At 38.4% G+C, this 50878-nt stretch overlaps 1 protein-coding gene across 5 annotated transcripts; it reads left to right on the top strand.

Moving 5' to 3' along the window:
• Window positions 1-25023: 25023 nt before the first annotated feature.
• Window positions 25024-35195, top strand: LOC104218681 (protein GET1-like). 5 transcript variants are annotated; one of them, XR_011405525.1, is made up of 7 exons: window positions 25024-25307; window positions 25978-26057; window positions 27055-27125; window positions 27616-27686; window positions 27842-27955; window positions 28045-28094; window positions 34818-34873. XR_011405525.1 is itself a non-coding variant. In XM_009769224.2 (7 exons), exons 1-7 carry the CDS (start codon window positions 25200-25202, stop codon window positions 34887-34889), a joined length of 468 nt encoding a protein of 155 aa, XP_009767526.1. In that variant the 5' UTR covers window positions 25031-25199; the 3' UTR covers window positions 34890-35195. The 5 variants fall into 5 exon arrangements, 4 of the variants coding, with proteins under 4 accessions (XP_009767526.1, XP_009767524.1, XP_009767523.1 ...); XM_009769224.2 differs by having other exon boundaries at window positions 25031-25307; window positions 27842-27857; window positions 34818-35195; XM_009769222.2 differs by having other exon boundaries at window positions 25031-25307; window positions 27776-27857; window positions 34818-35195.
• The last annotated feature ends 15683 nt before the right edge of the window (window positions 35196-50878 follow it).

Raw genomic sequence — 50878 nt, 5'->3', positions numbered from 1 at the left:
GCCTAATTTTCGGACCGAGCCCATAATAAACCGTGCCCATGACACGTGGGGAACCCCACCACGCGTGGGGACATATGCCTCGAACCCCACCACGCGTGAGGCTCATTTTCATGGGCAAAGCATTACAAAACGGGGACCAACGAAAAAGGGACTGGAAAAAATTTTAAAAAGAAGGGAAAAGCCAACAAAACGGACAGGACTTTTGGGGGGATTTTTTTGGAATTTTGGAGGGGAACACTGTTCACGCTCCTTCTTCTTTAGAAGAAGAAACAGAAAGCCCTACCCAAAAGAGACTCCATTTCCGGACTTCCCCCAGCACCAAAACGCCCACCTCCATTAACGCCACCGGCCTCACGTCCAAAACCATCAACAAACCACCATTGTTGTCCACCCCGGCTCCTCCTAACCCCGTCGACCACCCCGTCACCTACCGTAAAACCACCACCAAAACCAACGAAAACCCTAGCAAACAGGAAACCCACCATCGTTCCACCTTCAACCCGCCCCGGACTGCTCCCTCTCCGTCTCACCATTACCAAACGACCCCTCCATAGACACCTCCATCAACGAAACCAAAAGACCAGCTTCCCAGCTCCCCTACCCATGACCAACCTGAGCCACTGCCTAAACAGCTCGTCACAGCCCCCCACAGCTGCTTCCCCGTCGCGAAACCACCAACAAATAGCCCTCGACCACTGGCACAACAAGCCCGTCAGCAGCCTCCTTGCGTCGACCTTACTACTGTCGACATTGTTCATCTTATCGTGAGCAGCCGTTGGTGGCTGCAATTCGGCCTTGGCCGAGTTTTCTGTTTTTCCGTCGAGGTCGACTTTGGTTCGTCGAGGTCCGGTACGTCGAGTTGCTGTCCGAGGTTCCATCGTTGTTCTTCGTTCAGAGAGGTCCGGCTTGAGCTCCGTCGGAATCGTGTTTGTCGTCCTGAGTTTGCCGAGGTTCAAAGGTTAGTAAACCTCAAGTTAGATAAGGAAATGCTACGTTAAATATTCGAAGATGCAATATAAAAAAAATTCGCATAATAATTCTCTGCCCATATTTCACTGTATGTGTTTTGCTTCATTTTTATGTTATGTTATCCTTGTTTATTTGATGTCATTTAATTAAGTTGGATTAGTTGTTCTATGACACAAGTTTGATGTTAATCGGTTCGCCCTTCCTTTTGCTTGGGTCCTTCGGACAAAAATTAGTATTAGTACATGCTGTTACTACTCCCGAAACCTTCATTCGCTAAACTCTTTTTATTAAACTTCTAGCAAGTCATGGGATTTTAGTTGTAAAGAGGCCGTAAGTTTTAGTATTGTTAAAGACATAAAAATGGCATCCTTTAAAAATAAATAAATAATTACAAAAAAAATGAATAAAAAATAATAATAAAAATAAATAAAATGAGACGAGCCTCGTCGGAAAAAATGTACAGATTGCGGGGCCCTCACAAAATATATGTATTAAATACTTAGATTCCGGGACGGGCCGTTTTAGCAAATTTCACGGCCCTACCAAAAAATAATAATGCGTTAGTTGCTTTAGGCGCGCCTTTAATAATGTTAACTCCCTAAACTCGGGTGCACATTTATGTGACCCAAATCCAAATCTCAACGAAATCGAAATGTGTCTTTAATCACGGGTACATTGACTGTGACGCGGTATGAGATGCATTTCCATGACGTTGCAAATTCCTTTTAAAAAATAAGAATGAGATGAGCCTCGCCGAATAAAAAATACAAATTGCGGGGCCCTCAGCAAATACTTGTTTAAAATTACTTAGAATTCAGGAGGGTCGATTAGCGAATTTCACGGCCTCCGCAAAATAATAACGCGATAGTCTCTTTAGGCGCGTGTTTAATAATTTACTTTCTTAAGCTCGGGTGTGCATTTCATGCGACCCAAATCCAAATCTCAAAACATCAAATAAAATGCGTTCCGGATTGTGGGTGCATTTCATGTGACGCAGTCCAAAGACGTGTTTTAAGCGATGTTCACATTCTTGTAAATACAATAATAATAAAGCGGTTAAAAGTTAAAATTGGCACATTGGTTCATAATTGTATTTTAAAATCAGATAAATAAGCCGAATATAACAGTTGAGCGACCGTGCTAGAACCACGGAACTCGGGAATGCCTAACACCTTCTCCCGGGTTAACAGAATTCCTTATCTAGATTTCTGGTACGCAGACTGTAATATAGAGTCATTATTTTCCTCGATTCGGGATTAAAATTGGTGACTTGGGACACCCTAAATCTCCCAAGTGGCGACTCTGAAATAAACAAATAAATCCCGTTTCGATTGTCCTTTAATTGGAAAAAACTCCCCTGCGCCCCCTCGGGTGCGGAAAAAGGAGGTGTGACAGCTCTGGCGACTCTGCTGGGGAGGAGACCCAGAACCACTGGTTCAGGGTTAAGAATTCGAGCTTAAAATAATTGTTATTATTTGGCTTTATTTATTATCTGATTTTTACATGTTTGAGCCTAATGTGCTAAATGCTGCTTTTACCGCTTTGATATTATTTGGACTGTATATAAACTGTGCCGAAACCCTTCTCTTCTTACCTCCGGGGAGAAGCTCGCTGGTCGAGACTCCCTATTCTGTTAGTGTCAATACCCGAAATAAGAAAGAGGACGGATAAGTTACGAAGCCGGACGGCCTTTTGGTTCCCGGTAAGTTGCCCCCTCCTCGACTCGAGTTGTCCGCTCGGGTACACTGTCTAGAACACTGACCCAGGTTTTTGAACATAGAATAACGTGCCACATGCCGGATCCCTAGTAGGAACGTTTATTTGCATCATGTGCATTTGACTTAGGGGACTCAACATAGGGGTTGGGTCCGTCTAGGACAAGCAACCTGAAAATAATAGACAATCTTTCGGCATCCTATGTGCTACATGTTGTATTTAGTCAAGGGCGTATGGGTCATTTGGTCATTTCCAGCATGATGTTATTTTAATCAAAGCATGGGGAACATTTGTGGAATCCAAGAAGCCTTGGAATTCCCTATGTCCCCCACGCTTGCTTTTTGGGAAAACACATGGGGAACATTTGTGGAATCCAAGAAGTCTTGGAATTCCCATATGTCCCCCACGCTTCATATGTTGGAAAAAGCGCATGGGGAACATTTGCGAAATCCAAGATGTCTTGGAAATCCTTATGTTTCCCATGCCACATTTTGAAAATAACAATAAATATAAAAAAATAAAAATACATATAAAAACAAGGCATGAAAATTCAAAAGATTTTGTATGTTGTCATCATTTTCCACAAATTAGAAAATCGTGAAAAGATGAGGAAATGGCAGTGTAGAGATATAACTACTTATTTTTAGAAAGAAAAAAAAACAAATGTCCAAGTAGTGTCGAAACTCTGCCGAAATTTTGAGAATATAAAATAAAAAATATATGTCTTATTAGTTTGTTTTATTAAAAAAAAAGCATTAATAGAAAAGAAAATTGTTTGTCTTGCCATAAAAATGAAAAAAAAGTCTTGTTTTTAAAATATGTGTTATTTATTTGTTTATGAAAATGACAAAATTAAAATAATCCAAAAATATTTTCTCCATTATTGGCTTCTCTAGGAAGTCTTTCTAATTGTTTTCAAAAAATAATATAATATAAAATAAATAAATAAAAAAAACAAATCCGAAAATATTTTGTGTCCTTTTCAAAATTGAAAAAAAAATTCAGAATCCAAAAAAAAAAACATTTTGAGAAGCATTTCTTTTATTGAAAGCAAAATTCCGAAAAAATATTTTCTTCTTCTTCTTTAGAATAAAGAAAAAAAGAGCAAATGAAAATTCAAAATATATCTTAGAAGTGTTTCTTGTAAAAAGAAAATCAATCAAAAAATGCTTCCTTTCTTCTTTTAAAGTAGTTCTTTTGCCCGAACTACGCGGGTTTGATTCTCACCGGATGTGAGATACGTAGGCAACCCTCATCGGGTCCAACCCCACCTTCTCAAAAAGAAGGAATGTTTTATGTTTTTCGTTAATTCGTTTGTTTGTTATAAATGAAAAAATAATAGAATAATAGTCTATTTGTTTGTTGTGAAAATAATAATAATAAAAAAAATATAAAAAATATAGAAAATGGAAAAGGGTCCTCTCAAAAACAGTTTATTTGCCCGAACTACGCGGGTTTGATTCTCACCGGATGTGAGATACGTAGGCAACCCTCATCGGGTCCAACCCCACCTTTTGCTAAAATAGCCAAAAATCAAGAATTTTAATCTTGTCATAATTGAGTCGGGTGATGTCCAACCCACCTTTTGCTAAAATAGCCAAAAAACAAATAAATAAAAAATATATGTCAAATTTTAATTTTGTCATAAAGAAAGTCAGGTGACGCTGTTTTATCAAGACATAGCCGAATGTTCCCGAAAGGGACGCCGGAAGGCTGACTTTGCATAAACAGCCACTTTTGGGTCATTTTTAAGACTTGGTCCAGTTGACCCCCACAGCCTAAAAATCTTCGTCCCCGAGACGTTGAAAGGCCGTGTTTGCAATATTGACTTTTCTAATTTGAAAAACAATGAAAAAAGAGTTATAAATAAGTCAGGTGATGCTGTTTTGTCATAAAAAGGGCCGAATGTTCCCGAAAGGGACGCCGGAAGGCTGACTTGGCATAAACAGCCACCTTTGGGTCATTTTGAGATATGGACCCACACAGCCTTATAAATCTTCGTCCCCGAGGCGCTGAAGGGCCGTGTTTACAACGCCAAGTCTTTTATTGTAATTTTTAAAAGAAAAAAAAATCAAAGAGTCAGCGGTCATGTGAATACCGTCTTTTGTCATAATAAGCCGAGCCAGCTTCGGCCGCGTCTTAAACCGTTCTTGCCGAAATAGCCTTAGAGTATCTTTCAGTTGTCGAAAGGTTATTTTCGTAAAAGAATGGACAAGTTTTAAAGTGTCAAAATAATCCTCCCCGGCCTCAAAATTCATGTGAAAATTGGAAGGGGCCACATTTGCAAAAAATAACCATTTGGTTGCATTTGTCGAACAGAGAAAGGGAGCTGGAATTTTGTTTTAAGTCTACCAATCTTTTGATTAGAACATGCGGGTTGTTTAATTTTCAAGCTGGGGGGTAATCTTTAAATCCTTGAAACCCATTTTGTTTTAAATTTTTTTTTAAAAAAAATGTGTGTTTAGTATTGTTTATCTTTTATGGCCCGAACTACGCAAGGTCTGATTCATGCGGGGTCATGATACGTAGGCAATCTCCATAAGATTCGACCACCACTAAAATAAAAAATAAAAAAAAAATATAATAATAAATAAATAAAAGAGAGTGTGGAAGATTTTCCGGGGGCACAATTGCCTAGCTGCTTGGGTACATTATTGATATATGATTGTATGTCCAATGCCCTAACACTAACGTGATGACTTCCCTTTGATGTGTCCATATATAGAGAGTGGTTGGTTGTGGTAACTCCGCCCTGCAAAGCAAAGTCAAAAGACAATGGATCAGAACCGCAGAACCGAGTGGGTCGGTACTGATGACCGACAACAATTGGTCAAACGGAACAACGGGTTGGCGGAAGAAGTAAAAATGCTGAGACAACATGTGGCAGACATGTATCAGGCGTGGATAACTGGAAAAGCACCGCCCCCTCCCCCGCCAAGCTTTTTGAACTCTGTCGCTTCCCAAGCACCCAACACCATAGCGGAAGATCCCCCATACTCACCATCCCGACCCGCTTATGACAGTTTTCCCAGCTACCCGAGTAGCTCCATCCACTCCTCAATGCTTCTCCGCTCCCCAACACCACTTCTTTCCCCGCCATACTTCACTTTCCAGGCACCCGGCTCCACAAAATGCCTACCCACCTACACAAGCCTACCAAAAGCCACCTGGATCAGGTTTCCGGCCCTGTCAACATGCAAGAATGAAGAGGTTGCTGAAACGAGGAAATGCTCTCGCCCCCATCGGGGTATCTTATGCCAGTCTGTTTGAAAGGCTAAGGCATGCTGGTTCGATTGAGCCACTCCCCGCATGTACTATAAATCCGCTTGCAAGGAGCTTTGATCCGGCAGCACGATGCGCCTACCACTCCAATGTCATAGGGCACAACATTGAGAGCTGTCATAGCTGGAGAAAGGAAGTAGAGAAAATGATCCGAGAAGGGCGGGTTGCAATTAATAACAATGACATGGGGCATTCGAACCTCCTCGAGAATTTGCCGACGGAGGTTGATGAGGTTGAAGCTGGTAATGGTCTCGGCAGTATTGATGCAAAGCTCAGTGGCTAAAATGCCAATTCTGATAAAGTGGGAGGACGTTTTTGTTCCTGGGTCAGCAAGAGGGAAGCTTGTGGTGGCTCATTTTGTCGTCATTTCTGTTGTTCGGATTATTAGGGTGATGAGTCGGATGTTGTCTTGTCCAGTTTGTTTTTAGGATTTTGTTCTGGTTTGCTTTGCTTGTTTTGTTATTTAAACCATTTCACCAGTAGTCTAATACAAAGTCCGGTCTTTCATTGTTTCCTGTCATTCTTTTGTCCTTTTACCATTTTCTGTTCAATGCCGATTCTAGGGACATGACATACGCACACACTTTGGGCCTAATTTTAAAGTTAATCATAAAACCCTGGAAAGGCGATCAGACCATTTAAAGAAAATAAGGACGGTTTGAGATTATTCAGAGCCCGAGTCATGTGGAATTGGGGCAAGTTAAACACAAAGAAAATCGTTAAAGAAAGATTCGCCTAAATTGGCATGAGGGTCGTTCATAATAATGAGAATGAGAGTGTCGCCCAATGGTGCTTTAGAAGTGACAAATGAACAAACAGACGTTTAACATAATTGTCAAGTCCAGCACCATCAGAAGGGACTACAAGTTTAAATTGTGTTGTTTGCACTTGGCATGTTTTGAAGACTGGAATGACGAAGGCATTTTGTTCTGCTACCCAAACACTTTATCCTTCGTTACCCCTTTGGAGCCTTATTTATTTTTCTTTCATACCCCTCGTTCGGAATCAGTAACAACGAAAAAAAAGAGAAAGAAAGAAAACAACAAAACGAAAAAAGAGAAAAAAAAAAGAGAAAAAGAAAAGAAAAGAAAAGAAATTGATAACAAAGAAGAAAAAAAGAAAATCAAATGAAAAGAGGAATTGGGAACTACGTTTGACCTGATTCCTCAAAGAGGATACGTAGGCGCTTCACGGCTCGGTCATAGTTTTGAAAAATGAAAAAATCAAAAAATATCCCCAAGCAAGAAAACTGGGGCAGAGGTTGCGTTCGTTGTAAATAAATCTGGTTCCGAAAGTTGTAATTAATAACCCAGAATCGATGCACTTTTGAGCCTTTAATACCCTTTCTTTCTAGCCCTATCCAAAACCCACATTACGGTCCAAAGAAAGACCTTCCGATCAGTCTTCAAAAGATGTCAAGTCAGACTAATGAAGAGTCTTGCCGGCGAGCATAACATTCTGTTCCACAGCAAAAGGGACTCTAATCTCCAGCAGAAAGAGTCATACCGGCGACACTCCAAATCCCCAGCTGGAAAGTGATACAAATGAGAGAGTCTTATCAGTGAAAACCTTCACAGGCACCATAAGGCGATGAAAGCTGAGAGAAGAACCCAAAAATGAGAGAGACTTGATAGTGAAAACCCTTCGGGCACTACAAGTCGAATAAGATTGAGAGTCAGAGGGGGAATCGCCAATTGAAGATCTTAAAAGATGATTGACGGTAGAGGATAGGCCACATACGCATGTCATGGCCATTAGAGTCGGTGTCTGCATTTGATAGGGTTTTTATTTATAGTTTCTTTTGTTAAAAAGTCATGTGTTATCTTTCTCCTTTCATAAAAAAAATTTTCCCCAATAGAGTCTGTCCGGTCAGAACAAGTATGAAATGACTTCAAATAGGCCATCAGCTTTCCAAAATGAGATCTGACTAGTACATCCAAGTGGTATAGTCAGCGAGGAACAAGCGCGAGGCCAGTGTCAAAATATATATCCCCAGCAAAAGGCCCATGAACAAAGCAAGGAGAGCAGTGAGCATGATTTGACGAAATCAATGCTAGACTAAAAGGTCGGGGAAATGCCAGTTTCCAAGCTGTGCCACAAAAGAAGAGGGATATCCCCCAGCAGGAAGGGATTATCCCCAGCACATAATATCATCCCCAACAAGTTGTGGAACACAAAGCAAGGAGGGAGAGAGGGAAAACCAACCACCATGTTTTAAACTAACAATTTTTGTTTGATTTGAAACAGGTAAAGGAAATGACATTGATGCAGAAACGCATGCCACAAGGGATATTATCAAACTGGGGCAGAAAATTTTCCTTCCATTTAGAAAATTTTCTGGAAGTCAGTTACCCCCAGCTGATAACATTTTACCCCCCAACAGGTAAGTAAATCAAGGGAGGTATTCTTTGAAGGGAGAAGCTATGCAAAAACAAAACAAAAATAAAAAAAAAGGAATAAAAAAAAAAGAAAAAAGAAAAAAGAATAATAATAAAAAGTGGGGAAGGTAGAAAAGGAAAGTTCATCCCAATCCCCAGCAAGTATTCGAGGTAAGACATTTTCAAGTCTTAAGGATATTTTGGGTTCATCCGCCCTCAAATAGGATATGTTGGGTTAATCCGCCCTCAAATAGGATCTGTTGGGTTAATCCGCCCTCAAATAGGATCTGTTGGGTTAATCCGCCCTCAAATAGGTTCTGTCGGGTTCATCTGCCCTCAAATAGGATCTGTCGGGTTCATCCGCCCTCAAATAGGATCTGTCGGGTTCATCCGCCCTCAAATAGGATATGTTGGGTTCATCCGCCCTCAAATAGGATATGTTGGGTTCATCCGCCCTCAAATAGGATATGTCGGGTTCATCCGCCCTCAAATAGGATCTTATTTTCAAAGTTATTGTTGAAACCAGGCGCCCACCTGAATAACGAGAGGAATACTTTTATGTTCTAGTTTGACAGGCGCCCACCTGAATAACGAGAGGAATACATTTCTGTCTTTTCATTTCTGTTCTAGGTCACCCACCAGTATAATGCGGGAATACATTTTTGTCTTTTCATTTCTGTTCTAGGTCACCCACCAGTATAATGCGGGAATACATTTCTGTCTCTTCATTTCTGTCCTAGGTCACCCACCAGTATAATGCGGGCATATCATTTTTCATATCTTTACCACCAGGCGCCCACCTGAATAACGAGAGGAATACATTTCAGTACTTGCATTTCATGTAACCAGGCGCCCACCTGTATAACGAGAGGAATACATTTCAGTCTTTTTATTTCAAGTGTTGAAATTGGGAGCCCGCCCAGATAATAGAGGCATACATTCAGTCTTTTTATTTCAAGTGTTGAATTTGGGAGCCCGCCCAGATAATAGAGGCATACATTCAGTCTTTTTTACTTTTAAGTGTTGAAGTTGGGAGCCCGCCCATAATAACAGAGGAATACATTCAGTCTTTACTTTTAAGTGTTGAAATTGGGAGCCCGCCCAGATAACAGAGGCATACATTCCACGTCTTTACCCATAGGAGATGCATTTCCTCCTAAGTTTTAGTTTTACCCATAGGAGATGCATTTCCTCCTAAGTTCAGTTTTACCATAGGAGACGCACTTCCTAAATTCAGTTCTACCAATAGGAGACGCACTTCCTAAATCCATTCACCAGTAGGAGACGCACTTCCTAAGTTCAGTTTTACCAATAGGAGACGCACTTCCTAAGTCCATTGTACCATAGGAGTCGCACTTCCTAAGTTCAGTTTATCATAGGAGACGCACTTCCTAAGTTCAGTTTTACCATAGGAGACGCACTTCCTAAGTTCAGTTCTACCAATAGGAGACGCACTTCCTAAGACATGTTTCACCATAGGAGACGCACTTCCTAAGATATGTTTCACCATAGGAGACGCACTTCCTAAAGTTCATTTCACCCATAGGAGACGCACTTCCTAAAGTTCAGTTTCACCATAGGAGACGCACTTCCTAAAGCAAGTTTCACCAATAGGAGACGCACTTCCTAAGCAAGTTTTATCAGTAGGAGACGCACTTCCTAAGTCAGTTTCACCATAGGAGACGCACTTCCTAAGTTCAGTTTCACCAATAGGAGACGCACTTCCTAAAAATATTTCACCAGTAGGAGACGCACTTCCTAAGTTCAGTTTCACCATAGGAGACGCACTTCCTAAAGCAAGTTTCACCAGTAGGAGACGCACTTCCTAAACAAGTTTCACCAGTAGGAGACGCACTTCCTAAGCAAGTTTCACCAGTAGGAGACGCACTTCCTAAATCCATTGTACCAGTAGGAGACGCACTTCCTAAAAAGTTTCACCAGTAGGAGACGCACTTCCTAAGTTTATTGCACCCAATAGGAGACACACTTCCTAGGCAAGTTTTACCAGTAGGAGACGCCCTTCCTAAGAATAGTTCACCAGTAGGAGACGCACTTCCTAAGACAAGTTTCACCAGTAGGAGACGCACTTCCTAAAAAGTTTCACCAGTAGGAGACGCACTTCCTAAAAAGTTTCACCAGTAGGAGACGCACTTCCTAAGCAAGTTTTACCAGTAGGAGACACACTTCCTAAGATAAGTTTCACCAGTAGGAGACGCACTTCCTAAATTCAGTTTCACCAATAGGAGACGCACTTCCTAAAAAGATTTCACCCTTAGGAGATGCACTTCCTAGTTTGATTCATTTTAAGTTCGACCATAGGGGACACAATTCCTAGTCCAGTTTTTGAAGTTTACCCGTAGGAGACGCACTTCCTAATCGAGATTTTATTCATAGGAGACACACTTCCTAGTTCTAGTCACTGAAGTTTTCACCCTTAGGAGACGCACTTCCTAGTTTAGCTCATTCCGATTCAACCATAGAAGACACACTTTCTAGTTTGAGTCATTGAGGTTTTTATTTTAGCAGACACATTTGCTAGCAAGAGTTTTGGTTTTACTCATAGGAGATGCACATCCTAGCCTAGTCTTTAGTTTACTCTCATCATTGCATCAGTAGTGTAAGTGAGTTACGATTTTGCTAAACGACTCACAAATCTTCCCAGTACAAACTGGGTTAGGAAATTTTGTTTGTTTTGTTTGTTTTGATTGTCAGGGACCCGCCTGTAGAACGGAGGTTGTTGCGTGTCGAAGATAGAAGAAGTTAGGAGTCCGCCTGTAGAACGGAGAAACATGTTTCAAGATCAAGCAGTGGCCCACCGGAAAGCAGAAGGTTACAACAAAAATCCCCAGCACTCAATCCAAGATAGAAGCAACAAGAAGCTCGCCCCAAGAATGCAAGTCATCAGTCTGGGATGATCAACAGAAGCTGGTCACCAAAAAAAAAAAACAAGAAGAAAAAAAGAAAAAAAAAAGAAAAAGAAAAAAACCCAGATTACGGAAGTGGAGAGCGAATGTGGTCTGCTCAAGAACTAGCACCTACAACAAGCAAGTATCAAGGTTCAGATCCAAAGTCTGTATGAAGCACCATTCAAGACTCAAGACCAAGTTTCAGAAGACTTAAGAGATAGGAATCCTTGTAACTAGTAGCTGATAGGCTTAGTTAGTCTTTTTCAGTTTTCATTTTTGTTGTAATGACAGGACCGCGGACCGGAACCTCAACGGAACGGCACCTCGATCGGCTCTTCACCTCGGTACACTTCACTATCTCTCTCATCCCGAACTACACGTGGCCTGATTCCTGTATAACCAAGGATATGTAGGCAGCTCAGATACCAGGGCTCGGTCACATTCCCTCCCTTTCCTTAAGTGTAGTCCGTCCAAGTAATGGTCGGGTCAAAAACACGTCTAGTCGTTCTTTGTCGGAAAACTCTTCGTGTTTCCAGTCAAAGAGGGGCAGCTGTAAGCACGTGATTTTTGACCCTCCCCGGGAATTTTTACGTTCTTAAGCTTAAATATCTAATTTAGGACTAGTATAGCCATTTTAACTATTTTTACTTTATTTCGTTGCAAAAAGAAAAATTTCAAAAAATATATATATAAATTTTAGTTTATGTATCTCTCATAAATTTGAAAAATACAAAAATTGCGCTTTATTTTTGTACTTTATATAATTTTGAAAATTACAAAAAATAAATAAAATATAGTTCTATTAAGGTTTTATAGTCATTTTAACTTTGAAAAATACAAAAATATTACCTCATATTTTATCTTAATATTTAAAACGAAAATTACAAAAAAAATAGTTTCATTAATATTTTGTAGCTATTTTAAATCTTGAAAAAATATTCAAAAAGATATAGTTTTGTTTAAATACTAGTCTTATTTTTGGTAGTTATTTTGCTTACATAGGACTAGTTAAGCAACGTGTTCCTATTTCTCGGGTCCTGGCAAAAGAATAATATTCGGGTTTAAACTACCCGGTTTTAGGCCTAATTTTCAGACCGAGCCCATAATAAACCGTGTCCAGGACACGTGGGGAACCCCACCACGCGTGGGGGACATATGCCTCGAACCCCACCACGCGTGAGGCTCATTTTCATGGGCAAAGCATTACAAAACGGGGACCAACGAAAAAGGGACTGGAAAAAATTTTAAAAAGAAGGGAAAAGCCAACAAAACGGACAGGACTTTTGGGGGGATTTTTTTGGAATTTTGGAGGGGAACACTGTTCACGCTCCTTCTTCTTTAGAAGAAGAAGCAGAAAGCCCTACCCAAAAGAGACTCCATTTCCGGACTTCCCCCAGCACCAAAACGCCCACCTCCATTAACGCCACCGGCCTCACGTCCAAAACCATCAACAAACCACCATTGTTGTCCACCCCGGCTCCTCCTAACCCCGTCGACCACCCCGTCACCTACCGTAAAACCACCACCAAAACCAACGAAAACCCTAGCAAACAGGAAACCCACCATCGTTCCACCTTCAACCCGCCCCGGACTGCTCCCTCTCCGTCTCACCATTACCAAACGACCCCTCCATAGACACCTCCATCAACGAAACCAAAAGACCAGCTTCCCAGCTCCCCTACCCATGACCAACCTGAGCCACTGCCTAAACAGCTCGTCACAGCCCCCCACAGCTGCTCCCCCGTCGCGAAACCACCAACAAACAGCCCTCGACCACTGGCACAACAAGCCCGTCAGCAGCCTCCTTGCATCGACCTTACTACTATCGACATTGTTCATCTTATCGTGAGCAGCCGTTGGTGGCTGCAATTCGGCCTTGGCCGAGTTTTCTGTTTTTCCGTCGAGGTCGACTTTGGTTCGTCGAGGTCCGGTACGTCGAGTTGCTGTCCGAGGTTCCATCGTTGTTCTTCGTTCAGAGAGGTCCGGCTTGAGCTCCGTCGGAATCGTGTTTGTCGTCCTGAGTTTGCCGAGGTTCAAAGGTTAGTAAACCTCAAGTTAGATAAGGAAATGCTACGTTAAATATTCGAAGATGCAATATAAAAAAAATTCGCATAATAATTCTCTGCCCATATTTCACTGTATGTGTTTTGCTTCATTTTTATGTTATGTTATCCTTGTTTATTTGATGTCATTTAATTAAGTTGGATTAGTTGTTCTATGACACAAGTTTGATGTTAATCGGTTCGCCCTTCCTTTTGCTTGGGTCCTTCGGACAAAAATTAGTATTAGTACATGCTGTTACTACTCCCGAAACCTTCATTCGCTAAACTCTTTTTATTAAACTTCTAACAAGTCATGGGATTTTAGTTGTAAAGAGGCCGTAAGTTTTAGTATTGTTAAAGACATAAAAATGGCATCCTTTAAAAATAAATAAATAATTACAAAAAAAATGAATAAAAAATAATAATAAAAATAAATAAAATGAGACGAGCCTCGTCGGAAAAAATGTACAGATTGCGGGGCCCTCACAAAATATATGTATTAAATACTTAGATTCCGGGACGGGCCGTTTTAGCAAATTTCACGGCCCTACCAAAAAATAATAATGCGTTAGTTGCTTTAGGCGCGCCTTTAATAATGTTAACTCCCTAAACTCGGGTGCACATTTATGTGACCCAAATCCAAATCTCAACGAAATCGAAATGTGTCTTTAATCACGGGTACATTGACTGTGACGCGGTATGAGATGCATTTCTATGACGTTGCAAATTCCTTTTAAAAAATAAGAATGAGATGAGCCTCGCCGAATAAAAAATACAAATTGCGGGGCCCTCAGCAAATACTTGTTTAAAATTACTTAGAATTCAGGAGGGTCGATTAGCGAATTTCACGGCCTCCGCAAAATAATAACGCGATAGTCTCTTTAGGCGCGTGTTTAATAATTTACTTTCTTAAGCTCGGGGGTGCATTTCATGCGACCCAAATCCAAATCTCAAAACATCAAACAAAATGCGTTCCGGATTTTGGGTGCATTTCATGTGACGCAGTCCAAAGACGTGTTTTAAGCGATGTTCACATTCTTGTAAATACAATAATAATAAAGCGGTTAAAAGTTAAAATTGGCACATTGGTTCATAATTGTATTTTAAAATCAGATAAATAAGCCGAATATAACAGTTGAGCGACCGTGCTAGAACCACGGAACTCGGGAATGCCTAACACCTTCTCCCGGGTTAACAGAATTCCTTATCTAGATTTCTGGTACGCAGACTGTAATATAGAGTCATTATTTTCCTCGATTCGGGATTAAAATTGGTGACTTGGGACACCCTAAATCTCCCAAGTGGCGACTCTGAAATAAACAAATAAATCCCGTTTCGATTGTCCTTTAATTGGAAATAACTCCCCTGCGCCCCCTCGGGTGCGGAAAAAGGAGGTGTGACAATGATGACTAAAGAAAAATAATGTATTTTTCATGAAAAAGCACGAAGCTTGTCCCACTTGATTTGTTCCATTCTAGAAGTGAATGTGATAGAGGTGCATAATAAGTCTAAATGAAGACAAGTGATTGACCAATGAACGGGGGCATGCCAAAGATCAAAATAATAATAGTCATCATTATGATATTTGTAAAAAGAAGAACAATAAGGGTTCTCAAAATAATCCTTCAAAGGTGAAGGAAATTTGTATCAATGTGATATGTCAATACGAGACAAGCTCACATGATTATAGTCCATTCCTTGAAAATGTGACTTGTGATGAGCATTGTAAATGCAGACTCATTCTTGAAAGCGAATGTGAAAATATATATGTTATAAACATTATGCATAATAATGTGCTTATGTATGGTTGGCTAAATACCACAACTCACATCTAAGGTAGGTTTGAGAGAAATAAAGATATGTATATTGCAATGTTGTTACATGAATATGCCAATGGTCGCGTACATATGGTACGCTAAAAAATATTTTGCCATGCCTTCCAAAAAGTTATTAAAGGCAAAACTAAAGTAAGAAATGATTTTGTTTATGATGTTTTTAACCATAACAATTATATGATATGATTTACTTTGTGAATGAGAAATTCACCATATGGATGGTGTGATAAAACATCATGTAGTACAAAAGCAGTTAAGAGCTCCGAAAGAACTAATTTGTTACTACCCAGATGAATGAAATTGTTCATGATATTGATATTATAGTAAGTCTCGAAAGAAACTTTTTGAGTTTCAAATGTATTAGCCAAAGTTGTTGGCATACCGCATATTGAAACTATAAATAAAAGGAAGATTGAATATCTTCATATTACTATAATCATACCTAGTAAATATGAAAGATTACCTGATTTTTCTTCTATTTGTACTATACAAATATAAGCATTATGCTGGAATCACATGCCACAAGTAAACTAGAGGTTTATTTAAACAAATATCAATTGGCATGACTGATTGGCCATCCCGGTTCAATTAGAATGCGACAAATTAATTGAGAGTTCACATTGGCATATATTGAAGAAATAGAAAATTCTTCAAGAATTCTCTTGTGTTGCTTATTCTTATGATATACCAATTAAGGTTGGGATTGAATCCCTTGATTTCTAGTACAAATAAAAGGTGATAAATATAAGGGTCCAGTCACCTGCCATGTGGATCGTTTACTATTATATGATTTTGATAGATGCATCTATTGTATGGTCACATTTGCATCTGTTATCAACTTGCAGTTTGGCTTTTGCAGCGTTGCTTGCTCAAATTATTAGAGCACAGTTCCAGAATGTAATTTATGATGTATCTTGATAATGATGGTTTAAATCCAAGTTGATTTAGCAGAAATTATATGCCTCGATTTATAGTTAAACCATTGGTTATGAGAACAAAACTCCCAAAATGAAATTTGGTATGAGACGCACTCCCTCCGTTCCAGTTTATGTGAACCTATTTCCTTTTTGGTCCGTTAAAAAAAGAATGACCCTTTTCTAAATTTGGAAATAATTTAGCTTAAACTTACAATTCTACCCTTAATGAGAAGCTTTATAACCACACAAATACTCTGGGCCCCTTTTTAACTTGTTTAGGACCATAAATTCCAAAAGTCTTTATTTTTTCTTAAACTCCGTGCCTAGTCAAACATGTTCGCATAAATTGGAACAGAGGGAGTATTATTTAATATACATCAGCACTTGTATGCATCTAGCCAAGTTATGATACATTCTCTCTATCATAATTGGTTCAGGGTCAGGAACCAAATAATTTTTATCTAGAAATATGGATGTGCTATATGATTTAATTATTTCCACCACAATGCAAAGATATGGATTCTCAAAGAAGATTGGGATATGTGTTGGTGATCCCAACATTAGAGGGAGAAAATGGGCAGCTGAAAAAGTGATACGTGGAATGAATTATTATGAGTGCAAGCAAATGTGAACTTGAAGTCCAAGTGGTAATTCACTTGCAAAATATTGCGGGGGCATTTGCTGACCCAAAGCTAAATGTTATATTTCAGTGGCTAATGCTCAAAATAGTATAAAGTTCATGATGTACAGGATCTATGGCACGCATGAAGCGCAATAGACTAATCGATTCCAAAGATAAAATTCCTTGAAAAAGGAGAGGAGAAAATATTTAATATGGTCATAATAAGGAGGCAAGTGTTATAGAATAGAACCACGACATAACACTTCATAAGACCTCATAGGAGAGGCTCAGGTACCTAAAAATAATGAGATAAAAAGATCTCAATAAGTTATGTCTTTATTGAGTAACGATAGAACTGATATAAAATGATCATCAATGATATTGTTGATATAATGCAGCGCTCAATTTTATTAATATTGATGAGGATCTTGAGCTCAAATCTGTCATAAAACATGGACAAATAAATGATTGGTCAATGAAAAATACGCAATCAAGATTGACTTTTTGTAAATGTGAAGTTTTGGATTGATAGTTCTAACATCTGAAAGTATAAAGCCAGTGGAATGATACAAGATTTTTCGTAAATATCCTGGCATTGATTATATGGAAACATGTTCTCTTGTGGTGGATGCAGTTGATAAGTAGAGATTTTGACCACTTATTTGCTTTCTTTTACTTGCGTTTTAGCTCAAACATGCTTAAAGGTATTCCCGGAAGCTAACGAAATGTGCTTACCTAAAGGAATATTGGGAAACGAGCCAAAGAAGTCAAAATCAACTCATAAAGGAGTCAAAACTGAACAAGAACCAAAATAGGGCAAAAAGGCCAGTAGTGCGGACCACACAATTCTAGTGCGACCGCAGAGAAGAGATTCAGAGAGTAGTCTCTGGGCCAGCCGAAAGCATGCGGACCGCACCAAAATTGTGCGGCCTCACTCACTATTATGCGGTCCATAGGAGTGAAGAATCAGAGAGCTTGGTTCAAGTCCAAAGTCAAGGAGTGCAAACCGCATCATTTTTGTTCGACCGCACAATCAGAAGCGCGACCACACTCATTTTTATGTGGACCACAGAAGCCCCGAAGTTCCAAGCCCAGTGGACCGCTTGATAATTGTGCGGCCCCAGAAGCTCATTGTGCGGACCGCACCAGAATTATGCGACCGCACAACCTTCGCAGGGGCATTTTTATCAGATATTTTCATCTTAGTATAAATAGAACTTTTTGTTATTTTTAGGTTAATTTTTGTATTGGGAGAGCACCTGAGACGTTTTCTTTATTGTTTGAGTAATTTTGTACTATATTAACTTCTAAACATTAGATTTTCTTTCTCTAATAAATTATTATGCATTCTCTCTTAAATTCTTATTATATTTCTTCAATTTTCATGAGTAGATAAATTTTTAGCTAGGGTTGTGGCCTAACCCTAGTGTGGGTATTTAATGGATATTTGATTTAGGGCTTGTTTGTGATTAGGTTAGTGATATTTAGCCTTATTCATGCTTGAATTCTAGAATCAATGGTTGCAATTATTGGTTCATGCCTATTTGACTTAGTCTCTACTTGAGAAAGAGAGACTAAGTCTAGGAAAACTTGGCTAACAAGAAATTGGGGTGAACTCAAGAAATTGATAGTCCCAATTAAATGTTCAAATCTAGAGATAGTAAGATTCGACTTGAGCATATATCACTTGTTTTGTGCAATACCTATTTGTACTTGAGAAAGCCAAATTGGGAAAAATCACTCAAACTACCGAGAGGTATAAAGTGGGTAATTGCGTGTGATTGTTATATTACAACCCCGACTAATCAAACTTACCCTAGAGTTTACAACCCGTTAGGTAACCACCTAGGTGGAAGTCATGACCCTAGATCTTTTACCATTTGAAAAACAACCAAAACCAAAAATATTGTCTCCTAGTTTCATATTTGCAATCATTAGCTTGGAGTAGAAGTAAAAACAACAACAAACAAGAATGTGGAAGAGTAATTTGAGGCACATCACACAATTGCACTAAATGTATACCTAATCCCAATTTGGGTACGAGAAGAGGTAGAGGGAGACCTAAGAAGTATTGGGGAGAGGTGATTAGGCAGGACATGGTACGATTGCAGATTTCCGAGGACATGGCCCTTGATAGGAAGGCCTGGAGGTCAAGCATTAGGGTTGTAGGATAGGGGCAATAAAGCTTTCTTTATTTCATACCGGGGGTGAGGCGGGGTTGGATTAGGGTTGATCTTAGATGGCTTGTAGTTTATGTTGAACTCACACTATTCTTATTGTTTATTTTAGCCCCGGGCCTTAGAGTCTGGTTACTTTTATTGCATGTCATTCATCTTTTGGTTTTTATGCTTCTATTACTATTACGGTTTCTACTGGAGTTACTAATGAATTCTCTTTTCTTGTTTTTTTTTATTTCCGTCTTTCTGAGCCAAGGGTCTATCGGAAACAGCCTCCCTGCCCTATCGAGGTAGGGGTAAGGTCTGCGTACACATTACCCTCCCTAGACCCCAGTATGTGGGATTTTATTGGGTAGTTGTTGTTGTTGTTATATACCTAATCCCAATTCTAACTCTCTGAGGATTCGACCCCGACTCCCAATCCAGTGATGTTGTAGCACCGTCCTCCGCCCCAGTAGTCCCAACAGAGCCATAGGTACCTCCATCAGTGGAGGAAACATTAAAGAAGATTCTAGACAACCAAAAGACCATCTTGGATACTCTAGAGATGCATGGTAAGTTCATTAAGGATTTAGGCAAACAGGCCAAGAAGATGCAGAGGTCTCAGGCATCAAAGAAGTCGGTAGAGAAGCTGAGCAAAGAGATTGAGAAGATTGCATCTGCTGGAGATCTACCATTGGATTTACTCATGGAGGGTGACCCAGCAGCACAAACAATACCAGCATCAGTACCCGAGGCACCAGAGGCAGCAACCGGCCAGTCTGAAGAGCCGATTGTGACTACCCACATTGCTGAAGAGATGATCTAGATGCTCAGCAACCCAGTTGTCCCTCAGCTAGGAGATGATGAGATTCAGCTAGAGGAGCCTGATGGTGCAATGGATTCCATGGATACCGAGACCACATATAGTGTTTTCTTCACTCTCTACCTTTCCTTGTTCTTATTTTTATTAAGCATTGGGACAATGCTTATTTTCATTTGGGGGGGGGGTGCTATTTTGATTGACTTACATTGAAATTTGGCATGTAATAACTATTACACTATTTTTCTTTTATCTTTATTTTTCCTTTGGTATGTATATATTCGTCCCTTTAGAATTGATGTATATATTCATTCCCTCATTTCCTTTTGGTTTGTATATTAATTTTTTCTTACTTTTCGTAGTTTATTTTGTAGCTTCTTTACTTTGTCCTTCTTAGTAGTATAACTTCTTATCTACTTTAGTAGCTTCTTTTTGATTTGTTACGTTCTCTGTCGTTTTGTGTGAACAATAAGCCTTCGGTTTTCTTTCCAAATATAGATTTTGTGTGAACCGGGTGGCTCTTCCCAACGATGGATGGCATGACAACCTTCTTAAGGGATTGAGCTCGTTTTCTTTTATGTTTAGGCAAATATAGTAGTAATGAATAAAAGGGTTTCAAGCATGCTTCAGTTGGTATCAACACATTTACCTATGATTGTATGGTTAAAAACAAGATGTTGGTAGAAAATAGTTCTAGTTGTGACCTTTTGACTCTTGTGTTTATTTAAACAGTCATCGAATGGTTCAGTCGAGCCATTTGTGATTCTCAATCTTAGCTAGGGTTGTTGTGAGCCCTCGACTCCATTCTCCTTAGCGATCCAGAAGCGTGAGAGGTGAGATGTTTAGTTGCAAGTCCAAGTACCCGTGCTAAAGGTCTAGAACTTGCCCCAAATATTTTTCTAGGCAAAATTCTAAGTGTAGCTTGGCTTGACAAATGATTGTAGGCTCTCCTTGATCCAATTTGAAATTTTCCATAGCCTAACAATGTGATATCCCTAGTTAACCCCTTCAAGCCTAAGCCCTTTTTCTTTTAATAACCACGTTACAAGCCTTTATCCGTTTTGTAATAACCCTCTTTTGGAACCTAATCTTTCCTTAGCATTCGTGAGAATACAATTGGCAAAAACATAAGTTTGGAAGAGAGACGAGGAGTTTGAAGTGATAAAAGGTACAAAGAAGAGAAAGAAATGAAGAAAAGGGAAGGCAAAGAAAAGAAAGAAAGAATAAAAAGAAAAATACCAAAAGAAAGTGAATAAAGTGAAAAGTTGAAGGGAATTCAAAAGAAAATAAGGATGAAAGGCTGAAGTAAATAGAAAAGGAGAAAAATGAATGTCATGATCAAGAAAGAGTGACATTACGTCTCTCTAGTTCCCCCGAGGAGGAAGAAAATGACTCAAAGAGTCGAGAAAGTATGAGCCAAAAAGAGAATATGGAGTGCTTAAGGAAATATGAAACCATTATATTTTCAACAAGTCCTACCTTGGTCCAAAAGTCTTCATTATATCCCGCAAAAGCCCTACATAATTTCAAGTTGAGTGAGCTTACATTAGTGGTGATTTACATAAGGGGTAATCTTATGGTACTTAAAGCCGGACTTGTGACGTTCTTTTGAGAGAGATGAGCGAACTTTTCACAATCTTTGCTTCAAGTGTTGCAGTCTAAAGTGAGATTTGCTAATGGAGAGTAGAGGAGGAGGAGCTTGGGATCCGCAATGACCTACGTGAAAGAGCGAGCTTCCTTGATGAATAGAGTCAACTCTTGATGCTCTAGTGTCATACTGGAACTATTGTACTCAAAAAGTCAAATCATTGTGTTGTTGATAATTCATATGTGTTGTGGGTAATTGTTGGTCCCAATTGATGTGTAATTGATTCACCTTAGGCTAGTTGAAATATCTCTTTTTCTAGTGGAGGTGGGAATTGCCTATTTGCTTGCGGACAAGCAAAAGCTTATGTTTGAGGGAATTGATAAGTAGGGATTTTGACCTCTTATTTGCTCTATTTTACTTGCGTTTTAGCTCAAACATGCTTAAAGGTATTCCCAAAAACTAACGAAATGTGCTTACTTGCAGGAATATTGGGGAAAAAGACAATGAAGTCAAAATAAACTCATAAAGGAGTCAAAAGTGAACACGAATCAAAATAGGGCAAAAAGGCCAGCAGTGCAGCCGTAGAGAGGAGATTCAGAGAGTACTCTTTGGGCCAGCTGAAGGCATGCGGACCGCATCATTTTTGTGCGACTGCATAATCAGAAGCGCATCTGCACTCATTTTTATGCAGACCACAGAAGCCCCAAAGTTCCAAGCCCAAGTTCCAAAGAATGCGGACCGCACGATAATTGTGCGGCCGCAGAAGCTCATTGTGCAGATCGCACTAGAATTATGCGGCCGCACAACCTTTGTAGGGGCATTTTTGTCAGATATTTTCAGCTTAGTATAAATAGAACTTTTTGTTATTTTTAGGTTAAGTTTTGTATTGGGAGAGCGCCTGAGCTGTTTTCTTTACTGTTTTGAGTAATTTTGTACTAGATTAGCGTCTAAACATTAGATTTTCTTTCTCTAATCAATTATTATGCATTCTATCTTAAATTCTTATTGTATTTCTTCAATTTTCATGAGTAGCTAAATTTCTAGCTAGGGTTGTGGCCCAACCCTAGTGTGGGTACCTAAAGGGTATTTGATTTAGGGCTTTTTTGTGATTGGGTTAGTGATATTTAGCCTTGCTCATGCTTGAATTCTAGAATCAATGGTTGCAAATATTGATTCACGCCTATTTGACTTAGTCTCTACTTGAGAAAAAGAGACTAAGTCTAGGAAAACTTGACTAACAAGAAATTGGGGTGAACTCGAGAAATTGATAGACCCAATTAAAGGTTCAAACCTAGAGATAGTATGACCCAACTTGAGCATATATCACTTATTTTGTGCAATACCCATTTGGACTTGAGAAGGCCAAATTGGGCAAAATCACTCAAACTACCGAGAGGTATAGAGTGGGTAATTACGTGTGATTGCTGTATTACAACCTCGACTAATCAAAATTGCCCTAGAATTTACAACCCATTAGGTAACCACCTGGGTGGAAGTTATGACCCTACATATTTTACCATTTGAAAAACAACCAAAATAAAAAAATATTGTCTCCTAGTTTCATATTTTCAATCAATAGTAGAATTAAAAACAACAACAAATAAGAATGTGGAAGAGTAATTTGAGGCACATCACACAATTGCACTAAATATACATAATCTCAATTCTAACTCCCTGAGGATTCTACCCTGACTCGTGTTGGGATTTATTATTACTTCGACCGCCTTACTACATATACTTGTGGTGTGAGTTTGGGCGACATCAGCAGTTGCTTTCAAATTTTAGTCTGGCAATACCTGAATAATTTTGATATGCGTATATAAAATTCATTGAAGGATTTGAACTGTTCTGAAGCATTTTAAGGTTCCCAAGAAATTTATTAAATAAAGCTTCAACAAATACTTATGTGGATTGGAAATCATGGGTGTACATGCTTTATTCTTGTGTCTATTGTAAGTGGTGTACTAATGTATCTTGCTAGAACCATGAGTATAACAATATGCGAGCGAGATATAATTTTATTCCTATATGAAGATATTGAAATACTATTAGTATTATTTTGAAAAAGGAATCTTTGATATGATTTGTTTAATCTAACAAATATTATCAAGGTTTTGTTGGTTAAACAAATGCAAATATTTTCTAAAGTTCATTCTTCAAACAATCTATTTGTATGTGAGGGTACTGCCATATTATTATTTTACAATGCAATCAATTGTTGATACTTATTCAAGTCATGTCAATATACTAGTAGCTGATAAAGCAAGTGACTCAACACACAACGGATGTGTGGCTTTTCTTTGCAGAGAAGATTCCAATAATAGTGAAGACGATGATATTTTCTTATCTTAATTGAAAGAAGGATATATTGAAGGAGACATGATTAATTATATATTTCATCAAAGTTCTTTATCAGACACATTTTTTACTGAACGGTGAAATAGATGTTCAACAAATTTGTTCACTTGATAGTTTGGTGGTTCTGCTAAATGAAGCATGAGCAAACTCAACATTTGAGAAGTTGATATACAGGATGGGAACACGTCATCTCGGAGAAATAAAGTGATGTTTTCATCAGGGGAGACAAATATGCATTGTACTCTTTTTTCCTTGGCTAAGATTTTACCCCATTAGGTTTCTCTGTCAAGGTTTTTAATGAGGCAGCAAGTAATGCGTATTACTAGATATGTGTACTTTTTTTCCTTCACTGAGATTTTTTCCCCACAGGGTTTTTTCCTAGTAAGGTTTTAACGAGTCACATTATCTATGGACATCTAAGGGGGAGTGTTATAAAATATTAAATTATGGTGGATATCCATAACCACCAAAGGAATAATACCTACTACTTTTCCACATTATCTCCATAACTCCCACTACTCCAATACTTATGGTTGTAACTCCCATGCTTCCATAACCTCCCCATGATCTTTCTCCATGATCTCAAATGCTTAATGCCATGTTTATGACATTCTTTTGCATACCTCCATATAATAATATAAATAGAAGATGAAAAATAATATTGTATACACTTAAACACTTGATGAAATAAGAAAGTTATCTCTTATTCTATATATTCATTATCTTGTTTTATATTGTTACTTTAAGCTTAATTTCTTAACAGATTTTTGAAGTTTGGCCTATTAGTCTAATGTGTGCCAAAACTAATTAATTTTAAGTAACTTTAAAAAACTGAATATTTTTTGAATAGAAATGCTACAAGCGGCTACTTGGACCAATCCAAGTTTAATGGGCCTGTCCATTCGTTAAAATAGCACGTTCTAGCCAGTTTTTGGATTGATCATTCAAAAATAACCAACGTTTACCAAGTCAATGAAAAATAACCACTATTTTGCTGCAACAAAGACCGGTCCAGCATAATACTGGAGTTCGGTACACCTGTGTATGAACTTCCAGCATATTATGCTGGACCGATATACTTTGCTGGCTCCAGTATAATATACTGGAGACTGGAGCACCGGTGCTCCAAACTCCTGTATATTATGCTGGACCGATATATTATACTGGAACTCCAATATATTATGCTGGAGTATTTTTCCGGATTTTGAATAATATTTTCGTTCAAATTTATCTTTACATGAAAAATGGCTAAATTTCGGTTACCTTTGAAACTGTGGCTATTTTTGAACGATCACATGTAAATGTGGCTATTTTTGAATTTCTCACTGTCCACTCTACAAAGCCATATTTTCGAGTGGCCCAAATTTCTTTGCCATTTTTCTTTTGACTTTTTCAGAGGTAATCTAAAATACGTGACAAGAAAAATAATGAAAATTTCAAAACAAAAGGCAAAAGCCAAAAGTGTCAGAAAACTGGAGAAAAAAGCACGAAAGATCTGCGGACATATTGGCTGCACAGGCAACGAAAATGAAGCAGACATGAATCCACAAAGCCAAAATAGCTAAGCAGGAGAAAGCCCTTGGAGCGGAAAATCCTCAGAGGCGAAAATGGAAGAATCAATGGTGAAACTTGAAGGATCGGTAGCCGCGCCGATGATATTCTTTATTGTCGTCGCTGTTCAGTACCTCTCCCGCTATGTCGAAATCAATATGAGTGTATTTTTCTTAATTTTCACCTCTTTTTTAGATTTTTTAAATTTGGTTTATGTTAATTTTACAATGATTTGCTGTTTAGATACATATCTGTATATGTCTGCATGTGTGTGTATATTATAGCATCCATGTACAACATTATAAGTGTGTATTTATAATTTATGGAGATGTACTTTCTCATCTCATACACTCTTGATTTTGTCACCTATTTTCTAAGTCTGATGTAAGAATTTTTTACACCATCAGGTTAGCAGGTAACATTTTAAGAGACTTACCTGTAGATATTCTCTGTGTGACCTGATAGTGTAGAAGATTCTATACAAGTATATAACTTAAAACTCATTTGGTATTTTTCGTTTGGTTTATGTTAATTTCACAATGATAAGATATGAATACATACGTACAGTGTGTCTCAGTGTCTGGGAAGTGAAAGACTGTGTGTGTCTGTGTACATATATATACACACGCGCAGAAAATACCATCAATTGCTGAATATTCATTTGCTATGGAGAAAGTTGTTTTTAATTGAGCTGTCAAGTATTTGAATGGTTGATTTGTCACCAGTTAACACAAATCCGTTTGTAGATAAATCATGAATCTCCTACTCTTTTTTCTTAAACAGTTAATTGTTTTGCTACTGTCTTATGTCTAATATAACAATCTTTGTTTTCAGAGAGTTTCTGTAAATGCCGGGGAGTTGCAATTGCGCGCAGAAATTAAGCAGCTGCTAAAGGAGGCGAATGCCATGTCGCAGTAAGTGATTCCAATTGTTCGAGTAACTAATATTTATGTAGTCTTGGGTAGGAATTCAACGTCTTCTATTGTAATTCGTTTTGGAGTTTTCCACGTGGCGTATCCAGTAGTATAGTTATGGGTTCAAATCTTTTAGCCTAGATCTGGAGTTATCTATGTAAAATTCATTGGAATTGTTGAAAATATTGAACTATGAACCCATAACCCGAATAAGGTGATGGATTCAGTAGTTAAACGTGATTGAGAACCCATAGAAATAAAATTCTTGTTCTACCTCTGCACAGAGTGTTATATTTTTTTCTACATGACTATATTTAAAGCTTATCTTGACCAATATTTACTTTTTATAATTTTCTCCATGAATGTGACAAATTACATCCTTCTATATGTTGATATTTTACTGGCGGTTGAGTTTAAGATTTTAATTTGACTTTTATATTGTAAAATTGATGATGAACGAAAATGTTAAAGTAATTGTTGAAGATCTAGTTTGATAAAGAAAATATTATATCAAAGTTCAAAGCTTGAATTATTTAATAAATTTCAATTCTTGAAGGTTGTGAAAAGTGTATGAAAATAAAATGGTGTCTAACATTTTTGAATGTTCCAAAAAGGAAAGAGTGTCATATTGCAAAGGGTGGAGTATCATTAGTTTTTCAAGCTATATTGAATGGAAAACTATGTGTCGATAGTAATGATAGATGGTGCAAACCAAAATTGTAGGTTTAAGTAGACACATGAATGATATCTGTAATTCCCCCGTTATGGTAAAAGTTATGATGTCTAATTAGCCAAAATAGTATTTCTAGTAGGTTGCTGATAATTCTGATAATAGTAATTTTCCAACCAAAATACTAGTATTTCTTCTGTTCCTTCTGGGCTTTTATCTAAGAAAATGAGAATTGCCATTTGTTGATAATTCACTTTTTAGATCATGCTAATTTTGTACAGTATCTATGGTTTGTAAAACTTTATGTTGTTTTCATATTGATTTCAGGCCTTCAACGTTTGCTCAAGCTGCCAAACTAAGGAGGATGGCAGCAGCCAAGGAGCAGGAACTTGTAAAAAGTATGGCATAATAGCTGTTATAGTCATCTCAGAGCAAATTATCAGTTCCATTGACAATGTATTCTACTCCATGAACAATTAGCTCATATTGAAGTACCAAATACACCTGCCTATTGTTAGGACTTAAAACTATTTGACCTATAAACCTATGTGGATTTAGCAAAGAATAGAACATAATGGATGCATAAGAATGAAATAGGTGATATTAGCTAGTTGGGATGATAGTTTAGTCATGTTGGTGGACTAACATTTCATCCTTTTCTGCCGAATGTGTTCTAGTTTGTTTTGGATTTGTATGCCAGTCAAAAAGTAAAGAGATCCCCTAGTGAAAAAACCTTTAATTTGTTGTTAAATCCAAATTATTGGGTACAAGATTAATCCAGATGGATATTGAGGATTCATATAACCTATCTTAACTAGTTTGCGATTGAGGTACGTTTAGTGTTGATGTTTTTGTTTACTCTCAATTACTACATTTGGTGCCATACAGATCATGAAAAACTCAGAAAAGAAATGAAATCGTCATATGATTCACACACAAAGACCCTGATTATCTTAAAGGTAATGCATGCAATCTTTAATTTGGTAGTCAAGACTTTTGCAGCCTTTGTTTTAACTGTAAGATAATTAATCAGCTGCTGATCACACAGTTTCTAATGTACTTGTTGCTGATTATATGGTTTTGGCGTATCCCTGTGGCTTCCATACCTAAGCAGCTCGTGCAACCTTTTGGTAATGTGTTATCCTCTAGTATGCTTGGTTTCTCGACACCTGCATGTCTTGAAATTCATATTCACTAATCTGCTATGTTGTGCCTTTCAATGTGACAGGTGGACACAATACACATTTAATTGCTTTCACCGCCTTAATTTGTTTGCATGTTTGAAACTGATATCTTCTATAACCTTCCACGTTGCAGGTAAGATATTGTCTTGGCGAGCTGGAGGTCATATGAATGAAAACGTCATGGTAATTACCTTGAGGATTTAGCATTCATTGGAAATTTCTTTTTTCGGAGAACTGTGACTATATGAAGTAGTAACGAGCTTAAGTCTTGGGTGTGAGTCTTAGCCTGTTTGGCCATGCTTCTAAAATCTACTTATTTTGAAAAATGCTTTTGGGTGTGTTTGGTATGGAGTAAAATGTTTTCCTTACCAAGAAAAAGGAAAACATTTTCCAAAACTCCTTCTCAACCTTCCCCACCCTCACCAACTCATCCCACTCTCTCTCTCCAAAAAGGCTTTTTTTTTCTTTTCAAATTTTAGTTTTTCTGTTACCACCCACCCTACTACCCCTACACCCCACCCCGGCAAAAAAAATTATTTTTTTACCTTATTTTTCTTTTTTGCAATTTCAAATTTCTGTTTTTTCGTTTTTCTGCACCACCCATCCCACCCTAACTGCCCCCTCCCCCCGATATTTTTTTTTATTACATATTTTCAATTTTGGTTTTTTCATCTTTCAGTTTACATGTTTGAAAAAAATATTTTTAAATATATTTTTAAGTTTTATTTTTCGGTTTAAAGGTTCAAAATTTTACAAGTTCCAAAGTTATGAGTTCAGAAGTTTATGTGTTTGGGTGTTTACGGGTTTGAAATTTCGCAGTTTTGAAAGTTTTGCGGTTTGGAAGTTTATGAAATCTGTGGATTCGAAAGTTTATGGCTTCATGTTTATTATATCTAAATTATTTATGAATACTCTCGAGAATTTATTTTTCTTAATTTGCGTACCAAACACCGGAAAATGAATTAGATTACTACTTGTTTTCCAAGAAAACATTTTTCACGAAAATTATTTTCTGTTATACCAGACACACTCTTTGTCAAAAGGGCTTTTCAAAAAGTACTTTTGGTGAAAAGTAGTTTGTGTTTGGCTAATTAATTTGAAAAGCAGTAAAGCACTTTTAAGCAACAGTTCGTGTTTGACCAAGCTTTTATAAAGTGCTTTTCAATGTATTTTTCTCAAAAGCGCTTTTCAAAAAAAAGTGTTTTTGGAGAGAAGCTACCTTTTTCTGCTTCTTCTAATAGAATAAGAAGCAGTTGAGCAGTTAAAAGACTAGTTAGCTGTTGTTTGTGATTAATGAGCTGTTAAGAAGTTAGTTACACAAGTTAGTTAGGCATGCGAGGTGCACGTGTAAGAAGTGATGGAATTGTATATAGCTGGGTCTTCAGCTTATTTCTTCAATAACGAATAACAGATCTTCTTCTCTAAGAACTAAGGTTCAGATCTTATTTGCATGGCTCAATTTCACATGGTATCAGAGCGGGTAACTTCGATGCTCTGAGAAACTGTAAATTCGATATTCGCAGAAGAACAAGCACAGATTTGTGCAATTTTGTGAGTTGCAGAAGAACAGGAAGGTCAGATCTCAGTAAAAATGGCTGGAAATGAGGTAATGTCACTTAACCACAATCATCCGCTGTATCCTCAAGCTGGAGATGCGCTTGGGCTAGTCCTAATTCTGCTCAAACTCACAAGGCCAAATAATTACACTCTGTGGAGTAGAGCAATGAAATCGGCTCTTCGAGGCAAAGGAAAATTAGGTTTTATGGATGGAACCTGTGCCAAAAGTATGTATAGAGGAGAATTGGCAGAGCAGTGGGAGAAATGCAACGCTATCGTTCTGTCATGGATAGGAAACACTGTCGCGACAGAATTGATGACTAGTATCGTGTATGCATCCAATGCTAAGAAGGTATGGAGTGAGTTTGAGGAGCGATTTGATAGATCGAATTTGACTAGGATATTTCATTTGTGGACTGAAATCGCTACCTAGAGACAGGGCACTGACTCTGTTACTTCATATTACTCTAAAATAAAGGATTGTTGGGATGAATTAGATGTCTTAGCTCCACTTCCTTCTTGTGATTGTGAGGAATCTTTACCTTATGTTGTACACGTGAGATCACAAAGGTTGTTGCAGTTCCTTATGGGACTTAATGAATCCTAGAGTAATCTACTAGCAAGGAGACCTATAGTGTCGGTAAATGAAGCCTATGAAATAGTGTCTCAAGAGGAAAGTCAAAGGTTACTAGGTGTGGTAGATGTGAATAAGGATCCATTGACAATGTTAGCAGGAATAACACATCAAGTTTTGAAGCCTAAAAGGCCTAGTGTAATCTGTGAGCATCGTGGATACAAGGGACACTTAAGGAAAATTGTTGGTTACCCACAGGATTTTAAGAGCAAGAAGAAAAGGGCACAATCTGGCGGATTCAGACCTTTTGCCAATTCTACAGTTGTAGGAGAAAACATGAATTCATCAAAGGCACAAGGTCATTTCTTTACTGAACAACAGTATCAGCAGATACTGAATATGCTGAACAAGCCAACATCCAGTGACAATGCAGATAATATAGCAGGTAACATGGCAGGTATGACCTCACTGTTATCCAACAACTTTGCTTGTGAATGGATAATAGATACAGGGTCATCGCATCATATTACACCATATAAGGAGTTGCTGACTACTTTTAGAACACCGAGAGATCAAAATAGCAGTAGATTTCAAGTTCCTACTGGTGGTAGAGCAGAAATCACAAGTATAGGAGATGCAATGATTTTAGGAAGCTATATGCTCGAGAATGTACTACATGTGCCAGATTTCAAGTTTAATCTGCTTTCAGTGTCCAAGATAACCAAAACAACTTTCTTGTGTGGCTTTTGTTTTTTCCTGATTTTTGTGTGTTTCAGGGATTCCACAATGGGAAGGTTCTGGGGATTGGTTAAGAAAAGGAAGGATTGTACATATTGCAAGAGGCAATAAAACCTGCAATGGGAGCAACAATTCATAAGGAGGACAATAGTGGAAAGCTGTGGCATTGGAGACTAGGGCATCCTTCTATTGGAGCAATACAACACATTGTAGATGTCAAGAATAAAGTAGATGCTGAACTATTAGGATCTGTGAAATTTGTCCCTTGGCAAAACAAAGCTGACTAAAATTTCCTAATAGCAACAGTAGATCAAGTAGCCTTTTTCAATTGATGCATCTAGATGTATGGGGTCCATACAGAAAACCTACATATGATAAAATGCACTACTTTGTTACCATAGTGGATGATTACAGCAGATACACTTGGATATGTCCGATTCAATCTAAATGTGAAGTGTTTGTAGTATTGAAGAACTTTGCTTTAATAAAGAATCAATTTGACAAGAATATTAAAATCCTTAGATGTGATAATGGTAGTGAGTTCTTTAATTCAAAATGTAATGAGCTTCTTGCTTCCTATGGTGTGATTCATCAAAGCAGTTGTCCGTACACTCCCCAACAAAATGGAGTTGTGGAGAGGAAGCATAGACAGATACTAGAGGTGGCATGAGCATTAACCTTTCAAAGTTCAATGCCTATAAAATTTTGGAAGAACTGCTGTATACTTGATCAACAGGTTGCCATCCACAGTGCTGTAAGGAAAAACACCATCTGAGTTATTGCATGATAAGGTACCTTAACTATCTCATTTAAAGATGTTTGGGTGTCTCTGCTATGCAAGCAGGTTACCTAGAGGTGACAAATTCACATCAAGAGCTAGGAAGATAGTATTTGTGGGATATTCAGAAACTCAAAAAGGTTACAAGTTATATGATCTTGAAGATCATCAATTTTTTGTTAGCAGAGATGTTCAGATCAAGGAATCACTGTTCCCTTTTAAAACTGGGACTCAAGAAGAATTATGTGACATTTTTCTGTTTAAAGAGACCTTAAATGCAGGTATAATTCAGCCACCTGCATGAGGTACTCATGAACAACATCCTACTAGTGCAGAACCAATACCTGAACCAGGAGAAGCAGCACCTGCTGTGGAAAGTTCAGCCATTGATTCACCTGATCCTTTTGATGCAGCATTGGACACAGATGATGCTAATCTCCCAGATACATTATTGGACTCAGATGATGCAGTGGATCAACCACAGACACTTGAAGCTCCTGCAGCTACAGGATTTGATCAAGCTGTAACTCAACCAGTTGAGTTAACAACAGAAGATCAAGCAGATCAACATCATGAGCAACATGGTTCTATTGAAGAACACACTCATGGGAGACCAAGCAGAACAATCAGACCTCCAATTTGGCTTAGTGACTACATCACTACTGTCAAGCCAAAGGCACATTGTTCCTATCCTATATCCCATTATGTGACCTACACTCATCTTAACCCCTCCTATCAAGCTTACTTAGGCTCCTTCTCTATACCAACAGAGCCCAGATCATTCAAGGAGGCCTCTAGTGATCACAATTGGATTCAAGCAATGCAACATGAGATTGATGTATTAGAAGGGAACAAAACCTGGGAGTTAGTTCCGCTACCTGCTGGAAAGAAGACTATAGGGTCAAAGTGGGTACATAAAATCAAGTACAAGGCCAATGGGGAGATAGACAAGTACAAAGCTCGCTTGGTAGCAAAGGGGTACACACAAAGAGAAGGGCTAGACTATCATGAAACCTTCTCACCGGTTGCAAAAATGGTCACTGTCAGAACAATCATTAGTGTGGCAGCTTCAAAGAACTGGTTTTTATACCAAATGGATGTTAATAATGCTTTCCTTCAAGGAGATTTATATGAAGAGGTCTATATGAATTTTCCTCAAGGTTTTCACAGGCAGGGGGAGTATAGGGTGTGCAAGCTCTTGAAATCTTTATATGGCCTCAAACAAGCATCGAGGCAATGTAATATCAAGCTAACTACTGTCTTGTTGCAAGCAGGATATTGTCAAAGCCCTCATGATCATTCTTTGTTCACTAAACAGAGAGGACGTATTGTGATCATTTTAATCTATGTTGATGATCTACTCATTATTGGGAGTGATAAGGACCTCATTGAAGAAGCCAAGAAGACCCTGCACAGCAATTTCAAAGTCAAAGATCTTGGAGAACTCAAATATTTCTTAGGAATTGAAGTACTGAGATCAAAGCAAGGGATACTTCTCAATCAGAGAAAGTATGCCTTAGAACTAATCTCTGATGTTGGACTCAGTGGTGCAAAGCCAGCTACAATACCACTTGAAGCCAATACCAGACTAACTCAGCTGAACTAGACAAAGTGACTGGTGCTGCTGATGACCCTTTGCTTGAAGACATGTGCAATTATCAAAAATTGGTTGGCAAACTGATTTACCTCACCATCACATTTCCAGATATTTGCTTCACAGTTCAGGTACTCAGTCAATTCATGCAGCATCCAAAGAGGTCACACTGGGAAGCAACATTAGGGGTGGTGAGATACATCAAAGGTAGTCCTGGTTTAGGGGTTTTTCTAAGCCAGAACTCAGCCACTCAGTTGACAGCCTATTGCGACTCTGAATTGGGCAGCTTGTCCTAACACTAGGAGGTCATTCACAGGATATGTCATTAAGCTGGGTGATTCTCTAATCTCATGTAAGTCAAAGAAGCAACACACTGTTAGTCGAAGTTCAGCAGAAGCTGAGTATCGCAGCATAGCAGCTAGTGTGGCAGAAGTTATATGGTTAGTTGGATTGCTGCAAGACTTAAGTATGCCTATCTCCAGACCAATCCAACTTCATTGTGATAGCAAAGCAGCTATCCAAATTGCAGCAAACCCAACATTTCATGAGCGCCCCAAGCTTATAGACATAGATTGTCATTTTGTCCGAGAAAAGGTGAAAGAAGGGCTTATTGAAACTAAATACATTGCTACACAAGCTCAACTTGCAGACCTCCTCACTAAAGGTTTAGGAGTTGGCCAGCATCAGCTTCTCCTGTACAAGCTAGGAGTGCTCGATGTCTTTTACCCTCCAGCTCTAGGGGTAGTAATAGAATAAGAAGAAGCAGAGCAGTTAAAAGACTAGTGAGCTGTTGTTTGTGATTAATGAGCTGTTAAGAAGTTAGTTACACAAGTTAGTTAGGCATGTGAGGTGCACGTGTGAGAAGTGAGGGAATTGTATATAGCTGGGTCTTCAGCTCATTTCTTCAATAACGAATAACAGATCTTCTTCTCTTCTTCTTCTTCTTCTCTAAGAACTAAGGTTCAGATCTCATTTACATAGCTCAATTTCACATCTTCAAAAGTGCTTCAGCTTCTACTCAAAAGCACTTTTTTCCTTCAAAAAACTTGGCCAAACATGTTAATTTTGGCAAAAAAGTACTTATGGCTAAAAAAGCACTTTTGACTGAAAAATAAGCTTGGCCAAATAGAATGTTGGGAGAAGCACTGTTTTGATAGGTTGACTCTCGTAGGCTTGAAACCCATTATTTGTCTTTTACGACAACTCAAAGAGAAGGATGTACTCACTTAATTTCTGGACAGGGGTGGGGTGGGTAGGCATGGGGTGGGGTTAGGTGGGTGGGTGTGGGGTAGGTTGGTGAGGGTGGGGAAGGTTGAGAAGGAGTTTTGGAAAATGTTTTACCTTCTCTTGATAAGAAAAACATTTTCCTCCAATGGGAGGAAAATAAGTTGATAAGAAAAATGTTTTCTAAAACATTTAAACCAACCAAACATGGGCAAATTGGAAAATGTTTTCCTTGGTACCCAACACACCCTGAGAGTTCTGAAGATCTCAGTCTTTGTTAATTTTTCTTACTTTCTGTTGATTCATTTTGCAACTTCTATTTGGTTGAATGTGCCAATATGATATGATCTTAAGCCAGTATTCATTAATTACGTCCATTTCCAAAGCTGCCTATCTTTTGTTTGAACAATGTTATGGCTAACTTGTGTAATGTAATTGCAGGTGGGAATCATTCCATGGTTAATATTCTCGACTAGAGTCAGCAAACTTATCTGCCGGAAAATATTCAAGTAGGATAGGAGAGCAAAGTAATTTGAAGCGAAGAAACTACACATCAATTGAAAAGAACCAAGATGGTCTGCCTACTGATATATATTTATTTGATTGCGATTAACATGCACTATTTATTTGTCTGGTGTTCATTTATCACCTATCGATTACTGTCTTATTTTTGAAAAGATTATTAGTGAGGAGTAAAGCATAAAGTTTGTATGGTAGTGCCAACAGTGCCATTGCCACAGAAAGCATAAGGCTGTTCACTCGATTGAATATTGTCTATTTAGGTTATATATTGTTAGCATTTCTGATTTTGTTTCACAAGGATGGGGAAGTCTACATTATGCATTTCATTTATTATTTTTTTAAGGGGCATAAAAAGTCAAAACGTGCCAAGTAAAAGTAAACGGAGGGAGTAGTATGAATAATCTTATTAACTCATTCAGCTTGTTCTTTTAAGTCACTTCTTTTTTCTTTCATTTTTTGTTCTTTGTGTGATGCTTATTTGGGTCAAAGAAGAAAGTGGCTACCCTCGTGGAATTCGATAACTCTTTTCTGGCTTATACTTGAATACCCTACTTAAGCAGAACTAAATTAATTTCTAACACTTTTTACATGCCATTTTTCCGAGTCACTAGCTAATCAAGAGAATTATTTGTAATAATAGTTTTTAAGTGATATAATTGTGAAATATATATTGTTTTTTTCTCAATGTGTAGAATGTAAACTCATAGAAGTTGATAGAGTTGGACATGGTTTGATCAAGCTAGTCATATATATATTTTGGAGTTCTAATATTTTCACCTCTCCCTGTATTCTTATGGACAATTTCATCTGTTCTCCAATTTGGCATCTTTTAGCCAATAGCAAAGACTTTAAACCAAAATTTTAAATAATTAATACATCACTTTATGGATAATTTGTCCTCTAAAAGGGAAAATGCTGAAGAATTGATCACAGTTTGTGATATTCCTTTTGTCAAAAAGCTGTGCTGCACTGTGGATAGCATCCATTACAGGAAGGTAGGGCTGGACATATATTGTGTAAAACCGATAACCCGAATGGTTAGTTATTTATTGGGTTATCGGTATTGGGTTATTGGGTTAACGATTCGATAACCGTTTAGAATTTTTTCACTATTGGGTTATCGATTTGGGCCTCTGTTTGCCAATTTTGTTAATGGGTTAACCGATAATCCAATAAGAATTAATGAAATTACTACTTTATCCTTAAGTATATACATATATTAGGGCTTCACTTCATTCTTTCCTTGTATTTTTAGTTGTAAAAAGTTATAATCTTGAAGAACGTAATAATGTTGAAATCAATTGTTTGTTTAGTGTTTCTTTGTGACTTTTCTTATGTGATTTGATGAATTCAGTGTTTAAAAATCTTTTAGGGTTGACTATCAAATAAAGTAAATTCAAGAATTAGTGCTTATGGGGTTTGATTAAGTTCGGTAGATTTTTGGTTAGGGTAGGTTTGACTTCTAAAATAAATAAATTCCAAGAGCTGATCTTTCCCATTCTTTTTGGGGTCAGAAATTGTTTCGGTTTTGTTGTACGTTTTAGTTCTTCTCTTTTTTGCTTAACTCTAGTGAATTGTCTTTTCTTTTTTGTTTAACTCTAAATTGAGTTATCTTATCGGGTAAACCGATAACCGAACCGATAATGATCGATAACCGATTAATCGATACCCGATAATCGCTTTCTTATCGGTTCGGTTATCGGTTTATCAAATTTATAAACCGATAACCGATATGCTACACCGATAATATTCATAACCGAACTGAACCAACCGACGCCCACCCTACGAGTGCGAATTTTAAAAAGAAAGAAAATTGCTAAAAGTAGTAAGCTTCTTGTCAAAAAGATAAAAATCAAAGTTTACTACCACTTGAATATAGAATTATCATTCAAGTCATTATTTAACTGATCGATCATCTTAGGTCCCCCGTTAAAAAAATATTCCTCAAACTTATGCACCAAATTTTGGTTTGACTTCCAACTTTTGAATTGGAGTCAGAGGCTCCTACTCAAGTGATACCTCACAGAAAGTTAATGTAATGTGACATCCATCGACTTAAGAAGACTCATCATTCTTTTATGCCAGTTTAATAAGGACTTTGAAATTTGTCTGCACTTTGCAAACTTTAGATATATAGAGATGTTTGGTAGGATGTATTAAGGAAAAAAATAATATATGTATTAGTTTAGTATTATTAGTCATTTGTTTGGTACTAGTATTTTTTATTCTATGTATACCTAATACATATATTAGTTATGCATCCTATTTAATTAGGTATCATTTTTATACATAGCAAATCATGATATTAACAATACCATGCATTTAATACATAGATAAATATGTATAAAGATATAACTGTCCTTTCAAAACCTTTTCCAAAGAGCATGGAGGTGTGTAAACAAACAATATCTTTTTTTTTTAAAAAAATAATGGAAATGCATGCTATTTTTAATACACCAAACCAAATAGTCGATAAGAAATAATTCAAGGATAAGTAATCTCGGCATTACTAATATACCCTATTCAGTACTATTCTTATATACCTACCAAACGAACCCTAGTGTTTAAGCTATGTCACGACCCCAAATCCACTAGTCGTGATGACACCTAACCCAACCCGCTAGGTAAGCCAACTAATAATTATCCAATTTCAATAATATTAACAAGACAATTAAATGAAAGCAATTTACTCAATTTTATACGTTCCCCAAGGAATGATAGTACAAATCATGAGCTTCTAAGAATAGAGTTTACAAAGCGGAAATGAAATAAATACATAGTCTGTTCGAAAAGTACGTAAACAGAGTTTTATAGACCTAAATCTACCACGAACAAGGGGCAGCTTCAACCTGAACGCAGGTATATCTTCAATCCAACTACCATCAAACACTGCGACGTCAACAGCTAACATCTGCATGCAAGGTGCAGAAGTGTAATATGAGTACAACCGACCCCATGTACTCAGTAAGTAACAAACCTAACCTTAGGTTGAAAGCAATGACGAGCTAATACAAGGTCGGGTTCAATGCCAACATCACACAACAGTTCAAAATAGCATAGTACAAGTATATAAGAGGTATCTCAGAAGTAAGATACTCAACTCGTTCACACTTTTAGAGAAATAGTCATGCTTTTCAAGTATCTCAGTGAAAACCCAAATCTTTTACCGAAAATGCAAAAATTATGAGTAAGTTTGAAAACTGTAATTTTTTCAAATATCCTTTCCACAACAAATAACATGTTTCATTTCTTTCCAGATAACAAGTATTAAATACCTCTCCATGCCCACATATCAATGTGTATAATGAGTCATGAATGACGTGATACCGTACAGCATGAGGAAAAATGCATCTCTATGCCTGTATGCCATGTGTGCATGCCAATGCCATATGTCTCAGAGTTGAATCATGTACTTACACTTTCAGAGTACTCAATCTCACTGTCTCACACTTTCCACTCATCATGCTCAATCACTCGGTACTATATATGGCCCATACGGCCCAGGGAAGATCCATCCCGGAATATATACATCACTAACCATCCGTCACTCAGTACCGAGGAAAGGCCAATCCGGCCTTATGGAGAAGATCCATCTCCAAGTATATAAATGCTTTGGACAAGATCCATGTCCAGGGAAGATCCATCCCTCAATATAATCAACCGCGCTCAATGGGGTGCTACAGACTCCGGAGGGGCACCTACAACCCAGGAGCTATCATAAGCCAGATCCAGGCATAAATCAATATAACATACTGCGCGTGCAGCCCGATCCCATAATTATCACTCATAATCAGACTCTCAGCCTCACTCAGTCACCAATCTCTCCAGCCCCACTCACGGTCTCACAATGTCATGAAACTAGCCCGACAACAATGATATGATGTATCAATAAATAACAACTGAGACTGAGATATGATATGCAAATGCATGAATATAACTGAGTACGAAATATCAATGAAATCAGTGAGATGGCAGTAAGAAACAACCACTATGGTTACAAACAATATCAACATAAAGCCTAAACATGATAGTTAGCATGATTGACAACTTAGTTATTTTATCACATGGTGAAAACATAGATATCAGCAAAATCGGGCCACTATACAGTGCCATGAAAATAACAGAGTCACAATTTACAGGGTGCACGCCCACACGCCCGTCACTTAGCATGTGTGTCACCTCAATACCAATCATATAACACGTATTTCGAGGTTTCATACCCCCAATACTAAGTTTAGAATAGTTAATTACCTCAAACAAGCCAATACCAATGCCGAGCAAGCCAACCGATGCTTAAAGATGCCATCCCACGCGTTTCGACCTCCAAACAGCTCAAAACTAACCAAACATAGTTCAAAACTTCAAATACATCAAACAATGATAAAGGAACCAATCCCAATCGTAAAAGATCAATATTTAATCACAACCCTAAGTCAGCCCAAAAACCCAACCTAGGCCCACACCTCGGAACTCGACAAAACTCATAAAATCTGACTATCCATTCAATTACGAGTCCAACCATACTAATTTCACTCAATTCCGACTCCAAATAAATGTTCAAAACTCAAAAATTCATATTATGAAACTTTAGGCCAAAACCTCCAAATTTCTCTTTAAAATTCATCAACCAATTGCCAAAAAAAAAGATAGATTCGTGAAATATAACCAATGACGAATAGAGAATACTTATCCCAATCCTTGTGATGAAATTTTCTCCAGAAATCGTGTCACGACCCAAAATCCATTAAAGGTCGTGATGGCGTCGGACACGCTGTCAGGCTAGCCAACACTAAATAGTTAATTAAATTCTCTTTTTATATTTTTGAAATCATAAAGTTTCCTTCAATTTCACTAGTAACATATGAACTTTACAAAATAAATAATTGTTTTTACCATTTCATTACTGAATATCCCATCATCATCCCAGAACCCGATGTCAAAAGTGCATGAACAATTACTAAGAGATAAAATGGAATACAATAACTGCCCAAAATACAAATTGGACAGAAAAAGAAATACAAATACTTTGAAGGAGACTCTGATGGCTGCGGATCGTCTCATAAGATGCAGCTCACCTAAGTCCCCGTATCAACCATGCCGCCCACGAGGCCGCTAGACATACATGTGCCTGTACAACAAAATGTACAACAAGCGTAGTATGAGTACAAAAACAACGCGTACCCAGTAAGTATCCAATCTAACCTCGAAGAAGTAGTGACGAGGGGCCGACTTCAACACTTACTAGTGATCCAATAATATCAGGTGCAATAAGGAAGTGAATAAATATGAAATAGAGTAATTATATGAAACAAACAAGTATAAAATACATGGTACAATTCCTCTCTTTACAATTTACTCAAGATCTCAACTTGCAAGTTCCCTCCATAACCGGATCATATATATACATCCAATGGATTTCATCAAAAAGGTTGTCATAATTCAAATCAAGGAAAAACCCTCAATACACTGGCTTCTTGCTAAATATTACGCACGATTCCATGAGGATTATATATATATGCCAGACGTAGGGCCCTATTCAGCATAAAAGTAAACTCTGCACTGCCGAGGGTCGAACGACGCGAACCATAGATGCATCTATTAACCTGACGAGCGATCAACCCGCTCTTATGAGAGTAGTAGAAGGTGTTACCTCGCTCGCGAATCATACTTGCTACGCGGTCAAATATAAGTTTAAGGGATTTTCCCGCTCGCGAATCATACTTGCGACGCAGTCAAATATAAGTTTAAGGAATTACCCGCTCGCGGATCATACGTGCGACGCGGTTACACATAGATTTCTTAAGTTATTAAACTATTCCTCAATTCCTTTTAAATGACAAATTTCAAATGAAAACTTTTAAGTTCCCAACTTTTCCTCAATGTCGGCTCCTTTCAAAAATATTTAATAAGCTAACTCAATCTCGCTTTTTCTCAAGGAAAACAATACACATAAATCAACAACAATATCAACAAGGCATGATGTAAGCCTAAAACTACCCGGGCATAGGCATAGCTAGTAACTACGTACGGACTCTCGTCACCTCGTGCGTGCATAGTCGCACAAATAGAAGCACATAATAATTTTGTTGGGGTTAATTCCCTCTTATAAAGTTAGAAATGAGACTTACCACGCTTTGAAGTTCCATAACCGGTTCCCAAATACTTTCGACGACTCAAACTGATGCCCAACGCTCCAAAACTAGTTAATAATTATGCAAACTCATTAATATATACTTAAATACCCATTATAATCCTATTTACAACAATTTCAAACTTCGCTTGAAAAGTCGATAAAATCATCCTCGGGCCCACGTGCCCAGATTCCTAAAATTTTCGAAGATAAACTTTACCCACAATACCACGAACTCAAATATATAATTTATTCAAAGTTCCATGTCCAATTTCATGGTCAAAATCCAAAAATATACATTTCTAGATTTTTCTTGAAAACCTCAAATTTCCACTAATTTCCCATAAATTTCCATGTTAAAATCCAAATATAATCCAATTAATTAACTTGCAATAGGTGAGAATCACTTACCTTGACATAAATGATGAAGATGGAGCTCCAAAATCGCTCCTAGGTCGTCTCCCGTGGAGGAAATGAGATAAAATGAGCCAAACCCATTTTTGCAAATTTATGCACTGCCAGACAATCCTTCTTCGCATTCGCGGGCCTCCCACTGTGTTCGCGATGAACAAAATTCCCGAAAGCCATTCCCAAACTCTTCTCAAACAGCCTCTACTATAATGGTCATAACTTAATGTACAAAACTCCAAAGGAAAAATGGTTCCAAGATCTACAACTTTCATGTTTTGGTCATTTCCCAATTCCTTATATATTTCGAGATATAAGCCGCCAAATTTAGCCCCGTGCAACACAAATTTCTTCTTCATCTTCCCGGAAAGCTGTAGTGTACCAGCCATAACCTTTTGTACACAAATCCGAATGCTAAATTGTTTACTTTTCTGAAAACTAAACACAAAGGGCTAAAACTTTTATTTTTGGATCATCTCCAAATTCCGTATAGATTGCGAGATATGAGCCTCCGAATTCAGACCTGTGTACAGAGATTTCCTTCTTCGCGAACGCGAAGAACAAAGTCCCTGAAGCCAAATCCTTCTTTGCGAACGCGAAGACCAACACCATATCAGAATCCACTTTCGAACGCGCTCCCAATACCAGAATCACCATACAGAGCTATTCCTAGGCTCGAAATCCCAAACGGACATCGATAACATTGAAACACACTGCAACCCAAATTTATGAAATTTTTCCAAAATGCCAACTTCCACAATAGGCGTCGAAACGCTCACGGGTCATCCAAAACCCGATCCGGACATACGCCCAAGTTCAAAATCATCATACGAACCTGCTGGAACTAGGGGTGTTCATGGTTCGGTTTGGATCGGTTTTTCCCTAAAAAGAAACCAAACCAAGTAAGTCGGGTTTTTTCAAATATTAGAACCAAACCAAACCAATTAAGTCGGTTTTTTCTCGATTCGGTTTATGTCGACAAGTCCCACAACATAACACGGACCTACTCGAGGCCTCATAACCCACATAACAACATTGAAATGACGAATCACACCTGAAATCGAAATCTATGAACTTTGAACTTTCAATTTCAAAAACTCGCATCGAAACATATCAAATCATCCCAGAATGAACCCAAATTTTGCACACAAGTCCCAAATGACATGACGAATCTATTCCAATTCTCGAAACCACAATTCGAATCGGATATCCTCAAAGTCAACTTTTGGTTAAACTTATGAACTTTCCAAACCTTCAAATTTCTAATTTTTGCCAACTGTGCCGAAACTTTCTAGAAACATCCAAATGCAAATCTGGGCATACGCCCTAGTCCAAAATCACCATCCGGACCAAACGGAACCATCAAAACTTCGTTCCGGGGTCAAATTCACAAAAAGTCAAACTTGGTCAACTCTTTCAACTTAAAGCTTCAATAATGCTACCGAGCGAAGTGCAAATGCTCTAAATGACCAGTCGAGTCGTTACATCCTCCCCCACTTAAACGTACGTTCATCCTCGAACATGCCAAGAGTTGTTCCCAAAACCACCAAACCGCTGTATAGCCTTACCATTCACATACTCAGGGGTGATCCCACGTCACCCTATCCCATATAAGTCCGATAACACAACATAACTGAAATTTCTCAATTCAACCTAGCCCATAAGCCTTAGAATCCAATTTTTCCAACATTCGGAATTTCTTATAAGTTCTGAATCTCGCAACCTACACGCCATATAAGTCTAAACAAGTTGTACCAACCCACAACCATAACCCAAGCTACAATCAGAGAATATACCACATGACTCAAACACCCATAGCAAAATCTCCGATCACAGTAACTGCTCAGAATAACCCAATCCCGATAATAAACCTCATACCTAACGGAACCTCATTCTAAAACCTTCGTATACTGCCGATAACGAAAGAACACGCAGAAAGTCATAACTATTCATCAAATCAACATGCCATGGAGCTCCCTCTCCTTCAATAAGAACTATTGCCAATTTCTAAGTCGACTTCCGATATTCTTCTTCTAAATATACGACAATTAAATCCGATAGCACCCATCCTAGATGCGACGACTCCATCTTATCGAATACAAAATACTCTATAGACATGCAACACCAATAGTACTTAGAGTCATAAATCGTGCTATCCATGCACCATAAAGCAACCATCCAAATGTACTCAATAGCGAAAATGACTCAATAAAGAGAACTGTCCTGCAAGCTCAACGGGTACCACGACCACGCAATCCTAAGAACCTATCGCACACCATCGAACCATCACCCGACACTAACACAAAGTTTCATACCTCAACATAACTCCACTGCAATGCACGACTCCATCCATACGCTAGTCCATATCATATACCTCGAGCCACCCTACTAAAAAATCAATAACCACATGAAATTCGATATCAAGTATCCAAAGTACATGACCATAACCACAGAGAAGCAATTAACATAATATACCACAATCCAGAAATACCATAACGAAGGCGCAATCAACTATTCCTCATCCCAATCATCATGTCGCTCGAATTCCGCTATAAGGCCCAAATAGAATCGCACCATGTGTGCATATAACCAACGAATCACAACCCTTCGTAGCATGGAAGAGTAATACATAGAACATATTTGATACGAATAAAATTAATTCTAACCGAATGACACATCCCTCAACAATAGCATTATGGAGCCAACCAATCCGACTCGGTGTAGAATTCACATCCTAATTGGGCCTACCAATGGACCCCCAAATTGACTCCAACCACCCACAATAGATAAATAAACCTCCGAAAGCCCGCAATGACTGAATCATAACACATATTATCATCTAGCTAGCTTCGACCATGACTTCACAGTCCATAACCATGAACAATCCGCTCCTGAGAACTCCCAGTCTCCAAATCCATAGAACACACGAATCACCATATCTGATCCCAACTCCACTGCCAGAATGTGTAACATGTCTCTCATATATTATCACCCCATGAGGAATACTTCTAAAATCCTTCTGTGCCACATAGCAAAATTTGAATATTAGCAGTCGATCGACCAAGAGGGTGCCACAGTACCAATGAAGTATCCATAAATCAAACATATTGCCCCTTCTGAAATATATACCCTCATCAAGCCACCAAATAGTACCATCATTTACTTAGTCATCTAAGACCGTCCATGTTGCCTACGAATTTATGACCTTCCCCCCAAAACTAAACTGTGTCTTAGCACATGTAAATCTCAATCCCACACCACACACTACATCTACCATGCCATCATATAAAAAATATGAAAACTTCATAGCCCACTCGGAGTCACAAGCAACTACATACCTCGTTAGCCAAGGACCTTCCATTTGATTTTCTCCCGGAGAAGTTCACTATACCCCTCGAATCGTGGTAGAAACCATTCAGAACCCTTCGAAACCCATTTGCACGCAACAAACCATCATAACTGAATCTATCTAACTCCACCAAGCCACGCGGGTCGCCAAAACCCAAGAGCATTGCCACAAATCACCTGTAGGGACTCACCACACCATAAGTACCCAAAGAACCAATCATACCCATTACTGTGCTGATCCAACTTGCTATCAAGTTGTCCTATTTCTCCAAGTCCTTTCCAAATTGCCTTCAAATTGATACTTCTCCTTGCTAGAACACCATGATTCCTAAACAAAATTCACCACATAAAGAACCTATTATAAAACCTCAATGCCCTAAGGCCCATAAGCCGATGACTTCCCTCTTAAGCACCCCGAAGCACCAAAACCGAGACATCCACTATAAAGAGACCTTATGTGAACCTAAAACTATTTCCTTCAAATTCTTGATACTGAAATGCATAATCCCTAATAATATTAAAAATGCCACAAGCCTCGACGCCTTCTAATGTAACTCTCCGTTTCTAGCCACAAACCAATCTTGAAAATTCCAAATCGCTACATTTAAATCTTGAGTCCATTAGAACCATTCTCGAGAGTTGTGCACTCTTCCCAAATCTCAATTAACCGACCAAACGGACCAAAGGACATATGCCCCATTAGCACACCAACACCTAAGGGAGGATCCCGCACTCCTAAGCACCCAAGCAAATTCCTACACCATGCACACTACATCCTCTACGACTACCCACTCAATCATTCCATGGTTCCCATATACCCATAGAGTATAATACAACCCGTATCTAAAAATTCCCTTACTCGAGTCATTCTCAACTCCACCTCTACAAGTCATAACTGATTCACCAGCATACCTCAAACTTAAACCAATTCAACACAAAATCGTGCAATCAACTCGTTGATAATAGACTCCCCCACTTGGCTCAAAGCCATAGATCAAAACACACAATAACTCACAATGTCCATACTCTATTATTGCCATAATACCACAGTCATATTCAACTAAGTCCTTCATGAGCTCCTGAACGCAAACCATCTAATATTTCAAATTATCTGCAATCTCACATTCACCCTCGTAATAGTCAAGCCAACTTCCACAAACAATCCAAACTCAAATTGCAACATATATCATACATGGGTAAAAGAGAACTCTCCACAAAACATCATAGGGATCACACAACCTCAGGACACCTCGCAGGAGATAACCCACCTGCTTTGCCTCAAACTGACATCTCTCTATACCCTTTCACAACCACAACTACTATGCAATCGCTTATTCTTCTGGAGTATGATCTCAAAAACAAGACACGAGAACCTAATTCATTTCGGCATTACGCAACAGGGAAGATCCTTTAATACACTCATAACTCGGAACCATATGCCAAATCAAGACAGAAATCAAATACCCAATAGTCCTTGCTACTTCTCAAGTAAACTCTTCTCGTCACGTTCGAACAATCTGGACATATATCGCAGTCACATCATGCTCACCACATAGACATCCAATCACAAATTCCACTAATAGGGACACCAACAGACATATAAGTCCCAAAAGCACATGCTCCCACAATCAAAATCTCCATGCTCAATCTACAGTCAAAACCGGACCTTAAGTCTTCCAGACTGGACCATCATCAACATGCCAAAATCACATCTCGCACCTCAACCATAGAATCACAAGTCGTCGATGCACAACTGATACCGAGCGCTTATGTGCACATACGAGTGCGTGGAAGGAATTCAAAGGGTTACGCTTCAAGCTGAATCAATGCCACACAATAAGGAAAATAAAGATGGGAAGTATATCCTAAATGTCCTGTAGCCTCTCGAAGATAGGTATGGACGTCATCATATCGATCCGCAAGACTATACTAGACACTTTCTCATGACTTTTAGAACCTATGAACCTAGAGCTCTGATACCAACTTGTCACGACCCCAAATCCACTAGTCGTTATGGCACCTAACCCAACCCGCTAGGTAAGCCAACGATGAACTAAACCATGTTATTTATCTTTTAATAAATTTTCAAGTAATTAAATTATATTTAATAAGAAATTTGGGAGTAGAAAATTCGATAAATGCAATGAAGGCAACTGAGTGGCAATCATAGTGATACAAGCACTCCAAAAACGTAAAGTCTACTAGTGTGTGTGCCAAGACCTAGTGTCACAAGTGTATGGGCAACTAGTAGAATATACAAAACTCTAACTACTGTCTGAAGTAAAGTAGACAGAATATATATACAAAAGAGAGACTCTAAGTGCTGTAGAACGACTCAGGAAGTAGCTCACCACTAGGCCTCGTGATGTCTGGGATGTGCGTCGGTATTACTGCCAGATGCACCTGCCTCCGATCCTACACAATTAGTGTAGAAGTATAGCGTGATTACATAAACAATATATACCTAGTAAGTATCTAGTCTAACCTCGAAGAAGTAGTCGCGAGGGGTCGACATCAACACTTACTATGGGATAATAATATAAATACAGAAATTCTAAATAAGCATTGGTTATGTAAATAATGGTAACAACTCAACTGACGAGCAGGATTGAATAATTCTTTCACAATTAGTAATTTCCAAGTCAATTCCTGTCATTAATAACCAAAACCTCACAAGCCGTAAAATAATATCAAGTATAAATATGCTTCGAGTATTATTAAGCATGATTTTATGTCGAGGTCGTACGACCCGATCCAAAATAACGTGTACACTATCGAGGGTCGTGCGGCACAAACGATAGATGCATCTATTCTACTGATGAGGCGTTCAGCCTGCTCCACAAGAAGAGAGGATACTTTATGAACATCCAATTTAAAAGTTATTACGAGGCTAATACACAAAGAAGCACAATTTCTATTAGAGGCCAAGTAACCAGCCAAAACTCAACTAAGTGAAATTAGGTCTTTTACAATTCCTTTATCAAGTTCCAATATAATTTAGGCAGTTTAATTAACAAGTAGAATGCAAGACTTAAAAGTATTTTATGATTTGGGTCCTAAACTACCCAGATATAAGCATAATTAGTAGCTATGCACGGACCACGTCACCTCGTGCGTACATAGCCCCCACAATTAGAAGCAAATATTAATTTAAATCACCTATGGGGTCAATTATCTCTTACAATGTTAGGCAAGAGACTTACCTTATCTCAAAGCTCGCTTTCCGACCTCAAATTCACTCTAAAGCCTCAACTCAGTGCCGGACAATCCGAAACTAGTCAAATGTTGTATAAATTAATCAATACATGTTCAAAAATTCATATTCTAACTATTAGAGTGATTACCCAACCCCAATTGAAGGATTCCTAAAATACATCCCCGAGTCCACGTGCCCGGATTCCGATTTTTTTTTGAAGAAAGTTGTTATCTATAACCTCACAAACTCAAATATATAATTTTCACTCAATTCCATAACGATTTTGGTGGTTAAATACCACTTTTATCAAAACCTAGATTTTTCATCAATATCGTACTTGCCAAATATTGCAATAATTCTCACCCAGTGGTAATAAAGTTGGGTAGGAAACAATCACCAAACTGGAAAGAAATGTATAAAATGAAGCATGAAGTGGAGCAACATCTAGTTTGGTTAGTTGGTGAAGGGGAAATTTTCGTTTGGTACGACAATTGGACCAAGTTCGGCCCCTTGTACAGGCAACTTTCAGACAATGTACAACCCACCAACATTAAAACTTAAAGATGTGTTAGTAGATGGGGAGTGGCAAGAGGAAAAATGTGATGTGGAATGGAATGATGCGATCAGAAATATAATAAATATGGAGGAAGTTGAATTGCTCGATGGAACACCAGACAAAGCTATTTGGGCAGCAGACAGTGAAGGTAAATTCACAATAACTACGGCATGGGATATATGGAGAAACAAGAAGGAGACAATTGATACACACTCCCAGATCGGGCATAAAAATGTTCCCTTCAAAATGACATTCATCACATGGAGAGCCTTGACTAAGAGATTACCTACAGATGAGAGGTTGGTGAGAATGGGAATTACAGTGGTAGCTCATTGTTGTTGTTGCACCACACCAGGAGCCGAAACTGTTGAAGACCTCTTCTGCTCAGGAGATTTTTCACAAAAGGTGTGGTCGAATTTTTGTGGATCCTTTGGAATTCAATGGAGAGGAACACTTCTGATTCAGCTACTGAAGAAATGGTGGACATACAGAGCAAAGAACACAATTGCAAGCTTTGTAGCAAAAATCATCCCTCAATTTGTGGTCTGGGAACTCTGGAGATTGCGGTGTGCAAGTAAGTATGGTTCTGAGCTCCCTTCCATCCAAAGATTAATTGTTTATGGTTCTGAGCTCCCTTCCATCCAAAGATTAATTGTTTTTATTTCTCAAAATATCACCCAGTTAGTCAAGCAAAAATATAAGAGACTAGGAAGTAATACTAACTGGGAGAGAATTCAGAGTATGGTGGAAATTCCTATAAATCACAAAATATATAAGATTGTCAAATGGGAAAAACCACCGCCCATCGTATGCAAAATCAATAGTGATGGTAGTTTTGTGGAGCGATATTGTGGGATGGTGGTACTATTCGAGATACTGAGGGAAAATTCATCCTCGCATACTCTATATATTTGGGACCTGGTACTAGTTGGGCGGAAGGCCAAGCTATGCTAATAGGATTACAAAAGGCTGTTGCAATGGGAATAAATGAAATGATTTTAGAAGCAGATTCTAAAGTACTCGTGTGTTCAGTAAAGGAGGAAGCAGATACACCATGGAGGCTCCTACAAACAGTGAACAAGATCAAAGAAATTATGGAGGAAAAGAAGGTGACCGTGAAGCATTGCTACAGAGAAGCCAACAGAGTTGCCGATAGATTAGCCGCCATTAGCCACACACACAAACAACACATCACTACCTCAAATTCTGAAGCATTACCGAGACAAATTAGAGGGTTACTACATCTGGATAGACTTGACTTGGCAGCTTTTTGAGTCAGACAATTGAAAGCCTCAGAAATCCAATTCGATCCTCCATGATAGTTTTGGAGCTGGTGTAATGCCACTATTGTTTCATTTATATGCTTTGACCAAATGCTATAGAGTTTGGGATGCCAGACTCTCAAGTTAGGACGTAGGGATTTTTTTCCCTAAAAAAAAATTTACAATTTTACATGTTAAAATCTACCCATAATCTATGTAGTTAATTTACATTGGATAAAAACTACTTATCTCAAATAGCTGTGAAACCCTCTCTCTAAGAGCTCCAAAATCGACCAAAGAATGCAATTAATGAACCCAAAATGGCCTAAGTCCCGCATTAAAAGGGACCTTACTACCTCCAGCATTCCGCTTTTGCGGCCCTGAGGCCGCATCTGCAGCGCCGCACCTGCAAAAAAGCTATCGCAGGTGCGGTCCTAGCCCAGGCTCATTGGCTCCGCTTCTGCGGACGGGATCCCGCTTATGTAGTTCCGCTTTTGCGGAGGCTTCTCTGCTTTTCCAGAACACATGCCAATTGTCCAAAACCACTTCTGCGACCAAGAGCTCGCACCTGCGGTCAAAAGCTCACAGGTGCGGGCACACCAGAACTGGTGCACCCGTAGCCCTTTTTGAGCTCTAACTCGATTCGTGCAACGTCCAAGTAGCACCTAAGGCCCCCGATGCCTCGTCCAAACATACCAACAAGTTTGAAATCATAAAACGGACTCACTCGCACCCTCAAAACGCGTAAAACAACATTAAAATTAAGAATAGCAACCCAAAACCCAATAGAATCAATTTGTGAACTTCAACTTCTTCCAACTTACTCCGAATGCGCCGATTCGTACTTAAACTACTCGTAATGACACCAAATTTTGCGTGCAAGTCTTAAATCACCATACAAAACTATTTTCAGGCTCGAAATCCCAAATGGACCTCGATAACACCAAAACCTACTCCAAACCATATTTAAAGAACATTAAAACCTTCAAGGTGCCAACTATCAATATTAAGCATCGAACCGCTCCCAGGTCATCCAAAATCTGATCTGAACATACACTTAAGTCCAAAATTATCATACGA

This window comes from Nicotiana sylvestris, chromosome 2, assembly GCF_000393655.2.
Source record: "Nicotiana sylvestris chromosome 2, ASM39365v2, whole genome shotgun sequence".
NCBI lineage: Eukaryota > Viridiplantae > Streptophyta > Magnoliopsida > Solanales > Solanaceae > Nicotiana > Nicotiana sylvestris.
The sequence above is the reverse complement of the archived record's forward strand: the minus strand, read 5'-3'. Positions and strand labels throughout refer to the sequence as shown.

What these genes read in the sequence shown, in the direction of transcription:
- LOC104218681 (XM_009769221.2), top strand. Translation starts at nt 25,200, where the DNA reads ATGGAAGAATCAATGGTGAAACTTGAAGGATCGGTAGCCGCGCCGATG. An exon ending in GAGGCGAATGCCATGTCGCA is followed by an intron (nt 26,058 to 27,054) that starts GTAAGTGATTCC and finishes TATTGATTTCAG; the next exon opens with GCCTTCAACGTTTGCTCAAG. An exon ending in ATATGAATGAAAACGTCATG is followed by an intron (nt 28,095 to 34,817) that starts GTAATTACCTTG and finishes ATGTAATTGCAG; the next exon opens with GTGGGAATCATTCCATGGTT.